Consider the following 72,089-nt stretch of genomic DNA (forward strand, 5'->3'; position numbering starts at 1 on the left):
CTCACTCACTGCCTCTAGGGGGGCCCAACCACCCCAATACCCTCTCCCACAGCAGTATATCCTGCAACAGCAACAGCCAAATTGGGCTCAACGGGGTCCCTACACTGGACCACCCAGAGAGGGAAACTACCTGTGTTATAACTGCGGAATTCCCGGTCACTATGCCAGATATTGCACGAAACCACTCTCCCTGCACCAACTGCAATGGAGAGGAAGAGGACGTGGAGGACCACCAAGAAGAGGGAGAGGAAGAGGAGGACCACGCCCTTTTCACTACAACCAACCAGGACCTCAGCAACAGCCAGCATACAATCACCCAGGATCTATCCACATTCAGCAGGAACAGCAAGATTACAACCAACCACAGTTCCAAGGTATGGCAGGGAACGCCATGCCCTGGCCATGAAGATGCCCACCACCCACGGCAGGAGAAGGGAGGCAACACTTTCAGCTGCACACTGAACCAACAATGATGTGCGAAGTTGAGGGTGTCCCCCATCAGTTCCTGGTAGATACAGGATGCACCTATTCTGCTATCAGGTCCCCTCAAATGCTGTCATCTGATTCCATATCGGTGGTAGGGGTTACGGGATCACCTGAGGCTCAAAGCCGCACTATCCCTTTAACATTCTCCTGGGGAAAACTCTCAGTTGAAGCACCAGTTCCTGTACTGTCCAAAATGCCCGATCAACCTGCTAGGACGAGACCTCTTATGCAAAATGTGGTGCCCCATATATCTTACTGAAAGTGGAGTGGCAGTATCCACCAACCCTCCCTCTTCAGCACCTGATCACCCAGTAAGAATTATGATGATGCCACTCCTGCCGACGCCCACGCTGTCTGAAACCCAAGAAGTGTACTGGCTAAAGTGCCTACCCACAGGCCCTGCCACCCCTCACGTCCAGTTTAAGTTCAACCAACTGAAAACTCAAATTTACACCATGCACCCATATAAGACTCCCCAAGCTGATATCCATTGCACACTCAATGTAACAGAAACTGATGACTGCCCCTACACTGAAGACTGGGACGAGAACATGATGCACCTGACCCCAACTATCAGGTGTTGTACCATTGTGTGTGGCCCAGAGGGGGTGGCAGCACCGGTCATTCTTCAACCACACCTGAAAACTTGGTACATGTTGAGTGAAGAATCAGCACCTCATGTCACGCTGGCTGTGGGAAATGGTTTTGAAGCACGAAGCCTAGGTCCCATGATCAGGCGGGCATCGAAGTTAACCTGGGAGCCCACTTCAACACCAGGCATACACAAAGCCACCTCGGAAAATATGTTGAGATTCCTTGAACCGGACACCGAAGAAAAATGTCTCCCAGAACGTATACCCCTGCCAAGACACCATGGGAAACCATACACTGACCATCCCTCATCAAAAGCTCTGATCTCCACTATAGATGATAAGATCTGGACCACATCCCCTTTCGATGTGGGTCAGCTCCAAGTTGCCCCAGTCATCATAACCCTACTGAACCCAAATCAGACACCTGTTTACCGAACAGAGTATCGTTTGAAACCTGAACAGACAATGGGAATTAAGCCAACCATTGATGGCCTCCTGGGAGCAGGTGTCCTCTATCCTACAGTCTCACCATGGAACACGTCCATCCTGCCCGTACTGAAGGCTGATGGAGAAACATACCGGATGGTCCAAGACTTCCGAGCAGTAAATGACGTTACTGCACCCATCGACCTACCTGTCCCTGATCCGCACATCACCCTGAGCAATCTCTCACCCAAGCATCAGTACTTCACTGTGGTGGACCTAGCTAATGCTTTTTTCAGCATTCCTTTGGATGAAGCATCTCAACCATTCTTTGCATTCACCTATGAAGGTCACCAGCTTACTTATTCGGTTTTGCCACAGGGCTACAGATGCTCATCTGGAATTTTCAACCACATCCTGAGGATTCACCTGTCTGAACTGGTAATCCCAGAGGGAGTGGTTCTGATTCAATACGTGGACGACCTCCTACATGGAGCTCCAGCATCTGATCTCTGCCTACAAATGACGAAAACTCTGCTAGACTTCCTAGCCACCAAGGGCTACAAGGTCAAACTGAGCAAAGTACAGACCTGTCGGAGAACAGTACTTTTCCTGGGGAGAGAAATCTCAGGGGATGGAGCGGGACTCTCCAAGTCCCACAGAGACTCCATTCTCCATCACTCAAGGCCATCACTCTCTGGGATGTTGTCTTTCCTGGGCTTGACGGGTTACAGCCGGACGCATATCCCTGACTATACTGCCAGAACTGAACCACTGAGAGAAATAGTGCGTGCAGGACCCAGGAACCTCCATTCTCCCCTGGCCTGGACGGCTGAAGCCTCAACAGCTTTTGCACTCCTGAAAACTGATCTATCAGCGGCAGCAGCTCTGACTGCACCTGACTACAAGAACAAGTTCCATTTGGATGTTTCTGAAAAGGAAGGATTCACCTCGTCCATCCTATTCCAGAAACAAGAGGGGGAGAGAAGGGTATTGATGTACCACTCCTCCAAACTTGACCACATTGAGGTAGGACAGACAACATGCTCCAGATATGTTGCTGCAGTAGCAAAAGCTATTGAAAAAACAGCTCACCTCGTGATGTGTCATCCATTGGAGATCCACACCCATCATGGCGTCGCTGCGTATCTGATGAGTAAAGAATTCACATTTAGTGCTGAAAGAAAAACTTAGATCCAGAACAAATGCACTCAGTCACATATCACATTTGTGAACACAGAGAAAAATATGGCAGATGCACTCAACGCAGAAGAAGGACTGCCCCACTCTTGTGCTGAAAGAGCGGCACAAGAATTAAAACTGAAACCAGACCTGAAGAATGAACCATTGACTAATCCCGACCACTGGCTGTACACTGATGGCTGCTGCTACAAAGGGGAAGAAGGAAACATAGCAGCCTATGCAGTGGTGCAGTAACTCCCAGGTGGCTCACACGTCACTCTTGAATCAGTCATCATCCCTCAACCAGCATCGGCCCAATTAGCTGAAATCATCGGATTGACACAGGCCCTCATCAGAGCAAAAGGAAAGACTGTGAACATTTACACAGACTCAGCTTATGCTCATGGAGCAGTCCACACTGATGGACCACAGTGGGTAAGAAGGAACTTCACTACAACAGGAAACCTCCCAATCAAACACAAGACACAGATGGAGAATCTAATAGCAGCGGTATCACTACTGGCAAAGGTAGCCATCATGAAGTGCAAAGGACACCAGCAATTGAAAACCAGGATCAGTGCGGGAAATGATGCAGCCGATAAAGCAGCCAAGAAGGCTGGAGGTTACGCTCCCAAACAGATGGTACTACAACCACAGCTATCACAAACAGAGCTTACCCAGCAAGACATAGTGGTGCTACAACACTCAGCAGGACCCTATGAACACTCAGTCTGGGCACAGAAAGGGGCGACCAACGGACCAGATGAACTCTGGAGATGTCACGACGGCAGACTGGTAGCCCCAGCAAACCTTTGTCCAGAACTCATACGAGGGGCACATGGCCCCACACATGAAGGCAAATTGAAGACCTTTCAAAAGGTCTCGCACATCTGGTGGCACCCTCACATGAAAAATATGACTGACTTATTTTGTGACGAATGTAACATTTGTGGCAGCCACAACCCAAAGAAACCATATCAAACACCAATGGGCTCATACCCAGTACCTAATGCATGTTTTCAGGACATCAGCATAGATTACACCGATATGGGCACTGATAATGTAACCAAAGGGAAACGCTATCTCTTAGTCATGGTAGATAGGTTCGCCAAATGGGTAGAGGCAATACCAACAGCAAAAGAGGATGCCAAGTCAGTCATTAAGTGGCTACAAACAGAACTTATACCCAGGTATGGTATCCCACGACAAATCAGATCCGACAATGGGTCCCACTTCAATAACAAACACCTGAGACAGGTGGAAGAAAGATTTGGCATAACCCACAGATTTGGATCTGTGTACAGGCCCCAGTCTCAAGGTCTGGTAGAACGCGGGAATCAGACTCTGAAATCTAAGATAGCAAAAGTGTGTGCAGGTTCGAAGTTGACATGGGTTGAAGCCCTGCCCCTGGCATTGATGGCAATGAGAGCCTCACCAGGAGCAGGCACCCATCTCTCTCCTCATGAGATAATGACTGGAAGAGTCATGCCTGGTCCACCAAGGGAGGGAGGTCATATGCCCGCTCTTGATGTACAACCAATTGTAATGTCTGATTATGTGAAAAAACTGACGGTTCTCTCTGCAGCACTCTCTACCCAGGTTCACAAGGTCCAGGAGGGGGAGCTGCCGGGGGACACGCCCCCACTGAAGGTAAAGGTTGGTGACTGGGTGAGGGTTAAAGTCCACAAGAGAAAGTGGGTGGAACCCAGGTGGACTGGACCGTACGAAGTGAAGGAGGTTACTTCACACTCAGTCCAGGTCAAAGGTAAATCAGGCGCACCTTGGCACCACCATACACATTGCACCCCAGCCCCAACTCCTTCCAGAACACTGACTGAAGTCAGAGCTGATTTGAGCGGCCTAAATTCGATTCCAAATGAAGATACTCCTTACTCAGGTGATGCGGCATCAAACTCCGCCTCCCCCCTGAAAAAGGAACCTTGCCCAGTTAGAGGGACATTTCTCCCTCCCTGGGTGAGGCTGGGGATATCTGGCCCTTTGTTTGTGATATTCCTACTGATCTTTGGGGTGTCCTTAGGCACTCTCACATGGTTAATAGAACAACAAACACATACTAAAGCATCAACCCCTCTCACCCCAACCCCTATCCCTGATAACATTCCTAGCACCACTCCCTTCAATCTCACACGCACCAAACGTAGCACTACACCTACAGACCCACCATGCACACCAGACAAGGTTAGAAGCACCACCTTATGTATACCCACGAATGCAACCACCACCTTTGTACGACCTTGGGGGACATGGGGAGACAAGAGGACTAGGAAGGGACTGACGGCTCTTTCATACACCAGGTATGACTGGTACATGACAAAAGGGAGAACCTATGACGAATGGACCTGGCAAAATCTAGTGGCTGAGACTGGTTATGACTGGTCAAGCTGTTCCTCTGGTTGGACAGTTCTTGAATGGAGGAGCAGATTGTCTCTGACCAGGACCAGTACCGGTCTCCAATTAATTATCCGGGCCCAACCCAGTAAGGGCTGTCAGGATTTTTGGGTCGCTCCATATGTAGGCCCTACTGAGATAAAGGTATCTTGGGAAGTGCAAATCTGCTCTGCGGAAAGGGGTCAGCCCACAGCGATTACTGTGGGAGATGACATAAGCAAGGCTGTCCCTGTAACTTTGGGGACAGGAGTCTGGGGTCCTGTAACTATGATTTCCACTCCCACCTCCCCTGATGACACAATACACACTACTACTGGAATTTCTGGGTTTTCCAATAACTGGCTCTTATTGGCTGAACAAGCAGCCAACACAACCTTGCAAAGCTGTGTTGTGTGCATGGGAGCCAGGCCTCTGCTTTGCATAGTGCCGGCAGTACTGACTGATGACTGCCTACTGCCCCTTATGAATAAAGACAACCCACCCGCCATTTGCTCACGATGGGACACGGTTTATCCAGTAGTCTCCGATATTGCTAAGAAACCCACATTTTCCTCTAAGGTGGCTAAAGCTAATTTCACATGCATCAACATGACAGGTGGAGGACGGTCTCTGCGACAACTCCCTGCCAGTTGGTGTACTCACACACGTCATTATAAGTTCTTTTAAACCGGTGTCCAGAGCTGACGTTTGGTGGTGGTGTGGGGGGACTGAGCTGTTTGACGGACTTCCCCGGTACACCACTGGAGTTTGTACGCTTGTTAACCTTCTGCTGCCAATCTCTGTTTACCCCATAGGCGTCCAAGATCTGCTCACCCGCATACAAGCCCTGGGTCCTGAAATTTGGCCTACCAGGACCAAGCGCATGGTGGGCCCTTCAGCTGGGGACCCAACTTACATTGATGCAATTGGCGTCCCCAGGGGGGTACCAGATGAGTATAAACTCATTGATCAAGTGACTGCAGGCTTTGAATCATCTATTTGTTGGTGGTGTACAGTTAACAAAAATGTAGATCGTATTAACTACATTCATTTCAATGTCCAAAAACTAGGCAATTGGACCCAGCAAGGCCAGAGCAGGTCCGCCTCCAACCCTTCAGGACCATCCAGAAGGCGACAAGACTCTACCTACTTTATTCTATGTATAAAAATGATTTATATGAACTAGATCCGTGCACGTAAAACTGAGGGACAAGATATCTTTTGACTCATTAAAACTGCCTTTTGTTACAACTGAAATCCACTCTGTCCAGCGTCCGTGATTTGGTCTCGACTCTCCAGTATTTGAACATCAACAAAACCATGTAAAAGAGTACAGGGAAAGGAGGCCCAAATTGCTCAGGGCCCATACGGCACTACCCAAAGTAGTGCACTATATAGTATATGGAAAAGGGTGCCATTATGACAATGCCACAGACTTCCCTTACCCTCTTCTCTGGTCTTGTCTTCTCTACATCTTCTCTGCTCTAAAGTAATGCACTCTATAGGGAACAGAGTGCCATTTGGGTCACATTCTAGATCTTGCAGGGTTGAAGAAGCTGAAGTGAAGTTTAGTGAATTTCAAATCCACCCATGCAGTTTAATAGCTTTCATAAATGACTCAGCACATTATTTCAATTTGCACGGTAGTCATTACACTGTGCATGACGTTACACTACAGGGTTTTGGCAGGTTTGGGCCTGGACCGTGCCGGTCCCCATTCCTTCCCTCTCCCCATTTGGGCTTGAAAACCAAATTAACTCTCTCCGAGCCATTCTTTTAAAGACAATTCAATCTCTTTATTGCTACTGTAGGGGAAAGACTGAGATTTCAATGAATCCCATAACACACTTTGCTCCTTCCTATAAGCTCAGATGGTGTGATAGGTGATATGGCTAAAAATGTGTTATAGAACGAGATACATAGCAGAGAAAGAGAGAGTCTTGCTATCACCCTACTGTAATTTGTGGGCCCACAATCCTTGAGGGATAGAGCCCATCAATCATGTTAATCACCCATTGTTACGTGATAAAGATAACCCGCCAGAGTGTGGCTAACATTTTCTATATAAACACCTTAAACTGACAAACCTGGGATATATTGTCGACTTACTCTATACTTTATGTCTGATGTACTGTATAATGAGTGGTTGAATATATTATCATCTCAACCCGGCACAGCCAGAAGAGGACTGGCCACCCCTCAGAGCCTGGTTCCTCTAAGTTTCTTCCCAGGTTTCTGCCTTTCTAGGGAGTTTTTCCTTCTACATCTGCATTGCTTGCTGTTTGGGGTTTTAGAGTGGGTTTCTGTATAGCACTTTGTGACATTGGCTGATGTAAAAAGGGCTTTTTAAATACATTTGACTGATTGATGAATGAAAGATATACAGTACATTTCCAAGTGCTTTAGTAAAAAATGTATTTAAAAAACACCCGCTACATCCACACAGTAACTTCATCAGTGAAAATCAGATCAGTGTAAGCTCTACTCTCTTGCATCATCTGCCTATCCATTATATTACCTGTCTTTTCCAGATATTGAATGCTTAGTGCACTGTTTCAGAGCATGAGTCAGCTATACTCTGAGAGACATGAAATACAAACATATGAGATTCCCGCCATGAAATGTATACATTGGGTCCTGTGACTCTGAGCTGGTCTGTCCTTGAGGTGTTTTGTACTTAGTCACTGGGGAAGGTTGATCAGATAGAAATAATGATGTGTACTGTACCAAGTCTTGCCCTGGCTCAGCCCTCCAGGCTATGTCTACGTCCCAAATGGTACCCTCTCCCTATATAGTGCACTACTTTTGGTCAAAAGTAGAGCTCTGGTCAAAGGAAGTGCACTATATAGGGAATAGAGTGCCATTTGTGGCACATCCCTAGACTGGATGACCGCCATGCATTCAGCTACAGACCAAAAAAATCCAGCTGTGAGCTCACATTCATCTCTCTGTCAGCCACCATATCTACATCTCTCTCTACCACTTGTGCTACCTCTGTCATAACACCTCTATCTCATAGGCAATTCCATGTTAAAAGAATTACGCTGAGACTCCAATTATTCACTTTGAAATACATGCCACACAAAATTGAATGATTTCAAACTACTTTGAGCAATTGACAGTTTATTCAAATACAATTTCCAAAAATCATCAAAATCATCCAAACCACAAGCTAGAATGAGCACATTTTCATTTCACTGGTAGAATCGGTAACACAGTAATCTCAACTTCAAAAGGCAAGATTTTTTAAATTATTTACAAAAAAAAGTGCCAAGTGGTGTTGTTCTGTGTCATGTTCTGCCCGTGTGGTGTTCTGTGCCTGGCTGTGCTAATTACAAACAAGCGTGGAAATTTGTTATCTTTTACCATTCTACCTACCAGAGATTTACCCCGATGCTGACAGTGACTTGCAGCTATCAAGAATGATGGTTACAGGGAAGTGTACACTATTTTAATACTAACTCAGAGAGAACTGGGTATTCAACAAGAATGTTATATGGTAAAAAACAAAAAAAGATAGTGTAGTACAGTTCAGTGTGAGTGTGTTTCAGGTGGAGTAAAGTGTAGAGAACTGTAGCTACAGATTGTTACACCAGCTAATGAGATTTAACGAAAGGTTCTTGGTATCTATTACTGGTAGTTACAGGATAGGGACTGTTTGGTGTAGAACAGATAATGTTTAACCAACCTTATCTTGGCAATACTGTCTGCGTCCTCTATTACTTCAAGTTAGCAAACAGAACAATGATTTGATTTCCCACCAAAAGTACTTCGCTTTCCATCGTATTTGTCGGCTGCCCTCTTGGTGCTGGCACCGGCTGTAGCTGAGCTTCTAGCTAAATCCAACTCTTTGTTTTGAATACTATTTGCTATATTCCAGTTGAAACATAAAACATACTACATGGTTGAATTTGTGTTGATGAGAGGAATCACTTGAAGCAATTGTGGTCTGGTCAGTTCTTTCAGTTTTGCCCAATGGATTTTGTGTTAGTGTCCGCCTCCCCTTCAAAAAGCCCGCTTGGGGAGGGACGAAGTACCACAAAGTAGGAATACATTTATTTAAAAATCTCGCACTTTCAACATGGCACTGTCATTCATAAGATTCCAACAAGTCAGTTCGTCAACTTTCTGCCTTGCTAGAGCTGACCCGGTCAACTGTAAGTGCTCATATTGTGAAGTGGAAATGTCTACTAGGAGCAACAACGGCTCAGCCTCGAAGTGGTAGGCCACAAAAGCTCACTGAACGGGACCAAGTGCTGAAGCGTGTAGCACGTAAAAATTGTCTGTCCTCGGTTGCAAGACTCACTACCGAATTCCAAACTGCCTCTGGAAGCAACGTCAGCACAGTAACTATTCATCTGGAGCTTCATGAAATGGCTTTCCATGGCCGAGCAGCCGTACAAGACTAAGATCACCATGCGCAATGCCAAGCGTCGCCTGGAGTGGTATAATACTGGAGCAGTAGAAACGTGTTCTCTAGAGTGATGAATCACACTTCACCTTCTGGCAGTCCAACGGACAAATCTAGGTTTGGCAAATGCCAAGAGAATGCTACATGCCCTTAATTCCAGTGAACGAGAGCCAGTCAGCCTGAGTATGTGTGTGCCGAGCGATTTGCCAAATGCAATTCTTGAGGTGGAATCATAGACGCCCATGTTTCACCAGCAGAGAAGAGTACAGCACACTGCAGAAGTGGAAACCCCAGCGCAGGGGGGGGGGGGGGAGAATATTGTTTAAATGTATCTAATTAGCCTATTTCTCAGTGATGCCAGCAGCAGCCCGCCTCGGCCTCCTCACCTTATTGGCTATCAAATATTTAAAAAGTTAGGCGAGTCAGGTCGGACAGAGAGCGAGTGCATTGTTCAAGACGGATAAACAAAAGGCCAGGTGGTACACAAAAACCCTGCAAAAAAACTGACAAAGATTGTGCCAAATTATCGAAAATAAAGCTACCACTTCGCTCTCTACTGACAAACCACCATCGCAGGTGAAAGCTAGTAGTCCTATTTATGCAGCAGCTAGCACTAGCAGCCTCCCAGTCATGACAGAGAGACCTCACTGTCCAGGCCAACAATGACCTTGCTCCTTCTCTTCTTCCAACCCTCGAGAAGAGTGAGTTCCACGAGTGCCGGCCCAACATCTCTTCCTCTCCCAGAAAACCAAGCTGATGACTGCCAGAGACCCAGCAAAGCTCATGAGAGTGACCCCACTTAACACTGGTAAGCCTACAAGTGATGAGACAGATAGCCCCGACTGCGTGGAGTCCGAGTTCCATTGTGTAATATAAATAGGGTACCATCTAATTACTATATATGCCGTAGCTATAGATAGCCTACTAGCCTGGACTGCATTGTCTCCATAATAAAACAATGACTAGTAAGCTACTGTTTTGACGATGGACCGATTGTATTATTTGACTGGTTTTACGCAGCCGCGTAGATGACGCAATTTCAGAACCATGGACAGCGATCGGTAGTCTATACTGTGTGGCTGACACTTCAGAATCTTTTTCAACTTTGCTGGGGAGTACAGAGAAACTGCACTACGCAAAAACACAGAACAGCAGAGTACCGCACAGTACAGTATAATATAGAGTACAGTCCATACAGAGTGCAGTAAAGTATGGTTCAGTACAGTAAAACGCAGTACATTATAGCATAACCATCTCATGTGCTACACTGTGTAATGTAATGTACTGAACTATACTCAACTTTTATTTTACTGTACTGTGCTCTCCTGTACTGTATTCAAACTTATGAAACAGACATCCATTGGTTCAGATTTGGTCCGGTCCAGACTGGACCAAATCTGAAAAAAATCATAAGCGTCTATTGTTACACACATCTCTTGGAGGAGGGAACGCAACACCACGTGGAGTGAAAGAGGTATGTGACTGTAGGTGCAGGTAAGGATGACAGAGGCAGAGAAGTTTACCGTTAACAGTGAATTTATTCCGTCACAAGGTAATTTGGGGAAAAGATGTAAGCAAAGAAAGTGAAAGAGCCCCCCCTCTCTTACCTACAAAATACAAGGAGTGGTCCGCTCAAGTCTTACCTAGTGTACATAGACAGAGTACATACTATGGTATATGTATGCCCGCAGGCCTCTTGCCTAAGTACTCCCAAGGTGCTTTCCCCTTCCCCCTGGGAACAAATGAAACAGAAAAATACAAACAATTTCAATAATCAAAACCGTACTTTTGACATAAACATACCGCCTCAGGACCGGCTACAAAATACTTCAAAAGCAGTCTGTGCAGCAACTAACACATGACATCAAAGACATTCTCCCTGAGCAACAACCAATACTGGGGCATACCCAGTAGCTCTCTCGCTGAGCAAAGGAACACAGGCTTATATACAGCTGGAGAAGGAGTCTAAAGGGATACAGCTGTATCCTCTGATGAGAGGGCGGGGTCACCTCCAATTAGCAATGGGGCTGACCAATCAGCTGCTTGGGTGAATCCAGGAAGCCATTTCCTGAAATACATACACACAAACCCACAACACGTGGGAACGTAACACACCCACCCCCAAACTTAGTTTGCAATACCAAAACCCAACACGCATCCCAAGTTACTAAACCCATGATAGAGCCTCTGCAACCACATTCGCCAAACCCTTCACATAGTGAATTTGTACAGTGAATTTGTACATTGTATCCTTGTACAATCAGAGCCCACCGCATAAGGCAGACAAAGAATTATGGTCCGTGAAGACCAGTACAGGCAAGGAACTGGAGCCCACATTTCTCAAAAAACTGTAAGGCTAGCAATAAATCCAGCATCTCTTGTTCAATAGTGTAGTACCTTGACTGACACGAGTTGAACTTACAGAAGAATCTGCAAGAGAACCGCACCCACCCCCACAATAATAGCGTCTACCTCAAAACTTAAAAGGCTTGTCAAAGTTGGAGACGGCAAGCACTGGGGCACTACAAAGCACTTTAGCGGAATCAAAAACATAGTTACATTCTTCAGACCACTTTAACCTCTTTGGGCTGAGGGGGGGGGGGGGGGGAACTATTGAGTAGCTTGGATGAATAAGGTGCCCAGAGTAAACTGTCTGCTACTCAGGCCCAGAAGCTAAGATATGCACATTTAGATTTGGATAGAAAACTCTGAAGTTTCTAAAACTGTTTGAATGATGTCTGTGAGTATAACAGAACTCATATGGCAGGCCAAAATCTGAGAAAACATCCAACCAGGAAGTGGGAAATCTGTTTTTGAACTCAGCACCCTATCGAATACATAGTTGGATATTGGTCATTTTGCACTTCCTAAGGCTTCCACTAGATGTCAACATTCTTTAGAAATGTGTTTGATTCTTCTACTACAAAGGTGGTGGGAATGAGAGGGGAATGAGTCAGAGGTCTGCCAGCAGCAAAAAGCTCAGTCTCACGCGCTCACGTGAAAGGTAGCTGCGTTCCACTTCATTTCTGAAGACAAAGGAATTCTCCAGTTGGAACATTATTGAAGATTTATGTTCATTCTTGGAACTACCCATCCCAGATCCGGGAGCATTGTCTTCAACTCCACTAATTAGGATAGCACAACGGTCAAATAATTTTACTAGAAAATATTCATATTCATGAAATCACAACTGAAATATAGCGAAACACAGCTTAGCCTTTTGTAATCACCTTGTCGTCTCAGATTTAGAAATGATGCTTTACAGCCAAAGCAAGACAAGCGTTTGTGTAAGTTTATCGATAGCCTAGCATAGCATTATGTCCATCTTGCAGCAGGACAGCAGCTTGGTCACGAAAATCAGAAAAGCAATCAAATTAACCGTTTACCTTTGATGATCTTCGGATGTTTTCACTGACGAGACTCCCAGTTAGACAACAAATGTTCATATTGTTCCATAAAGATTATTTATATACCCAAAATACCTCCGTTTGTTTGTCACGTTATGTTGAGAATCCACCGGAAATAGCGGTCACGACAACGCCAAAAATAATTCCAAATTATATCCATAATATCGACAGAAACATGGCAAATGTTTTTTATAATCAATCCTCAAGGTGTTTTTAGGACTGAGAGGAAAAATGGCTACCTCTGTCTTTTACGCAAGAATCACTCCGAGAGCCCTCAGCTGGCCACTTACGCAATGTGGTCCTTTACGCTCATTCTTCAACATAAAGGCGTGAAACTACGTCTAAAGGCTGTAGACACCTTAGGGAATATGTAGAAAAAGGAATCTGGTTGATATCCCTTTCAATAGCCAATAGGGATGCATAGGAACGCAAATGTTCCAAAATATGAGTCACTTCCTGATTGGATTTTTCTTAGGCTTTTGCCTGCAATATCAGTTCTGTTATACTCACAGACAATATTTTTACAGTTTTGGAAACGTTCGAGTGTTTTCTATCCTAAGCAGTCCATTATATGCATATTCTAGCATCTGGTCCTGAGAAATAGGCCGTTTACTTTGGGAACGTTATTTTTCCCCAGAAAAGTGCCCCCTAGCTTCAAGAGGTTAAAAACATCCTAAAGATTGATTCCATACATCGTTTCTATGGACTGTAATGGAACTTTTTTGACTTTGTCTGATACTAGTGAACGAGCTTCATGAATGTTGATTACTCTACTGAACGCGCTAACAAAATGAGCTATTTTGACATAAATGGACACAATCGAACGAAACACATTTGTGGAACTGGGATTCCTGGGAGTGCATTCTGATGAAGATCAAAGGTAAGTTAATATTTATAATGCTATTCTGACTAATGTTGACTCCACAACATGGCGGATATATGTATTGGCTCTGAGCGCTGTACTCAGATTATAGCACAGTGTGCTTTTTCGGTAAAGTATTTTTTTTAAAGTCTTACACAGCGGTTGCATTAAGGAGAAGTGTATCTATAATTCCGTGCATAATAGTTGTCTTTTATCAATGTTTATTATGAGTATTTCTGTGAATTGATGTGGCTCTGCAAAATCACCGGATATTTTTGAACTACTGAATGTAACGCGCCAATGTAAACTAAGATTTTTGGATATAAATATGAACTTTACCGAACAAAACCTACATGTATTGTGAATCTTGAAATCCTACGAGTGTCATCTGATGAAGAACAAAGGTTAGTGATTCATTTAATCTATTTTTCTGCTTTTTGTGACTCCTCTCTTTGGTTGGAAAATGGCTGAATGCTTTCTGTGACTAGGTCAGTGAAATTGGACACTGTGGTTGGATTAATCTCTTTCAGCTAAGGGGCAATATTTTTGTTTGGAAAAATAACGTTCCCAATGTAAACGGCCTATTTCTCAGGCCCATATGCTAGAATATGCATAAAATTGACAGATTAGGATTGAAAACACTAAAGTTTCCAAAACTGTCAAAATATTGTCTGTGAGTATTACAGAACTGATATTGCAGGCGAAACCTATGGATTCCTTTTCCTATCGCTTCCTCAAGGTGTCAGTCTTTAGACAGTTTCAGGCTTTTATTTTTTTTAAATGAGCGAGAAAGATAACATCGCGTCGGTGTATAGCTGGGTGTTCCCATGAGTTTTGCTTGCATAACAGTGGGGCAGCCATTGACTCTCCCTCTCCTACTGAAAAAGAGACAGTGCCAGATGATATATTATCAATTATATATTTTAAAAACAACCTGAGGATTGATTATAAAAATCTTTGACATGTTTGTGGACATTATGGAAAATATTAGGAAATTTCGTCTGCGTTGTCGTGACCGCTCTTTCCTGTGGATTTCTGAACATAACGCGACAAACAAACAGAGGTATTTTGGATATAAAAACAATCTTTATGGAACATTTGTTGCGTAACTGGGAGTCTCGTAAGTGAAAACATCCGAATATCAAAAGGTAAACGATTTGTTTGATTGCTTTTCTGATTTTCGTGACCAAGCTTCCTGATGCTAAGTGTACTTAATGTTTTGTCTTGCGATCGATAAACTTACAAACGCTTGGATTGCTTTCACTGAAAAGCATAATTTCAAAATCTGACACGACAGGTGGATTAACAAAAGGCTAAAATGTGTTTTCCTATAGTGCACTTGTGATTTCATGAATATAAATATTTGTAGTAATATTAATTGAATGTAACGCTATGCTACTCAGCAGTTGTTGATGACACTTATCCCGATATCTGGATTGCAGCCATAACAAGTTACCGCAACCGCTGTGTCAGATTTTTTTTAAACTAACCATGCAATAATCTGAGACGGCACTCAGAAAAATTCTAAAATTCTCCGCCATGTTGGAGTCAACAGAAACCAGAAATCACATTATAAATATTCCCTTACCTTTGATGATCTTCATCAGCACTCCCAGGAATCCTGGTTCCCCAATAAATGCTTGATTTCAATAAATGCTTGATTTGTTTGATAATGTACATGATTTATGTCCAAGTAACTACTTTTGTTAGCACTTAGGTATACAAACCCAAAAGCTTGTGCAGGTTCGCATAACTTCAGACAAAAACTTCAAAAAGTTATATTACAGGTCGAAGAAACATTTCAAACTAAGTATAGAATCAACCCTTAAGATGTTTTTATCATAAATCTTCAATAACAGTCCAACCGGAGAATTCCTTTTTTCCCAGAGAAGCCATGGTCGATATCGTGATGCTGAAAAGTAGCAGGTGCATTACACATTCCGAAGGGCATCATAGTGTATTGTACGAAGTTATCAGGCGTAACACAAGCCGAGATGTCAGAAGCTCGAGAAGTCAGAGGCACCTGCCAATATCCTTTTGGCAAATCTAAGCAGCAGAGCCAATTCTATCAATGCAGTCATCTAATCGAGGTAGAGGAAAAGAAGCAGACTTTAACTGCATTTACGCGACGATAGTCCGTAAATTAGCGGGATGTACCATCATGCTTAGGTACACGAATATACAGGGAACCCCCAGGAGCTGTTCTGGGTATTGCCATGTCATTCTGTAATAAACAAGCTACCTCACTTTGTATTACCTCCCTTTTCTTAGCATTAACCCGGTATGGATGCTGACGTATAGGAGTAGTGTTCCCCACATCCACGTCATGTTCCAAGATGGACGTGGGACTTGGAATGTCCTGAAACACATTAAGAAAACTATTTATCAATAGGATAAGATAATTAGTTTGATCGTTATCCAAATTTTCCATTTGAGATGGAAACTTTTTCACTACATCCAAATTACATAAGTGTTCACGCTGCTTTAATGTATGGTATAACTCCAAACCGTCCTCCTCATCTAGGTTCCAGCCAGGCTTCACCACCACCGCAGCCACACTGGAGACAGCGGGCTGGACCGGCTTATTTGAGGAGCTGTCTAGAGAATCACACACATAATACGCTTTCAGCATGTTAACATGACACATGGGAAGAACGTCTACGATCTGGGGTCTTTATCACATAATTGGTGTCACAGTTCCTTTTCCACAAGATACAGTGCCTTGCGAAAGCCATTGAACTTTGCGACCTTTTGCCACATTTCAGGCTTCAAACATAAAGATATAAAACTGTATTTTCTTGTGAAGAATCAACAACAAGTGGGACACAATCAGGAAATGGAACGACATTTATTGGATATTTCAAACTTTAACAAATCAAAAACTGAAAAATTGGGCGTGCAAAATTATTCAGCCCCCTTAATTAAGTTAATACTTTGTAGCGCCACCTTTTGCTGTGATTACAGCTGTAAGTCGCTTGGGGTATGTCTCTATCAGTTTTGCCCATCGAGAGACTGACATTTTTCCCCATTCCTCCTTGCAAAACAGCTCGAGCTCAGTGAGGTTGAATGGAGAGCATTTGTGAACAGCAGTTCAGTTCTTTCCACAGATTCTCGATTGGATTCAGCTCTGGACTTTGACTTGGCCATTCTAACACCTGGATATGTTTATTTTTGAACCATTCCATTGTAGATTTTGCTTTATGTTTTGTTGGAAGACAAATCTCCATCCCAGTCTCAGGTCTTTTGCAGACTCCATCAGGTTTTCTTCCAGAATGGTCCTGTATTTGGCTCCATCCATCTTCCCATCAATTTTAACCATCTTCCCTGTCCCTGCTGAAGAAAAGCAGGCCCAAACCATGATGCTGCCACCACCATGTTTGACAGTGGGGATGGTATGTTCAGGGTTGATGAGCTGTGTTGCTTTTACACCAAACATAACGTTTTGAATTGTTGCCTGACCAGAGCACCTTCTTCCACATGTTCGGTGTGTCTCCCAGGTGGCTTGTGGCAAACTTTAAACGACACTTTTTATGGATATCTTTAAGAAATGTCTTTCTTCTTGCCACTCTTCCATAAAGGCCAGATTTGTGCAATATACAACTGATTGTTGTTCTATGGACAGAGTCTCCCACCTCAGCTGTAGATCTCTGCAGTTCATCCAGTGTGATCATGGGCCTCTTGGCTGCATCTCTGATCAGTCTTCTCCTTGTATGAGCTGAAAGTTTAGAGGGACGGCCAGGTCTTGGTAGATTTGCAGTGGTCTGATACTCCTTCCATTTCAATATTATCGCTTGCACAGTGCTCCTTGGGATGTTTAAAGCTTGGGATTTTTTTTTGTATCCAAATCCGGCTTTAAACTTCTTCACAACAGTATCTCGGACCTGCCTGGTGTGTTCCTTGTTCTTCATGATGCTCTCTGCGCTTTTAACGGACCTCTGAGACTATCACAGTGCAGGTGCATTTATACGGAGACTTGATTACACACAGGTGGATTGTATTTATCATCATTAGTCATTTAGGTCAACATTGGATCATTCAGAGATCCTCACTGAACTTCTGGAGAGAGTTTGCTGCCTGAAATGTGGCAAAAGGTCGCAAAGTTCAAGGGGGCCGAATACTTTCGCAAGGCACTGTATGGCCCAGAAAAACATGCCGACAGAGATGAGCTAGGGATTGGCAACAAAACTAAAACTTGATCCCCTGGTGCAATAGAATGGCCAACAGCCTCTTTGTCATAATACAATTCCTTGCACTTTTGAGACGAGGAGAGAGTTTTGGGCTAACGCACATGCAGCTTGCAGTCTCTGACATAATCCAACAAATTTTTAGGAGTGCTACTGGGTGTAGGAGATAAGATATGCTACTTCAAATCTTTTAGCAGACCCTGTGGGGTGTGTCCAAACACAAGGTCAGCAGGGCTGAAGCCTAACGATTCTTGTATTGATAGCAAATAGGACAAAGGGCACCCCCTCATCCCAATCGGTACTGGTATCGATGCAATACTTGTGTAGCAATGCCTTTAGCGTCTGATGCCAGTGTTCGAGGGCCCCTTGACTCCCCGGAAGATACAGAGTGGAGACCTGATGGGAAATACACAATGTCTTTAACACATTTGAGAACACGTTTGACAAAGTTGACTCCCTGATCAGTTTGGTTTACTTTAGGGAGTCCAAACGTAGAGAACTTATTCACTAGTGCCTTCACCACAGTCTTAGCTGTTAAAGTACAGAGGGCTAGCCTCTGGATATCGAGTAGCACTGCACATTGTTAATAAGAACTGGTATCCTGACCTGGTTTTCGGCAACGGACCTACACAATTGATTATCACTTGTTCAAACGATTCACCCACCACAGGAATCAGGGAGAGCTGCGCACGAGGAACTGTTTGATTCACTTTCCCAGTGAGTTGACATACATGACATGTTTTACAAAATTAGACTACGTCAGACTTCAAACCTGGACAGAATGTTTTTTTTGAAGGACTCGGTTATAGGTCTTCGTGATCTTCAAATGTCCGGACACGCCTGGTCATGGGCGAGTGACAGCACCGGTTGTCGAAACGGTGTAGGAACAACCACTTGACACACACTTCACTCCAGTCACTAACGGTGTCATGAGCTGTCCATTTACACATCGAAATTCCTGCTTCTATAAAGAAGGTAGTCTCCTTAGTTTTAGCTTCCTAAGTGGAAACTACCGAAGCAAGACACTTGCGAAGACTGGTGTCTCCTTTTGACATTCAATCACCTTCTCGGGGGTGACAGATAAAAGGATGTCAAGTAATTGGGGCGCGATTTCACTTTCCCCTGCCTTAGTTTTTACGGGGATAAAAACCGTTGGCCTTGCAGAAGGAATACTCAGTGCATTGTTTTCTACCTCAACCTTCTCAACAATTGAACTACACAAATCCACCACATCTCCTAGCTTGCGAGATTGTGCCCTCGTTAAGACAACCAGGGAAAAAATGTAGAAATTATTGAACCAATTTCTGTTGTTTTGGTTTCTGGGTTGTCTACTACTTCTAACACAGGAGTGACGTTACCACCAGCGATATCTTTCACTAGTAGCAATGTGAATGTGACTCCTTGGCAGTGTAGACGTTACACCAACACGGAAACATCCTGATACCAAGTCTGACACTAAGTGGACCCAGTGTAATGGTACAGGTACGGTTTGTCTCTATACCCTATAATATGACATGTGAGCCACAGTACGTTTCAGGAGACCAGGGTAAAGCATCAGTAATGATTACTGACTTCGCCGCCCCAGTGTCTTGTAAGATTTGTATGAACTTTTGATCCGCTTGTTCTCCAGTTAAGGAAACAACCGGCAGAGATAAACTAAGCATAGATAGGATTTGGTTTCCCAAATGCTAAATCAATAACTCGGTCCAACGGATGAGCTATAGACTGAACTAAACCAACGCTTTTCAATTTAGGGGATGGTGACAGGGCCTGTGTCGGTTTATTTTTTTAAACCGGGTAGTCCGCAATCACGTGACCCTTTTGGTGACAGTAAAAACATTCACAGATCTCGTGCGAAGGCTTAGGGTTGTCAAAGGAACATTAAGAACCCTAAAATCATCCAACAGAATCAACTCCCAAATATCAGCAAAGGTGTTAGCTTTTAAACAGACACTTTATCCCTAGCAAACTCAACTAAAGTATGGTGAGAGGGTTTTTTGTGGTTCCTGAAGTGCTGCCTATACGCTTCAGGCACCAATTTATAAACCCGCAACACAGTTGTTTTAACTATATCATACTGTAAACTGTCTTCCAGGGAGAGAGCAGCTACTACTTCCTGGGCTTTCGCAGACAATTTACATTGTAGCAGAAGCAGCCAAACCTTGAGTGAAAAAAATGCAGTGCAGTGACCACATGCTCAAACGCAGAGAAATAGGAATCGACTCCCCGAAACGGAGGAACTAAAGCAATATTTTTGACTTACAACAAAGTGGGCTTAATGATGAGCAGGTTGTGGAGTCACACTGGAGCCAGCATCTAGCTCAAGTTGTCAGATCCTAACCTCCTTGTTGATTTCCATTTTCCTAAATCAAACTTTGTCTGTCTCTCGCTCTTTATCTTTTTGTGCCATTTCCAAACGGGCCTGCCATACCTTCAGCCTTGCGGTCCCGTCTGAACAACCCAAAGCAGAACATAAAGGGTCGAATTGGGGCAATGTAAAGGGGGGTACGAGCAACCCCTTCCTCCGACTTTGCATCAGAAAGTCTACCCATCTCCTCTCCTGAAGCCTCCCTCATCTTTCAATGAGAAAATGTGTGTTCATTAAACCCTCCCTGGGTTCAGCCTTTAGGGCTTTCTCAGGGACAAAGAGTCCATAATGGTCAGCTATAGCGCAAAGGTCTACTTTTCACAACCATCACTCGATCAACAGAGGGCACTTCAATAAACTGGGAGACTGCTGTGTACAAAATGCCTGCCCAAGCAGCCTACTTAACACACCCAAACCAGTCAACCAGACTCACAACCTACCACCACACCTCAATCATCAGTCACAGAGAACTCAGAACAGCAGGGTCCAGTGGGTTTAAAGATGCCGGACGAGCCCCCATTATGTTACGTACGCCTATTGGAGGGGAGGGGGGGGCAACAACACCCTGCTACACACAACTCCCTGTGGAGTGAGAGGTATGTGACTGTAGATGCAGATAAGGATGGCAGAGAAGTTTACCGATAACAGGGAATTTATTCAATCACAGAGTAATTTGAGGAAAAGGGTCTGGATGGAACCAAAGCAAAGAAAGTAAAAGTTAGAGAGAGCCCCCTCTCCTACCTACCCACAACGTATCTATTCTTAACGCCACCTGGCGTGCTAACCAAAATACAAGGGGTGGTCCGCCCAGGTGTTACCTAGACAGAGTACATACAACGGGTATATGTATTCCCGCAGGCCTCTTGCCTAAGCACTCCCAATGTGCCTTCCCCTTCCTCCATAGGAACAAATGAAACAGACAAATATAAACAATTTCAATAATCATAACAGTCCTTTTGACATAAACATACCTCCACAGGACCAGTTACAAAATACTTCACAAAAACTGTCTGAGCAACAACTAACACAGGACATCAACACCACTCTCCCTGAGCAATAAACAATACTGAGGCATACCCAGAAGTTCTCTCACTGAGCAAAGGAACACTGGCTAATTTTCAGCTGGAGAAGGAGTCTGTAATGGGATACAGCTGTATCCTCTGACGAGAGGGCGTGGTCAGCTCCAATTAGCAATTGGGCTGACCAATCAGCTGCTTGGGGGAATCCAGGAAGCCATTTCCTGAAATACATACACATACGTAACACTATGTTTGGGCCAAATAAAGGGAGAGAGAGAATTGTAAATACAACTCATATTTATTTTCCCATTTGTATTTCAACTATTTACACACAACATGACATTTGAAACGTCTTTATTCTTTTGGAACTTTGGTGAGTGTAATGTTTACTGTAAATAATTATTTTATTGTTTTTTTATCTATTTCACTTGCCAATAAAGCCCCTTAAATTGAAATGAGATAGAGAGGACTGTTTTCACGCTTGCTTTGACCACCAGAAGACAGAAAGAGAAGTAAAACAGTTATAAATTGAACATAATGCCATAATGCCATATGCCAGAAATAGGGACACACAGTAGCAGGTGACCCAACTGTGGTTTGTAACTACTAGGATTTCCCATTGTAGCCAATTCAATTGCAGTAATAACAGATTTTGGGGGAATTCTGTTACGAAGTCGGTAACAGATTTTTTTGTGTTAATCACTTACTAAATTCTAAACAAAATAGATATCAGTAAAAACACTATTTTGACAGGGGTGCTTATTTCAACATTATTGTGTTTTGATGTTTATCTAATACATTTTAAGATATTTTTAAGATCCTTTTCCATCTGTTTGACCATAAGTATTTGCTTATTCCTAATATTTAGAATATAATTGAAATATTTATATATGCCATAATTTCTCAAAAATATACTCTTAGCTTTTATTTGACACACTGCTAACAATTTGGGGTGGAAACCCATTAAATTGAACCTTTCTAGTAATCCAACTCAAACTCAAACGATTTCAGTGTTCAAAACTTAAAGTAATAAAGTGACAATACCCATGTGGTTATCTGCATTATGTATTCAGAACTACTTAAGTTTGTAACCTTAATTACTTTTGTTTTGTTCAAGTAGTAAGTAGCTCTGATTAGTCATTTTTAGTGGTTGTATCTTAATGTTTAACATTATTTTACATATTTGAACAACTTGTTATTTTTATCCACCTCAGCAGGCATTGTTGAGCACAGTACTCATTCCTCTAGCAATAAGTGCAGGTAGAGCTATAAGCATTACAGGATGCTGTCATGACCTTGTTGATGGTGGGAATGGCTTTCCTCATTACTGAACGTCAATTTGTCCAACGGTTTTGATATCCGTTCATTATGATCAATTACACCTCATAACACAACAAACTGCATACTACTATTTCAGAAATATACTTTTATTTATTCCAACATGCATACAACATTGTGTAAAAGTATCATGAACTCAAATATTTGTGAATTACCCACAGTCCTCGAAAAACTGAGTCACATAACGCTATTAAATATTCATATCTTGCAAGAATGTAATAATTCAATATCAGCACAGCACAGATAAATAAACCATTTTTTACTCAAATATCAATGTGTCTGACTACAACTGTTTTACTTTAATTAAAGATATAAAACATAATTTTATAAAGTAAGAACAACATATTTCATAAATGTTAGATATACTTATAAATATTAAACAATCGTAAATTGTAAAAACTCAATAACTTTAGATTAGCAGAACACAAAAAAGTAAAGTTATGTTTACGCAACAACCTAATATTTGTTAACAGTACTGAAAAACATTAAGTGATAAGAAATCTTATTGGCATATGAAATAGTACTACTTTTATTATTTGTTGGAGATGTTAGAGTAGTAACTACTCAATCTATTTTCTGAGTTAGGAAGTTCCGTTTTACAGTGCACCAGATTTGACATTTGCTCCTTTACATGGAAATGCCCTCACCCTTTACCTTTATCTCCACCTTTGTCTTCCTACATCTCTTTCCTTCTCTCTACATATACCTCGCTCTAACCTCTACTCCTGTCTGTACCTCTGTTTCTACCTACCTCTCTACCGCTAGCTACTACTCTCTCTACTTCTCCCTGGCACACTCACACCATTTGTCTCTGTCTCATAGTCCTATACCCTGCCTTACTTTCACTTGTCCTCTTCCCTTTCTCCTCTCTTTTGCTCTCTAGCGAGAAGGCATGCAGTCATACACTAGGCCTGACACTGGTTGGGTGCGATCGTGCCTTCCTCAAGGTCAAGAGTGCTTAGTGGATATAAAAGAGACAGATGAGCGGAGTCCAAGCAGGATGACAACACAATGCAATTACCGTTGTGGCACAATCTTGTCGTCCACTACGGAGCAATAGAGATAGAGAGCAGAGGGAGTTATAGAGAGAGGGAATTAAAGTGATAGGGAGGGAGGGAGGGAGGGAGGGAGGGAGGGAGGGAGGGAGGGAGGGAGGGAGGGAGGGAGGGAGGGAGGGAGGGAGGGAGGGAGGGAGGGAGGGAGGGAGGGAGGGTGAGTGAGTGAGTGAGTGAGTGAGTGAGTGAGTGAGTGAGTGAGTGAGTGAGTGAGTGAGTGAGTGAGTGAGTGAGTGAGTGAGTGAGTGAGAAAGAGAGGGAGAGAGAGACTAATATCTCACAAACTCAATTTGAACAATCTGGTATCAGCATGAGTGTAACCACGTGATGGGTAGAGACGTACATGCACACACAACTTCTACACACACACACACAGACACACAAACACACACACACGCACACGCACACGCACACGCACACACACACACACACACACACACACGGGAGCGACACAGATCGTCTGATAGGAATTGAAATGGCTCATTAAAGCACCAACGTGATCCAGTGGATGGCTACAGGAGGAGGAAAACAGAGTGAATGATTGATTCAGTGATACAGAGCGAGCTAGCTTCTTCTCCTTCTCTCTCAGCTCATTAGAAGTGATTTAGAAAGACTACCGAGTGCTGATGCTGGAATAAGAAGGACCCTCTCTTTTGGTGCCTTTCATTCAAACTCTCCCCAGTGACTAAGCATGAAAATGAGACTAAATGAATGTGCATGTTTTTCACGATGTGAAGAGAGATGATACAGTACATGGTAATTTATGAGGGAAAGGGAATAGGTATAATCTCCATCTGGTGTTTTTTTTTTCATTCAGGATTTCATTAGAGTTTGTGATATGTGACATGCCTAAGTGAAGTAATCAGATGAGATTAAATTGTAAAGATCAAAGCACAGCCTTAACATGTTCTAAAGAAGTGCACTACATTGGGAATAGGGTGCCATTTGGGACACAAATATTTTAATATGGATGGCTCAGTATTCACTCCATGTAATGATGGTTTTAAAGCCACATATTTCTACAGATTTGATTACTTTATCTCATATGTTAGATGACATTTATTGGATTCCAATGTTGTAAATAATCTTGAAAGCCTTTATATTGTAACATATCAATCCAATCCATATATGTTTCCATTTCACAAGTGACTATTGGGGAAAATAATACGGTTTGCCTCCCAAATGGCACCCTATTCCTTATATGGTGCACTAATTTTGACCAGAGCCCTAGAAATAAGGTGTCATTTGGGACTCATCCTTAGGAACACGCAGACCATAGAGTCATTCCATTCAACTCCCATGAGGGGAAATGGCCAATGCCCTGAGGTTATGTCTAATGATGGATTTTATTGGACAGCTTTGAAGTGGAAACCTTCCCTTTTATGGACCCTACTCTCCTCTTACAAACGTCCCTCTTCATTGGGGTGGTGATGGATGATTTTAAGTGGCAATTTTTTTAACAAAAGAGAGAGTGTTTGTTGCAATCCGGGACCTGCTCTTGTTAATTTCCACTCAACGTGGGCGGACACAGAGCCACACGTGTGTATAGATGTTTTCTAAGACCCCTTGTCCATCTGTTTGACCAGAAATCAAAGCCTTTGCTTATTCCTAATATTTAGGATAGAAAGTGGCAGATTTTTTTTATATGCTTTAATTTCACACACACAAATATATAGACTATTAGCTTTCATTTGACACCGGATTTTACACGCTCCTATGAACTTCATGTTGGAGCTCATGGGTAATTTTACATGGAAATAACCACAAGTAAGCCTGATGTCCTGTAAGAATTTTTATGAATGAACCTATGTGGAGTCACAAGGTTGCGGTAATGCAGGGTAAAGAATAAACATTCACGCACCATTGTTGTGTGTGGTGTAGAACATTGTTTTCATTTAAATATTGAATTATTCCGATTTTGTTACATTACAGTCTTATTCTAAAATTCACAATTGTTTTTTTCCCTCATTAATCTACACACAATTCCCCATAACAAAAAGCAAAAACTCATTTTTAGATATTTTCTACATATGTATAACTTATTTATGTAACTATTCAGACCCTTTGCTATGAGACTTGAAATTGAGCTCAGGTGCATCCTGTTTCCATAACTTGATTCCACTTTATTCAACTTTATTTTTTACCTTTTATTTAAATAGGCAAGTCAGTTAAGAACAAATTCTTAATTTCATTGACAGCCTAGGAACAGTGGGTTAACTGCCTGTTCAGGGGCAGAACAACAGATTTGTACCTTGTCAGCTCGGGGGTTTGAACTTGGAACCTTCCAATTACTAGACCAATGCTCTAACCACTAGGCTACCCTACCACCCCAATTGATTGGACATCATTTGGAAAGGCACATACCTGTCTATATAAGTTCCCACAGTTGACAGTGCATGTCAGAACAAAAAGGTCCCCAAGAACACAGTGGCCTATATCATTCTTAAATGGAAGATGTTTGGAACTACCAAGACTCTTATTAAAGCTGTCTGCCCATCGAAATGGTGGTCACTCTGACAGAGCTACAGAGTACCTCTGTGGAGATGGGAGAACCTCCCAGAAGGACAACCATCTCTGCAGCACTCCACCAATCAGGCCTTTATGGTAGTGGCCAGACGGAATTACACTCCTCAGTAAATGACAGCCCACTTGGAGTTTATCAAAAGGCACCTAAAGACTCTCAGACCATGAGAAACAAGATGATCTGTTCTGATGAAACCAAGATTGGAGTCTTTGGCCTGAGTGCCAAGCGTCACGTCTGGAGAAAACCTGGCAATATTCCTATAAGGAAGCATGTTGGTGGCAGCATCATGCTGTGAGGATGTTTTTCAGCGGCAGGGACTGGGAGACTTGTCAGGATCGAGGGACAGATGAGCGGAGCAAAGTGCAGAGATTTCCTTGATGAAAACCTGCTCCAGAGTACTCAGGACCTCAAACTGGGGCAAAGGTTCACCTTCCAACAGGACAACGACCCTAAGCACACAGCCAAGACAATGCATTAATGTCTTTGGGACAAGTCTCTTAATGACCTTGAGTGGCCTAGCCAGAGCCTGGACTTGAACCCGATCGAACTCGCACACCAAATTTACCGAGCTTGAGAGGATCTGCAGAGAAGAATGGGAGAAACTCCCCAAATACAGGTGTGCCAAGCATGTAGCTTCATACCCAAGAAGACTCAAGACAGTAATCTCTGCAAAAAGTGCTTCAACAAAGTTCTGAGTAAAGGGTCTGAATACTTATGTAAATGTGATGTTTTAGTTTATTATTTTGTATACATTTGCAAACATTTCTAAAAACCTGTTTTTGCTTTGTCATTATGGGGTATTGTGTGTAGATTTATCAGGGGGGGGGGGGGGCTATTGAATCCATTCAAGAATAAGGCTGTAATGTAACAAAATGTGGAAAAAGTCAAAGGGTGTGAATACTTTTCCAAAGGCACTGTATGTCCCATGTGAGGTCAGGCGGTCGCGGACTGGAACACAGCATTAACGAAAGACAGAATCCAACTCACGCGGAAGCAATTGAGATAGGAAATAGGGGTTGGCATGGGGTCAAGGCACACCAAACCCGCTGGTCCTGAGATTTCACAATTTCCCACAATTCCCCAGTCAGTAACCCCTCCTCCTTCACTCCCTTATCCCTTGAGTTAGAGTGTGCTATCCACCAATCTGTTCTCACCCCCCCCTCCTCACCCCCTATGGTGCCCCCTTCTCTCACTCCCTCCTCACCCTCCTCCCCTTCCCTAGCCCAGACATGTCGCAGTAGAGTGACGGCCACACCACAACTCATTGAGCACTTGACCAGTGTTCAGCAGGGTCAGTGAGAAGGGTTAAGTGAGGGGGACAGCAGGAGACACAACAGCTATAGGGATGCATCCCAGATGAGATCTTATTGCATATAGTGCAGTACTTTTGACCCGGGCCCGGGTCAAAGGTAGTGCACTATATAAGGAATTGGTTACCATTTGGGATGCAAGCCACGGCTAGGTTTTGTAAGAGTCTCCTCCTTCGTGAAAGGGAAATGCGAGAGGGGTAGGGATGGAGGGAGATAGAGATGGAGGCGTTGAGGCAAAGCTCAATCTGGACATCAAACACACACACATACTGAGGGAAGGTGATGTAGGTAGTGGGGTGTGGACAGAGAGACCAAAGATGGAAGGTTGAAGGGAGGGATGGAGGGAGGGTGGGAGACAGATAGGAGACACATCCTGACTATTTCCAGCTCTCTCCTGAGACATCAGTACACGTGGCAACAATATTGCACCAGCCCTCTCTATGTCCTTCTTGTCTTAACATTGCTGAAATAGGGGTTGTTTGAGTTTGCCTGGCACAATGGAACCAATAAAATAGTCACAAAATGTCAAACTTTGTTCACCCGGCATTCCAAGCATGCTCAAGCAAACACTAAAAGCATTTGAAAGATTTGACAAACATTGCGCTACATATGGAATAGGGTGCCATTTGAGATGAAACCATAGAGTTTCTGATTCCTATTTTGTGCTGAACTGTGAGAGCAAGGTGATGCAGACGGCCCCATGGTCGAATGTAGGGGGGAAATAAATTAATAATTTAAAGAATCAGCACAGTCAAAAGGTGATAATTGCCTAAAGTTACAACTTTTCCATTTTCCACAAGCTATTATATCTGAGATCTGCACCAATTAAAATAAACCCCTATCACCCAAACCTGTAGCATGTATTGTTACACAGAGCAAGAAGAGGCAGAGGACAATCAGGAAAACTATGTGTCCCAAATGGCACCCTATTCTCTACATAGTGCACTACTTTTGACCAGACCTTATGGATGCTGGTCAAAAGTGGCAAACTATATAGGTAAACAGATGCCATTAAGGACACATCCTCAGTAAACCGCACGTTCAGCTTGGGCATGTATGTAAGTTGAATAATAATTATCATTAGCTAGTTGCATGATAAATGGAGAGGTGGAGTGGGGTGGGGATGGTGCAGGGGGATGCCAATCTATAAGCCTGCTAATGATTGGTTAGTCATGATTTACTGCTCAGGATGAATATGGAAAACATTTCTATCCTCCCCCTGATGGACTCAAGGTCACAACTGATCCCCTGGCTATCCCTTGGGTAATTACACACCACGCAGCAACTTTTACAAGGTGCAAATTATGGGTTGGTTGCTGTGATGTTTGATCACAGACATGACTGCAGCAATTATGGGCTTTGTCCCAAATGGCACCCTATTTCATATACAGTATACCCCTTTCATCAGATCGCATAGGGCTCTGGTCAAAACTACTGGACTATTGAGGGAATAGGGTGCCATTTGGGATGTATTTGGGATGCAGAAGAAGTGTCCATGTCCAGACCTTGATCTAATACATACGGTTGTCAAATATGTTCAAATACTTGAATCTGCACTTGATTTAGTTTACCAGGTACGATGGAGCCAATTGAGAACTAAAAAAGAGCATATTACAAGTTAAATCAAGCACATCTCAAATAGTATTTGATGTATTTGATCCAGTCTCAAGTCAGTCCATTTTTATTATACATAACCTCTCCCAAACAAATGTTGCAGGACATTGATGTATTTGACTCTAACTGATGATTCTTCTCTTTTGAAGCGCTAATAGTGCAATTTCCGTTGCATGGAACCCACCGTTTTTTTCCGGTGACTAAGGCGACCATGATTGCGTGATGTCACAACATGAATCTTGATGAACATGTCACCAATGGAGAGACAGTCCCCCTGCCAAACACACCCGCAACCCCCACCATGAGGCGAGAGAAATCCGCTCATCTGATTTACTACCCCTGATCGCCCCGCTTGACCTCGTCACCTCGCTCCTGAAGCGTCATTTCCTGCACCAAGATTGACTAGGATAGCAGGAAATGAAGCCTGAGAGAGGTGAATTATTGACACAGGTGATTTTGAGAATAATTGAGCGCATTACGCTACGAGGCAGAGCAAAGAGAGTGTGCTGATGTGATGGACTAATGGTGGACACCATCCACCTCTTTCTCTTCTACCCATATATCTGCCCAATTTGTCAGTTAACCTTAAATGTCAAGTTTGAAATTACTACCAGTCAAATATGGAGGCAGGAAATGTAAGCCCTATTAGAGGTGACAATAAACCAAACAACTTGCCTCATGACCCCAATCCATTTGGATTCCCTGTTTTATTTGCTTCAATTTTAACTCTCAATGTTTGTTGATTCAAGACTAGGCTAGTCTTGAATTCAGGGATAGTAGACTTATGACGTTCCATGGTTCACTGAGAACCAGCAGACGATGAGTATGGCCCAAATGGCACCCTATTCCCTATATAGTCAATGTGCTAGGGAACTAATTTGGATGCAGACGCAGTGCCATTAATATGGTGAGTAGGAGAGTGAGATGGGCTCCCACTGACCTGTACTGAATATATGAAATGTTGGTCCTTTGAAGCTGAGTTGCTAGAGCATGGCACTTGCTGGATCTGATTTCAGAGACCACCCATATGTACGACGGCTCCAACGCTCAACACATATGGCAGTGGCTAAAGTCCAACATGGATTACAAAGTTAGACCCAGCCGTGATCTGCCCAATGATGCCTTTCTACCAGACGAACTCAACGCATTTTATACATGCTTTGACAAAAACAACACAGAGCTGTGCACAAGGGCCCCCACCATTACAGACGACTGGGTGATCTCACTCTCCGAGGCTGACATGAGTAATGTTTTTAATTTGGACAACATTCGCAAGGCCGCAGGGTCGACCGGTATTCCAAGGTACTTACTCAGAGCATGCTAAGACCAGCTGGCAGGCATCTTCAACTTTTCCTTGTCTCAGTCTGTAATCCCCACGTCTCAAGTCAACTACTATCATTCCTGTTCTCAAGAACTCTAACGCTACCTGCCACAAGGACTACTGCCATGTAGTGCTAATATCTGTAATCGTGAAGTGCTTTGAAAAGCTAGGCCTGACTCCCATCACCTCCATCATCCTAGACAACCTAGACCCACTACAATTTGCATACTGCCCCAACAGATCTACAGATGATGCAATCTCAATTGCACTCCACACTGCCCTCTCTCACCTGGACAAGATGAATACCTACGTAAGAATGCTGTTCATTGACTACAGCTCAATGTTCAACAGCATAGTGCCTTCCAAGCTCGTCACCAAGCTCAGGACTGAACTGGGACTGAACATCTCTCTCTGCAACTGGATCCTAGACTTTCTGACGGGCCGACCCCAGGTGAGGAGAGTATATAGGCAACAACACCTCCGCCATGCTGACCCTCAGCACAGGTCCCCCCAGGAGTGTTTGCTTATACCCCTCCTGTACTCCCTGTTTAACCACGACTGTGTGGCCACGAATGACTCCAACTCTATCATCAAGTTTGCTGATGACATGACGATGGAAGGCCTGATCTCCAACGGTGATGAGACAGCCTACAGTGTGGAGGTCACAGAACTGGCAGGGTGCCATGACAACAACCTCTTCCACAAAATAAGAAAGACCAAGGAGCTGATTCTGGCTGAAACGATTTGGCATGGCTCCTCATATCCTCAGGAACTTTTATAGCTGCACCATTAGCATCCTGACTGGTTGTATCACTGCCTTGTATGGCAACTGCACCACCTGCAACCAGAAGACCCTACAGCGGGTGGTGCAGACAACCCATCGCATCACATGTGGGTGAGCTTCCAGGCCTGAAAAATTGCCTAAGACTTCAGCAAACTGAGACATGGACTGTTGTCCATGCTCCGGTCCGGCAGGCGGTACCAGTGCATCAAGGCTTAGACCAACAGACACCTAAACAGCTTCTATCCCCTGGCCATACGTCTGTAAAATGGCTAACAACTACTGCTTTCCGTCTCCCACAGACTGTCTACACTGCTTATACTGGATGTCCTTCCACCCACTCACACACAACCTACGCTGCTGCTAAAATTATTATTGATTAGATGTATTACTCCATTACGATGTTGTCCATTGATTATTGATTTCCATTACAATAATGATTTATTTATTTCTCCTGCTACCGCTCACTTTTATTCCTATTTATGTGTATATATTACCATTGGTGTATTACCATAAGTATTTGTATGTTCCTGCTACCAGTCACTTTTCAACCCTGTTTACATGGCTATCCTACTACCAGTCACTTTTTATGTATAAACCCACCTCAACCACTCCAGTAACACGACACAATAAATAATGTACTGGCACTGACTTGTACAGGGCATTCGGTAAGTATTCAGACCCCTTGACTCTTTCCACATTTTTTTTACGTTACAGCCTTATTCTAAAATTGATTTAATTGTTATTTTCCTCATCAATATACACACAATACCCCACAATAACAAAGCAAAAATAGGTTCTTAGAAATATTTGCAAATGTATTAAACCTGATATTAAAGGGTCTAAATATAAGTATTCAGCTATTTTTAGGTCTCTAAAGATTTGATCAGGTTCTAAGACCAGGCTCATGCTGGGTCACGCAAGGACATTCAGTGACTTGTCCCAAAGCCACTCCTGCTTTGTCTTGGCTGTGTGCTTAGGGTTGTTGTCCTGTTGGAAGGAAAACCTTTGCCCCAGTCTGAGGTCCTGAGCGCTCTGGAGCAGATTTTTGTCAAGATCTCTCTGTACTTTGCTCCATTCATCTTTCCCTCGATGCTGACTAATCTCCCAGTCCCTGCCGCCACCAACATGCTTCGTTGTAGGAATGGTGCCAGGCTTCTTCCAGACGTGACGCTTGGCATTCAGGCCAAAGAGTTCCATCTTGGTTTCATCAGACCAGAGAATCTTGTGCCTTTTGACAAACTCCAAGCGGGCTGTCATGTGCCTTTTGCTGAGGAGTAATGGCTTGCTTGGTGGAGTGATGCAGAGATGGTTGTCCTTCTGGAAGGTTCTCCCATCTCCACAGAGGAACTCTGGACCTTTGTCGGAGTGACCATCAGGTTCTTGGTCACCTCCCTGACCAAGGCCCTTCTCCCCTTATTGCTCAGTTTGGCCTGGGCGGCCAGCTTTAAGAAGAGTCTTGGTGGTTCTAAACTTCTTCATTTTAAGAATCATGGAGGCCACTGTGTTTTTTGGACCGTCAATGCTGCAGGAATGTTTTGGTACTCTTCCCCAGATCTGATCTTCCCCCGATGCAATCCTGTCTCGGAGGTCTACGGACAATTCCTTCGACCTCATGGCTTGGTTTTTGCTCTGACATGCACTGTCAACTGTTGGACTTTATATATATTTGAAATCAATTGAATTTGCCACAAGTGGACTCCAATCAAGTTGTAGACACATCTCAATGGTAATCAATGGAAACATCTGAGCTAAATTTTGAGTATAAAAGGTCTGAATACTTTTGTAAATAAGGTGGTTTTTTAATTATTATTTTTATAAAGTTGCTAGCATTTCTAAAAACTTGTTTTCACTTTGTCATTATGGGGTATTGTGTGTAGGTTGATGTGGAAAATGTATGATTTAATCCATTTTAGAAAAGGATGTAACGTAACAAAATGTGGAAAAAGTCAGTGTCCAAAAACTTTCAGAATGCACTGCAAATACTTGCATTATCATGTTTCCTTAACTCTTAGTTGTTGTATGTGTTTTTTTATAATTGATTTTGAATTTGATATGTTATTATTATTATTATTATCACTACATTGTTGGGAAAGAGCGCTCATGTTAAGAATTTCACTGTACTTTTGTACACCTGTTTTATCCTGTGCATGTGAGGAAGAAATGTTGAAACATTAAACTTGAAATACACGCACTCGTGACTAAGTCACTTTGGATAAAATAGTCTTTTGAATAGAATATTTGAAACAGTCCAAATAACTGTGACTAAACTAGTACACTGCATTACAAGGATATGGTTGACCAACTCACAACTGTTGATATTGTGACACATGTATTTTTACACAGTTAATGCATGCAAAGCTGTAGGAAGATTTCAGCCTTCCTTCCAAGGGAGAGAGAGAAAAATAGAATAGAACTATGAGATGAGGGATAGCGAAATGGAACTCAAATCCCCCTGAGTATAATATAGGGATCTGGCTAACATAAGATCCTTGAGGTAATGCAATTTAAGTTGGAAGGAAAAAACGTCAGGGTAATCTCATCAGCCTGTCGGAGGGAGGGATGTCAGACGTAGCCTGTGGCGAGCCTCCAGCAGTGGCATCTCCTGTCCTTCTCCTCCTCCGCCGGCCTTCTCTCTTTCCCTCTCTCCTTTTCTCCAGGCTAAATGCTAACTACATCACCATTCCTGTACCACCAAATCCCCCCCAACTACACAAAGCACACAGAGAGAGAAAACCAGACAGACAGACATGGAGGATATGTGCCTAAACAACTGAAACATGTACTGTGTGTCACAAATGTCAACCTATTTCCTTTATCCTGCAATACTTTTATCCAGGACCCATTGGGTTCGGGTATAAAGTACTGCACTATACAGATAATATGGTGCCATTTGGGACAAACTCATAGGCAAGCTTTCAGGGACAAGTCTGGGTCTGGAAGTACTATATGTCTTATGTGCCGTCAGCAAGAATGGGTGAGGGTTGGTTTTAATAATTCATTATGAATTAGGGAGCCTGATGTAACCTTACCATATTTCCTTGACTTTGCTCTTTAAAAGGCCTGTCCATATGGAGATAGGCTCAGGAAATCATTGGTCCTTAAGTCCTGAGGGCATTGAGGCAGGGACTATGTGGGGATCCCTAGGGTGGGCTGGAGTGTGGGGGGGGGGGGGGCGTCATCACTTAAAATTGGGGGCTACCCAGATGGAGGAGGGGTGACCCTTTCAGTGAGGGGAACAGAAAGCTTTGGGGCTGGGCCAGTACTGAGGTCCCTGTCCTTTTGAGCAGTGTATCTCAGCACAGAGACCCAGTCACAGAGGGAGAGTGAGGATTTACTGTACATCATAAGAATAGGGGAATTTCTCTTTTATTACATAAAGGGATGATAGTCAATTAAAATATAAAAAAAATGGTTGCATACAGATGTTTTAAATAGATTATCGCACATGCAGCAAAATCTTTGAGTTTCAAATCAAATCAAATGTTATTTGTCACATGAGCCAAATACAACCTTAGAGGGAAATGCTTACTTACAAGCCCTTAATTAACCAACAATGCAGTTTTAATAAAATACTTTAAAAAAGTAAGAGATAAGAATAACAACTGTGCAGTTAATACCTAACAATACATAACAAACAATACACACAAATACAAAAACTACAAATAAATGTATGAAGAAATATCAGGAAGAGCAATGTCAGAGTCCGGAATATAAAGATATATAGTGCCTTCGGAAAGTATTCAGACCCCTTGACTTTTTGTTATTGCTACAGCTTTATTCTAAAATGTATGAACTTGTTTTTTCTCCTCCTAAATCTACACACAATACCCCATAATAACAAAGCAAAAACAGGTTTTTAGAAATGTTTGCTGATTTATAAAAATAAAAAAATAGATGTAAATATCACATTTACATACGTTTTCAGACCCGTTACTTTTTTTCGTTGAAGCCCCTTTGGCAGGGACTACAGCATTGAGTTGTCTTGGGTATGATCTGGAAATCAGCATTTGTCCTACCACTTTTAGAAGGGGGAGATCAAACTCTTTTAAATAATTATAGGCCAATCTCAAAGCTGTCACCCCTGGTGAAAATACTTGTGACTATTTGAAAATACTTATGAGTGAACAGCTAAAAGAGTTTTTATTTACTAACTCTATTTTATCAATGTACCAATCGGGCTTCAGGAAGAAGCATAGCACAATTACAGCAGCCATGAAGGTGTTAAAAGATATCACTGAAGCCCTTGACAAAAAACAGCACTGTATCTCTCTAAGGCTTTTGACACAGTTGATCATGCTATACTAAGGCAGAGATTGTCGAGTGTTGGTCTTTCACAGCATGCAGTTGCATGGTTTGCTAACTATCTGTCTGATAGAACTCAGTGCACTCAATTTGATGGGCTTATGTCTGTTAAATTGTCTGTCTTTAATGGTGTGCCCCAAGGCTCTGTACTTGGTCCTCTCTTATTCACTATTTATATCAATGATTTAGACAAAAATTTCCAAAATGTGCAACTTCATTTTTATGCTGATGATACTGTTATTTACTGTTGTGCCTCGTCTCTTACAAAAACTTTCCATAACTTGGAAACTGCTTTTTATACTGTTCAACATACCTTGTGTCAATTGAAGCTTATCCTCAATACTGACAAAACTAAACTAATGGTGTTTTCTAAAGCAAGAAATAGACCTCTGAACCTTTCACCTATTACTACCTGTCAGGGAAAAGAGATTGAGGTTGTAACCTCATATAAATATCTTTGAATTTTAAGTGATGACGGCCTCTCTTTTAAATTGCATATTCAACAACTTACAAAAAAATGGAAGCTGAAATTGGTATTTTATTTTAGGGATAAGGCCTGTTTTTCTGAAGCCAGAAGGAGGCTAGTACAGCTACATTTATGCCTTTACTAGACTATGGGGATATTTTATATATGAATGCTTCCGCTCAGTGTTTGAGATCAATTGACACCCTTTACCATAGCACATTGAGATTTATTTATAACTTCAAAACCCTTACATACCACTGCACTTTGCATACCAAGGTTGGCTGGCCTTCTCTAGTCACTCGTAGGCTCAGGCACTGGTATACTTTTATTTACAAAGCCATTTTGGGTTTGCTACCTTTTTATTGTTCAGAATGTGGTGGGTACTCTCTTTGTTCGCTGGACTTTATCCTGCTAACTGTTCCAAATGTTCAGACTGAATTTGGTAAAAGGGCTTTTTATGTACTCTGCACCATCGTCTTGGAACGCCTTACAAAATACTTTTAAACTGGAAGAACTTGTCCCGATTGGTATTTTTAAATCACTGATGAATGATCTTGAGACTGATTCTCTGATCTGTCAATGTTTTTAAATTGCTGCTTTTGATTTTGTTATACTCTTGTGAATTCTATGGTTTCTACTAGATTACTTGATTTTCATGTTGTTTGTCTGTAATTTTTGTAATGACTTGGTGCTGCCTATCTTGGCCAGGACACTCTTGATAAAGACATTTAACATCTCAATGAGCCCTTCCTGGTTAAATAAAGGTTAAATAAAATAAATAAATAAAAATGATGCTACATGCTTGGCACACCTGTATTTGGGGAGTTTATCCAATTATTCTCTGCAGATCCTCTCAATCCTTTCTCATTGTCTGAGAGTCTTTAGGTGCCCATCGGGATCTTGGTCACCTCCCTGACCAAGGCCCTTCTTCCCCGATTTCTCAGTTTGGACAGGCAGCCAGCTCTAGGAAGAGTCTTGGTGGATCAACAATTCTTCCATTTTAGAATGATGGAGGCCACTGGGTTTTTCGGGACCTCCAATGCTGAATAAATGTTTTGGTACCTTTCCCCAGATCGATGCCTCGACACAATCCTGTCTCTGAGTTCTTTGACATTTCGTTCAACCTCATGGTTTGGCTTTTGCTCTGACATACACTGTCAACTTATTTGGACAGGTGTGTGCCTTTCCAAATCATGTCCAATCAATTGAATTTACTACAGTTGGACTCCAAGTTGTAGAAACATCTCAAGGATGATCAATGATAACAGGATGCACCTGAGCTCAATTTTGAGTCTCATTTTCTGTCATATACTTTTAATAAATGTGCATAAATGTCTAAAACCTGTTTTCGCTTTGTCATTTTGGGGCATTGTTTGTAGATTTCTGAGGATTTTTTGGTATTTAATCCATTTTAGAATAAGGCTGTAAGGTAACACAATGTGGAAATGCCAAGGGATCGGAAATCTTTCCGAATGCACTGTATGTGATGGTGTATTATAGAAATGATGGACAGTATATGAATAGAACAGGTGTGTACAGCAATAGTTATATAGGATGAGCCTTGACTTGAATACAGTATATAGATATGAAGTTGGTAAAAGAGTTTTTAAACACTTTTAACGTGACCTGTGGTCAATGACTATGTACATAGGGCAGCAGTCTCTAAGGTGCATGATTGAGTACCTGTTTGGTAGCCGGCTAATAATAGTGACTAGAATTCAGGGCAGAGTTAGGTAAAATGATGTAAATGTTAACCAGTCCTGTCAGACATGTTAATACACAGGTGAGAAAACATACAGCAAATCTGTTTAAATCAGTCTCCTCTGTTGTCACAAAGTTGGATGACTGACCTAAATAAGAAGCCCTGGCTGTACTGTAATGTGACTGTGCTTGGTTTGCTAACTCCAGGCTTTTTGGGAAAGGTGGCAGGCCATAAGTCAACATATCAGGTCCGATGCCTCGTGGACATGGGAGGCAGAGGGAAAATTGGCTGTGCAGCATATTAGAGAGGCAGATAAAGCCAGATTGTGATGTATTGATCATAGATGGGCATCTCTTCCTTCTCTCCAACAGTACCTGCAGGTTTGTCAACATGCAGTGCAGGACAAAGGGGGTTTGATGCAGGACTGATGCATGTCTACACTGATCAGATCTGTCATTAACATGTGTGATTGGGCATGTCCAGACATGTAGAACTATACCGCACAGAAATGCACAGAACAATAGAACAGAGCTCACCCCCCCCCCCCCCCCCCCCTCTCTCTTTCTCTCTCTCATCAGGAAGACACTGAGGTCTTATTGTCTTTCTCATTTATTCAAAGCTGAAAGCCAGCAGTCTGGTGACATCATTAATAATGCTACCTGTCCCAGACCTGCTGTTTTCAACTCTCTAGAGGCAGCAGGAGTGGTAGAGATACTCTGAATAATCGGCTATGAAAAGCCAACTGACATTTACTCCTGAGGTGCTGACCTGTTGCACCCTCTACAACCACTGTGATTATTATTATTTGACCCTGCTGGTCATTTATGAACATTTGAACATCTTGGCCATGTTCTGTTATAATCTCTACCCGGCACAGCCAGAAGAGGACTGGCCACCCCACATAGCCTGGTTCCTCTCTAGGTTTCTTCCTGGGCTCTGGCCTTTCAAGGGAGTTTTTCCTAGCCACCGTGCTCCTACACCTGCATTGCTTGCTGTTTGGGGTTTTAGGCTGGGTTTATGTACAGCACTTTGTGACATCAGCTGATGTAAGAAAGGCTTCATAAACATATTTAATTGATTGAATGATTAATAATCACTATGCACTTCCTGCTGTGTTCTAATTAGCTGCAATGATCTCCGTCAGGATATCACTTGTCGTTGACAAACTGATGTTTCACTGTCTGCCTCAGTATTCTCCTATCAGCTGACAGCCTATTGTTTAGCAGGGACAGACAGCTGGCATGGGGATACTCCCACGCTCAATTCACTGTTGAGGTCATTTGGGATGCACTCTATTTTCTATGGGCCCTGGTCAAAAGGAGTGCACTAATAGGGAATAGGGTGCCATTTTAACTCATTTCAACCCTGTGCTATTTCCCCCTTCTTCTGTTGTCCTGCACACTGCTGCACAGTGGAAACTCTTAAGGATCCATCCCTTTTTTTACATTTTCCCCCGAAAATGACATACCCAAATCTAACTGCTAGTAGCTCAGGCCCTGAAGCAAGGATATGCATTTATTGGTACCATGTCAAAGGACATACTTTGAAGTTTGTGGAAATGTGAATGAAATGTAGGAGAATATAACACAATAGCTCTTTTTTGTACCATCATCTTTGAAATACAAGAGAAAGGCCATAATGTGTTATTACAGCACAGGTGCAATTTAGATTTTGGCCACTGGATGACATCAGTGTATGTATGTACAACATTTTATACTTATTTTTTTTGTTGCCCAAATGTGCCTAATTTGTTTATTAATAACTTTTCATGTTCAAAGTTGTGCACTCTCCTCAAACAATAGCATTCTATTCTTTCACTGTAATAGCTACTTTAAATTGGATAGTCCAGTTAGATTAACAAGAATTTAAGTGTTCTGCCTATATCAGATATGTTTATGTCCTGGGAAATGTTCTTGTTACTTAAATCCTCATGCTAATTGCTTTAGCCTACGTTAGCTCAACCGTCCCATGGATGGGACACTGATCCCGAAGAATGTTTTACAGAATGTGACTGGCTGAACAGGTGTTGTATGTGGTGGATGAGGGCTGCAGCAGATACCTCAGATAGGGGGGACTGAGGCCTAAGAGGGTTTTATAAATAAGCATCAACCAGTGAGTCTTGTGATGGGTATACAGAGATGACCAGTTTACAGAGGAGTAGAGAGTGCAGTGATGTGTCCTACAAGGAGCATTTGTGGCATATCTGATGGCCGAATGGTATAGAACATCTCGCCGCTCGAGAGCACACTTACCTGCCGATCTATAAATTATGTTTCTGTAATCTAGCATGGGTACGATGGTCATCTGAATCAGAGTAAGTTTGGCAGCTGGGGTGAAAGAGGAGCGATTACGGTAAAGCAGTGGTTCCAAAACTTTTTATAGTCCCACACCCCTTCAAACATTCAACCTCCAGCGGCGTACCCCCTCTAGCACCAGGGTCGGTGCACTCTCAAATGTTGTTTTTTGCCATCATTGTAAGCCTGCCACACACACACACACACACACTATACATTAATTAATTAAACATAAGAATGACTGTGAGTTTTTGTCACAACCTGGCTCGTGGGAAGTGGCAAAGAGATCTTATAGGACCAGGGCACAAATAATAATATAATAATAAACAATAATTTTGCTCTTAACCATCTTACATATAAAACCTTATTTGTTAATCGAAAATTGTGAATAACTCACCACAGGTTAATGAGAAGGGTGTGCTTGAAAGGAATCACATAACTCTGCAATGTTGGGTTGTATTGGAGAGAGTCTCAGTCTTAAATAATTTTCCACACACAGTCTGTGCCTGTATTTAGTTTTCATGGTAGTGTGGGCCGAAAATCCACTCTCACATCGGTACGTGGTTGTTAAGGGCATCAGTGTCTTAACAGTGCGATTTGCAGGATACTCTGAGCGCAGCCCAATCCAGAAATCTGTCAGTGGCTTCTGATTAAATGAAATTTTCACAGAACCGCTTGTTGCAATTTGATGGGGCTCTCTTGTTCAGATATCGGTAAGTGGACTTGAGGCAGGATATGAAAGGGATAATGAATCCAGTTGTTTGTGTCATCCATTCCGGGAAAGTACCTGTGTTATTGCGCACCCAACTCACATAGGTGCTTCGCTATATCACATTTGACATTGTCAAATGTGTTCATTTGCACACAAAAAATCATAGAATGTTGGAAACACCTGTGTGTTGTCCTTGTTAATGCAGACAGAGATGAGATCCAACTTCTTAATCATAGCCTCAAGTTTGTCCCGCACATTGAGTATAGTTGTGGAGAGTCCCTGTAATCCTAGATTCAGATCATTCAGGCGAGAAAAAAATTCACCCAGATAGTGAGAAACGCGTCATCATGCAAGCGGTCAGACAAGTGAAAATATGGTCAGAAAAGAAAATGTTAATCTCGTCTCTCAATTTTTAAAAGCCTCTCGTTGGATGCTGCAGTGTACCGAAGTGGCATCGGGAAGCAACTGCTTCCACACGCGTTACCACTCCACTATGTCTCTCTGTCACAGCTTTTGCGCCATCAGTACAGGTACCAACATGAGCAGCAGCTACGAGAGAATTGGTTAATGTGATTTGGATGTACATTTTTTGCTAGTCTACCTGTATTTTACATTGTGTTATTATTTTTGCTGAACACTAGATGGTTTAATTTTATTTTTTGGCAGTGAAACGAGGCTACTCGGGTGAGAAAAAAAACTCACCCAAATGTATATCCTCATTGGAAAATATAAACGGACTGTTTGAATTTTTTGAATTTTTTAAAAAGAATAACTCAAATACATGTTTTGGGGGGGCGTACCCCTGACAGCATTGCAGGTACCCCAATTTGGGAATACCTGCGATAGAGGAAACCAAGTATAGATTTAACTTTAGCCTGCAGCTTTGATATGTGCTGAGAGAAGGACAGTGCAACATCTAGCTGTACTCCCAAGTACTTATATGAGGTAACTACCTCAAGCTCTAAACCCTCAGAGGTAGTAATCATACCTGTGTGGAGAGGGGCAATCTTCTTACCAAACCACATTACATTTGTTTTGGAGGTGTTCAGAACAAGGTTAGAGAAAGCTTGTTGGACACTAACAAAGCTTTGTTGTAGAGCATTTTAAACTAAATCTGGGGAGGGGCCAGCTGAGTATAAGACTGTATCATCTGCATATAAATGGATGAGAAAGCTTTCTACTGCCTGAGATATGTTTTTGATGTAAATTTAGAAGAGAGTGGGGCATAGGATCAAGCCTTGGGGTACTCCCTTTGTGACAGGCAGTGGCTGATTTCTCTTTGAGAAAGGTCGTTAGCAAACCAGGCCAATGACACCTCAGAGACACTAATACTCCTTAGCCGGCCCACAAGAAAGGAATGGTCTACTGTATCAAAAGCTTTGGCCAAGTCAATAGAAATAGCAGCACCACATTGCTTAGAATCATGGGCAATGGTGACATCATTGAGGACCTTTAATGTTGCAGTGACACATCCATAACCTAAGCAGAAAACAGATTGCATACCCGAGAGAATACTATAGACATCAAGAAATCCAGTCAGTTGATGATTGATAAGGTTTTCCAACACTTTTGATAAACTGGGCAAAATAGAACTGTTAAGATCAGCTTGATCTCCTCCTTTAAGAGGTTAAATAATGGATGAACCATGGCTGCATCAAGTCAAAAGTGTAAGAATACTGGTGAAATCAGTTATTGACATATACATGGTGGTGTAGCGGAAAGAGCAAAATGCCATGAATCAAATCAAACTTTATTTGTCACATGCGCCGAAAACAACAAGTGTAGACAATACCATGAAATGCTTACAAGCCCTTACCCAACAATGCTGTTCAAGAAAGAGTTTTTTATTTACCAAATAAACTAAAGTAAAAATAATAGAAAGTAACACAATAAAATAACAATAACGAGGCAAAATACAGGGGGTACCGGTACCGAGTCAATGTGAGCGGGTACAGGTTAGTTGAGGCAATTTGTACATGTAGGTAGGGGTAAAGTGGCTATGCATAGATAATAAACAGTGAGTAGCAGCAGTGTAATAACAAATGGAGGGGTGGTCAATGTACAATGCACAGTCCGGGTGGCCAGTTGATTAATTGTTCAGCAGTCTTATGGCTTGTGGGTAGAAGCTGTTAAGGACCCTTTTGGTCCTAGACTTGACGCTCTTGTACCGCTTGCCATGTGGTAGCAGAGAGAACAGTTTATGACTTGGGTGACTGGAGTCTTTGACAATGTTTTGGGCATTCCTCTGACACCGCCTTATATATAGGTCCTGGATGGCAGGAAGCTTGGCCCTAGTGATGTACTGGGCCGTACGCACTATCCTCCATAGCGTCATATGGTCAGATGCCGAGAAGTTACCATACCAGGCGATGATGCAACCAGGATGCTCTCGAAGGTGCAGCTGTAGAACTTTTTGAGGATCTGTGGACCCATGCCAAATCTTTTCAGTCTCCTGAGGGGAAAAGGTGTTGTCATGCCCTCTTCACAACTGTCTTGGTGTTTTTGGACCAATCTAGTTTGTGATGTGGACACCAAAGAACTTGAAACTCTCGACCTGCTCCACTACAGTCCAGTTGATGTTAATGGGGCCGTTTCGGCTCAAAATTTCCTGTAGTCCACGATCAGCTCTTTTTTCTTGTTCACATTGAGGGAGAGGTTGTTGTCCTGGCACCAAACTGCCAGGTCTCTGACTTCCCTCCTATAGGCTGTATCATCATTGTCGGTAATCAGGCCTGTTGTGTCGTCAGCAAACTTAAAGATGGTGTTGGAGTCGTGTTTGGCCACACATTCATGGGTGAACAGATAGTACAGGAGGGGCCTAAGCACGCACCCTTGAGGGGCCCCAGTATTGAGGATCAGCGTGGCAGACGTGTTGTGAGTGCTATAGAGCCGTAATCATTTAGGCAGGTTTCCTTCGCTTCCTTGGGCACAGAGTCTATGGTGGTCTGCATGAAACATGTAGGTATTATAGACTCGGTCAGGGAGAGGTTGAAAATGTCAGTGAAGATACTTGCCAGTTGGTCAGCACATGCTTTAAGTGCACAACCTGGTAATTCGTCTGGCCCCATGGCTTTGTGAATGTTGACCTGGTAAAAGGTCTTGCTCACATCGGCTACAAAGAGAGTTCTCACACAGTCGTCCAGAACAGCTGGTGCTCTCATGCATGCTTCAGTGTTGCTTGCCTCGAAGAGAGTATAAAAGGCATTTAGCATGTCTGGTAGGCTCGCATCACTGGGAAGCTCGCTGCTAGGTTTCCCTTTGTAGTCCGTAATAGTTTTCATGCCCTGCCACATCCGACGAGCGACAATCTTAATCCTGTATTGACGCTTTGCCTGTTTGATGGTTTGTCTGAGGGCATAGCGGGATTTCTAATAAGCGTCTGGATTAGTGTCCCGCTCCTTGAAAGCAGCAGTTCTAGCCTTTAGCTCAAGGCGGATGTTGACTGTAATCCATGGCTTCTGGTTGGGATATGTACGTACAGTCACTGTGAGGACGATGTCATCGATGCAGTTATTGATGAAGCCGATGACTGAGGTGGTATACTCCTCAATGACATTGGATGATTCCCGGAACATATTCCAGTCTGTGCTAGTAAAACAGTCCTGTAGCATAACATCCATGTCATCTGACCCCTTCCATATTGAGCAAGTCACTGGTACTTCCTGCTTTAGTTTTTGCTTGTAAGCAGGAATCAGAAGGATAGAATTATGGTCAGATTTGCCAAATGGAGGGCAAGGGAGAGCTTTATATGCATCTCTGTGTGTGGAGTAAAGGTGATCTAGAGTTTTTTTCCTCTAGTTGCACATGTGACATGCTGGTAGAAACTAGGTATAACAGATATAAGTTTGCCTGCATTAATAAGCCTACCCCCCTACTTTGTGCAATTTCCGCTTGAAGACATACCCAAATCTAACAGCCTGTAGCTCAGGCACAGAACCAAGTATATGCATATTCTTGGTACCATTTGAAAGAAAACACTCTGAAGTATGTGTAAATGTGAATTGAATGTAGGAGAATAACACACAATAGATCTGGTTTAGATTAAACTATGGAAAAAAACATTTGTTTTTTCTATTTATTTTTGAATCATCATCTTTCAAATGAACAAGAAAAAACAAAAATTAAGATAAGATGATGGGGACAATTTTAGTGCAAAAATTAAGAGGGCAACAGTACCCGTGCAAAATGTCAAAATGATAACTTCAAAACTGAGTGTGCTACATAACATTTATTATGAAGTCACCCAGGTGTCCCACACAAGTAGCCCAAATGTACCCAGGTGGCCAAATTGGTGAAGTACACATTTTGAAACCAATAACTATATACAAAATACCAAAATGGTATTCTAACACACCCCCTACAAAAAACCAACATTTTTTTTTATTTTTTTTTATTTTTTGTAAACATTTTTTTGGGAAAACACCGTTATGAAAAACAAAATGTATACATACATTTACAAATAAACATGGGTAACTATTTACACACTTTTACACACCCTCAGTCCTCTATCAAATCTATTTACATAGCCCCAGCCTAAAACCCCAAACAGCAAGCAATGCAGGTGTAGAAGCACGGTGGCTAAGAAAAACAACCTAGAAAGGCAAAAACCTAGGAAGAAACAAGGCAATGAGGGGTGGCCAGTCCTCTTCTGGCTGTGCCGGGTGGAGATCAGTGTTTTTGTAGAGTGTGCAACATGACAGCACCTCAGGAGAAAGAAATTAACAGTTTAGGGTTCCATAGCAGCAGGCAGAACAGTTGAAACTGGAACAGCGGCAAGGCCAGGTGGACTGGGGACAGCAAGGAGTCATCATGTCAGGTAGTCCTGAAGCATGGTCCCAGGGGTTCAAGTCCACCGAGAGAAAGAAGGAGAGAAAGAGAGCAGACTTAAATTCACACAAGACACCAGGTAAGACAGGAAAAATACAGGAAAAATACTCCAGATATAACATACTGACCCTAGCTCAGCTAGACTGCAGAATGGTGTTCTCAGCTAGACTGCAGACTGGTGTTCTCAGCTAGACTGCAGACTGGTGTTCTCAGCTAGACCGCAGACCCACTTTGCCATATGACCCCACCAACATTGCAAAACTCTAGACAATGTTCTGCTGCTCATGCCAGATGCCATAGCAGTCTCTCTCTGATGTAAAGCAGAGGGTCACTGAGCATGTGCTGCATGTGATGGGAGACTTCATTTTGCAAACAACACAGCAACGCCTCCATGCTGTGCCCTTTTGGCCCTTAGGCACATCCATGCCTGCACAAATATATTTGGGCAGATGAACACTTGTGGCAGGAGCAGAAGGGACAGGGCTTGGTGCAGTGGTGCTGTAGCCAGCAAGCTCCCTGATGAGCTGCTCTCTGAAGGCTTTCTGTGAGAGGAAGGGCTTTCCAAAGCTCGTTGCCATTTCCTTGTGTAGGATGAATGCATTCACTACGGCGATGTCGATGAAATGATAGAAGAAGGTCTTGTACCATTTCATTGTCTTGTGGAGAACATTGTAGTAGCCGATTAGCGCGTCCGAAAGGTCGACTCCGCCCATGCTCTTGTTGTAGTCCTTCACTGCAGCTGGAATGGGGACATTTTTGGTGGTTCATGCCCCGGCACCGTCCTTCACACGCCTGACAACACGATCCCCACTGAAGGACTTGTGGGTAGTGGAGCACATCACCACCTCTCTGGTATCCATCCACTTTACAAAAAGCAGGCCATCTTCACGGATCCATCGCATGCTCCCCCGCTCAGCCCGCTTAGGCATGTCATTCACCTTCGTCTTCGGAAAGCCCACCCTGTTGGTACGAATGGTGCCACAAGCCCATACATCCAGCTTCCTTAGGTCTGCAAACAGGGTAGGGCCTGTGTAGAAGTTATCCACAAACAGTTTGTAGCCCTTCCCTAGCAGTTGAAAATCCAATAACGCCATTACAGAGTCATAGCTGAGTCCCTTGCCGGTAGCAAAACTGTTCTTCCCCTCGTAGACAAAGAAATTGCATGTGTAGGCACATACAGAATCAGCCAAAACAAACAGCTTGTAACCCCACTTGGTTGGTTTGTTTCTCATGTATTGTTTGAGGCCAATTCTTCCCTTTGAGGATACCATCCTCTCATCGATTGACACATTCTGGGCTGGCTGAAAATACGTCTTGCAGGCCTCAACAATGCTGTGGTAGAGCGGCTTGATCTTGCACAGTCTATCAAACGCTGCTGTGCCCCTCTTCTTCTCATTCTCTTCATCAACCTTTGGGTCACTGATGTGAAGCGCCTGTGAAATAATCATAAACCTTTTGCAGGACATAACAGTCATGGGGAAAGGCAGTTGGTACAGATATGACGTTTTCCAGTAGTCCTTCAGTTCTTCAGCTTCACCAGCCCCATGTAGATAACAAGTGAAAGGTAGCAAAAAAGATCTGACATGGAAATGGGCTTCCATGCTACCTTTTTGCCTGCTTGTTTCTTCTTCCCGTTCTTATTTGTGTTGGACACGAGCGAACCTACAACAGATGGTGTAAAAAACAGTTGGAAAAGCTGAAGGGGGGTGTAAGTGGAGGTCGGGTTCACCTGAGGTCCTGGCTTCCTTTTCGGCCTAAAAGTTGGTTGTGGTGGCTCCACATCATCTTCTAGGACGGTGTGCCAACGCCCTTCTGTCCCTCTGTTAGTGGGTGGCACACTTCCCCTCTTCCTCTTCACACCTCTAGATGGCCCGGGAGGTGTGGAGCCAGAGACGGCAGGGGTACAGCTGGATGAACCAGCTTCAGAGTGGGATGGACACCTTGGCACTGGGGGCTCCCAGTGTCAGTGCCACTGTGAAAGAAAATGTTCAGTTAGAATAGTTTCACATATGAGCCCTGTATCAACAGCTATAATAAACATACATATAGAGTACAGGGAGTAGCCCTGTATCAACAGCTATAATAAACATGCATATAGAGTACAGGGAGTAGCCCTGTATCAACAGCTATAATAAACATGCATATAGAGTACAGGGAGTAGCCCTGTATCAACAGCTATAATAAACATGCATATAGAGTACAGGGAACATAAAGTGCTGTTCCATATCACTTTGGCAATTGATGTGGGCCTGCCTCAAAATAGGCTATTTGGGTAGACCATGCGTTCTCAAAGAAACAGGCCCCCACTCACAATGACAAGCTAACGTGCACTTTAGCGATTTCATTACATCGCTATATATTGCTAATAAAATGTAAAAACAGCTATAATATACATGTATATAAAGTGCTGTTCCACATCAATTGCCAAAGTGAAATGGGTTTACCTCAAAATAGGCTATTTGGGGTAGACCATGCGTTCTCAAAGAAACAGGCCCTCACTCACAATGGCTAGCTAACGTGTACTTTAGCCATTTTTGCAAATAAAATGTAAAAACAATCACTAATAATATTTTATATTAAAGTCAAACAACGGCATTAGCATGAGAGCAACTTACCAGTCCAAAACGATGTCCTCTCCGTTCAAAAAATATTCCTCAGCTTCAGAATCGAAACTATGGGAGCTAATGGAGTCCTCTTCAATCTCGGCCAAATCTGTCTCACTATCCCGGGCAATCTCTTCCAAAATCATTTCTACATTCGTGTATCTAGTCTTAGAGGTAGCTTTCTTTGACTTATTTGCCATTTTAGTTGCGAAATAAACAGTTGAAGTAGCAAATTACTGAAAAACGTCTGTGCGTAATTAGAATCACTCCTTCACGGTTCAATAGGCAATGGCGAAAGAACGATCTTTTTACGCCTGCCTCCAGTGTATAGGTTTGTCTTACAACAATGATTCATGGGATATTTCCAGTTACATCTGCTCATTGGCTATCTACCCAGCTAGATTTCAAGAAGATCAGTGGTCATTGGGTTAAAATAGAGTCAATCAAAGAGACAGTAGTCATATACTTGGTGCGCAATGGGCTCCTCACGTGTTGTCTTCCAATCGGTAATTACCATATCAATAGGTCCCGCAAAATGGCCCATCAGGGTTCATTGTGTTCCAAACAAAGAGTTGATTGCAAGTAAACCAAACATGACTGGAAAGAGAGGGAAAAGACGAGGAAAAGAGAGTCTCTTTACGTTGGACGTTAACTTTGAAAATTGTATGACAGGAAATTCAACGAGATAAGCGTTCACAAAATGTTTCGTGTTAGGCTATAAAAAATGGATTTAACCGAACAAACGACCATTCATTGTGTAACAATGAGCCTTGGGATTGCAACCAGAGCAAGATCTTCAAAGGTAAACGATTTATTTCAATGCAATCTGTGACTTTGTTACGCAAGTGCTGGTTGAATAAGTAGTTTGATATGGGGGTCTATGCTCAGATAATCGCAGCTATTTCTTTCGCAATAAATTATTTTTTAAAGATGACAACGCAGTTGGATTAGCAAGATTCTAGGCTTTTGAAGCATGTGAGACACTTGTATTTTCATGAATGTTTAATATGACTATTTGTGGCGAACACCGTATGTTGTTGAATTCAAACCCGTATCCGGGAGCGGTAGTTCAGAAAGGTTAAAGTTCCCTCCCATCAAGAGCGCCGCTTCTGGATGAGCATTTTCTTGTTTGCTTATGGCGATATACAGCTCGTTGAGTGCGGTCTTCGTGCCAGCCAGTTTGTGGTGGTAAATAGACAACTACGAGTAATGTAGATGAGAACTCTCTTGGTAGAGTGTGTGGTCTACAGCTTATCATAAGGTACTCTACCTCAGGCTAGCAATACCTCGAGACTTCTTTAATATTAGACATCGTACACCAACTGTTATTGACAAATAGACTCACACCCCCGTCCCTTGTCTTACCAGACGTAGCTTCTCTCTCCTGCCGATGCATGGAAAATCCTGCCAGCTCTGTACTGTTTATGTCGTCGTTCAGCCAGGTAAAACATAAGATATTACCGCTTTTAACTTCTTTGGGGTACACCCCCTTCTTCTCAATTTCCGCCTAAAGACATACCCTAATCTAACTGCCTGTAGCTCAGGCACAGAGGCAAGATATGCATATTCTTGGTATCATTTGAAAGGAAACACTCTCTGAACTTTTTGGAAATGTGAATTGAATGTAGGAGAATATAACACAATAGATCTGGTAGAAGAAAATACAAGAAAATAAACATATGTTTTCTGTTTTTAATTGTTGCTGCATCAAATTTCAAATGATCAATAACAGCCAAACATAAAGATAGGATGCTGTGGATGATTTGAATGAAGAACATAAGATGGCAACAATGGCTGAGCAAAGTTTTGAACAGATAACTTCAAAAATGAGCGAGCTACATGACATTGAGCATGAAGTCACCCAGGTATCCCACACAAATGTACCCAAATGTACCCAAGTTGCCGAATTGGTACAGTGATACATTTTGGAGGCAATAACTATATACAAAATACATAAATGCTATTCTAACACCCCCCCCCCCCCCCCCCCAAAAAAAAATATAAAAACATATATATATATATATATAAAATAAAAATAATAATAATGATAGAACAAACAATTAACAACGGTAACTGTTTACATATTTTCTATTTACAATATTGTGAAGATCCTCAGTCCTCTACACAATATTGTGCTGCTGGTGCCATGGGCCATAGCAGTCTCTTTCTGCTGTAAAGCAAAGGCTTATACTGAACAGGTGGTGCAGGTGATGGGGCATTTCCTGTGACAAAGGGCACAACGATGTCTCCCTACAGTGCCCTTTTTGCCCTGAGGCACATTCATGCCTGCAGAGATGAATCTGGGCAGGTGAACACCACTGGTTGGAGCAGAAGGGACAGAAGGTGCTGCAGTGGACTTGCTGTAGCTAGCAAGCTCCTGGATGAGCAGCTCCCTGAAGGCTAGCTGTGAGATGGGGGCCTGTCCATAGCTCTTGGCCAGTTCCTTCAGGAGGAAGGAGGAATTCACCACAGCAATGTCAATGAAATGATAGAAACATGTCCGGAGAACATTGTAGTATCCTATCAGCGCATCAGACAGGTCCACACCTCCCATGCTCTTGTTGTAGTCCTTCACAGCAGCTGGACTGGGGACATTTTTTGTGGTCCATGCCCCGGCACCCTCCTTCATACGCCTAACGACGTGATCTCCACTGTAGGACTTGTGGATACTGGAGCACATGACCACCTCTCTGGTTTCCATCCACTTCACAAAGAGCATGCCATCTTCATGGATCCATCGCATGGTACCCCGCTCAGCCCGCTTAGGCATGTCCTTCACCTTTGTCTTTGGAAAGCCCACTCTGTTGGTCCGAATGGTGCCATGTATGTAGAAGTTGTCCACAAACAGTTTGTAGCCCAATAACTCCATAGCGGAACCATAACTCAGTCCATTACCGGTAGCAAATCTGTTTTGCCCCTCATAAACAAAAAAAATGCACGTGTAGGCACACACAGAATCAGCCAAAACAAACCATTTGTAAACCCTTTTGGTTGGTTTGTTACGCATGTATTGTTTGAGGCTGATTCTGGCCTTTGAGGCTACCATCCTCTCATGGATGGACAGGGCTGAAAATAGGTCTTGCAGGCCTCAACGATGTTGGGGTAGAGAGGTTTGATTTTGCACCACCTATCAAACCTTGGTGTGCCTCTCTTCTTGTCATTCTCCCCATCAAGTTCTGGGTCACTGATGTGATGCGCCCGTGAGATAGACAAGACATGACAGTCATGGGGACAGGCAGTTGATAGAGAGCTGACATTTACCATTAGCCCCTTAGAGTTTTCAACTTCACCAGCCCCATGCAAATGACCGTTGAAAAGTAGCAGAAAAGGTCTGACAAGGAAATGGTCTTCCGTGCCTCTTTCTTTCCTGCCTGCTTCTTAGCCCCGTACTTGTTGGTGTTCGACACCAGGGAATCAACAACTGACAAGGTAAAAAACTGTTGAAAAAGTTGAAGGGGGCTGTACTTTGCAGTCATGTCTAGTTGAGGTCCTGGCTGACTTTTGGGTCTAAAAACTGGTGGATTTGGTTCCACATCATCTTCTAACACAGAGTGCCAATGACCCTCTGGCCTTCTGTCTCCAGGTTTCTCTCTTCCCCACCTCCGCTTCTTTGTCACTGACTTCACATCTCTAGATGACCAGGTAGGTGTGGAGCCGGAGACAGCGGGGGTCCGGCTGGATGAACCAGCTTCAGAGGGAGATGGACACCTAGACATTGGCGGCTCATAATCAGAATCCATGTGAAAGATTAAAAAAATCTGTAAAAATATTCTGACCTTTGAGCCCTGTATCAACAGGTAAAATAAACACATATATATATATATATATATATATATATGAGTACAGGGAACATAATCACTATGGTGAAGTGGTGAAGGGCTGTTTCATTACATGTTTATGTCAAATACATTTAAAAAATACATCACACACACACACACAGTAATGCTCCGGGTGTCGTGGGTGTGGAGTCAAACGCAGGAGACAGAGAGTGCAATGCTGTGCTCTTTAATTGCACCAATGCACCACAGGGTGCTCCCAATAATAACGGCCCCAAACACAGGGAATGAAACATGTATAACTGAAAAATGCACGACCAGGAACTAACACGTTCCTCTACTACAGAGCCGAAGGTTACAATGAATAATCCCGCACAACAAACAGGCGGGCCGGCTGTCTAAAGAAGCCCAACTAATCATCACCAACAGGTGCTACCAATAAACATACAAGGAGGGGGAGGAAAGACAATCAGTGGCAGCTAATAGGCCGGTGACGACGACCGCCGAGCGCCACCCGACCGGGAAGGGAAGCCACCCTTGGTCGGACTCGTGACACACACAGTATAGCTAATGTCATTACAGATGATTATTTTATATATTGCAAATAAAATAAGAACATCTTTAAAAAAATATCAAATGAATAATATTTGATATTATTAATTTCAAACAATGACATCAGCATTATAATTTACCTATCCAGCATGGCATCCTCGCCATGCAGAAACATGTCTTCCGCCTGGGAGTCAAAACTAGCTTCCCTGAAAGATTCATCTTCCTGAAGCAACTCGGTCTCGCTGTATCTATCTCTCTATTTTCAAACGTATAGCCATTACATATTGCTGTTTACCTCAGCTCATTGGCTATCTTCCAAGCTAGGTTTCAAGATAATCAGTGGTCATTGGGCCAAAATACATTCAATCATTGATAGACCGGTCCTATCATTGGTGCGCAATGATGTCATTGATTGGTGTCTTCAAATCGGTTTGTTTCGGTCAACACGTCCTGGGAAAAGAACCATCAAGTATGGTTGTGTTAGTAACAACCAGAGGATTGCAATGAAACCAACCACGACTGGATAAATGTTTGTTTAGTGTGTGTAATTACCACGAACGCATTGTCCAAAGTTGAATGAGATGGAAATCTAGACGCAAGCAGTTTACAAATGTTTCTTATTAGGCAAAAAATTTGATTTTATCAAACAAAACAAACATTCACTGTGTAGTTAGGACACTTGGCATTGCCACCAGAGGAAGATCTTCAATGGTAAGCGATTTTTTTATTGTTATTTCTGACTTTCATGATGCTAATGCTTGGTTTGAAAATGCTATTAATACTTGTGTGTGCATGGCGCCGTCCTCAGAAAATAGCATGTTTGCTTTCGCAGTAACAGCTTTTTGAAATCTTACTCAGTGGCTGGATTAATAAGACGTTCATCTTTTAAACGATATAAGATACATGTATTTACAAGAATGTTTACTATAACAAATGGTGTATTTAGAATGTTAGCTCTCTGCAGTTTCACCAGATGTTGGCCAGGTGGGACGTTAGCGTCTCACCTACCCTAGAGAGGTTAATGTTCCGTTGGTAGGATAGTCTTGACCGAAAATCATCCATTTTGTTTTCCAATGATTGTATGTTGACCAATAGAACGGATGGTAGTGGATTTTAACACACTCGCCTACGAATTCTCAGAAGCCAGCCCCACCTCCAACCCCCTTTTTCTCCATCCTTTCTTCACGCAAATGACAGGGATTGTGCCCATTCCCGAGAAAGCAGTATATCCTTTGCGTCGGACTCGTTAAAGAAAAAAGTATTTGTCCAGTTCGAGGTGAGTATTTTTGGTCATAAGAGACGGGTAAGAGCAAAATTATTTATAAAATACGTTCAAAAACAAGTTACAAACTATTTGAAAAAACTAACAAAATAGCACAGTTGGTTAGAAACCTGTAAAATGGCAGTAATACAATAACTGAGATTTTGTGAGTTCAAATCCCAGGTGTGTATCGTAACAACACATTTTTGCTTGCAGGGCACAGCCTGTGAAAAATATTCAAGTGAAAATGTGAAAGTTTATGTGATCACATGAACATCCACATGGGAAACCTAATGTGAAATATCATCACATTTTATGTGATCCAATAACAAATGGTTTCACATGATTTCACATGGGAAAATCCACACATGAAACTTTATGTGAAAAAAGAATCTTCCAAAAACACATGGATTCTCATGATTTCACATGTTCCAGAAATGTCACATGTGAACTCAGAATTTTGAATGTATGGAATAAAAATGACAGGGACTCTTTGACAGGGAAGTGTCCGCACACCATTCAAGACGCCATTCAATACCATTCAACATATTTGTACTCAAATGTATGTGTAGCCTATGTGGTTGTATTTCAGTGTGTGTTATCATGTAATCACACATGCATGCCCATGGCTGATATACATTAATTATTATGTTCCACTTCCATTGACACCAAGAGTAGAGTGCTCTTGTAAAAAGGCATTTCAAATTACAATCATTTTTACCACTATTTTTACCACTAAAATGCCTCCTGCGTTGCCTAGATGATATGCATCACAAATGGAAGCCTATCCCCTTTGTAGTGTACTACTTTGACCAGGACCCATATGACCCTGTTGAAAAGTAGTGCAATATAAAGGGAAAGGGTGCAGCACTGGTGTCTACCTACTCACGGCCTGCCCAGTGTGGGGCTGTTTAAGTGGCTCTTTGGTGAAGATCAGATAGGAATCATGTTTCTCAGATTAGGAAGGGGGAGAGGGCGAGTACACTCTGAGAGGCCAGAGTGAGCTGTGTAAACTAAACCAAAGAACATGCATTAGCACTGTGAAACAGCACAGGAAGTAAAGTTAAGGCAGACACTGGATGTGTTCCAAATGGTACCCTATTCCCTATGTAGTGCACTTCTTTTGACCAGAGGCCCATATGACTCAGTTCAAACGTAGTGAGATAAATAAGGAATAGCGCACCATTTGAGATGCAGCCATTAGGGGGGTAGCATCAGTGTGAGGATCAGCGGCTGATAAGGATTACGGCGGGAGGATGTGGCAGGATGCAGCAGCACAGCAGTCAAATGATACCAGTCTGTTTCCTCTCGCTCTCCGTTTGACATGGAAGATTAAGGAGGATTGAGGGTTTGCCTCCAGGCCGTATCATTGACATGTAGAGTGTCTGTCTAGACTTAGAGACCTTGTGGTTTGCAGTTGTCTCTCCCTCCATGCATAGCCGCGGGGAGTAGGAGTGTTGAGGGTGCTGCAGAACCCCCTAAATAAATCAAAATGTTTGTGAAATTAAAATGAGTGAACTAGGCCTTTATTACTCCTATATTAGAAGAAAAAAAAATACTCCTTTCGCTTTTTATTCTTGTTTCGAGCTCTCGAGTTACCACTTCTCATGTATTGTAGATGTTTGTCTTTGAAAGCTCTTTCAGAAGTGTGAGGCTCAGTCGAACTCAGAGAAAGAGGGGGTGTCATTCTCCTTGCAGAAACATCACAACAGAGTTTTTGAATATCAGTCCCTATACACAATATGGACAAAACTCCCCATGGATTTTAAACTAAAGAAGTAAAATAAAAACAAAGATAGAGGAATGAAAAGAGAAACAAACTAAAGCAAATAACCTGGAGGCATCTATCTGTAGCACATTTCTTTGGTGGCTTTATTAACATGAACAAGATTCTCCTCTGAGTATTCTACAAGAACATTGTGTAAAGGCATCTGCCCAACGCTTCTGCTCCCAACAGATTACTGCTCAGAGACACTGTTGTGTAGTTGGAGTGACGACAAGACAAGGAAATGGATGACACTGACTGAGTCTGTGTCCCAAATGGTACCCTATGCCCTTTATAGCAAACTACTTTTGACCAGGGCCCATAGGGAAAAGGGTTCCATTTGGGACTCAGTCACAGTCGATAAGACAAGTAAATGGATGACACAGACTTGAGAAGAATGAGTTACACACAATGGAAAACTATACTTGACATGACTGCTGTGTGTCAGTGTCAGGTGAGCTGAGCACCGACCTGTCACCTGGCATGGAAGCACCTGACATGTTAGCACGTGTGTTTCATATTTCATTGGCTTATCAACAGAGAAATAAAACACCACAGATCTGCCAGGAGCGTTAAATCCAAGTTTATAAAAATGTCAACGTTCTGTCAGATCTGTTAGATTAACGTGTCATCTCCAAACATAAGCCACCTCCACCTTGTCTACAGAGACAACCAAGGTGGGCAGGGGAGAGGCAGTGCTGTAGACAAATAAAGACTCCTTGAATAAAGACGCTGACATGTGCTTGTCATTTAATGTAATTTCTATGAACATAGTATGTTCTCATATGTGCCAATTCAATCACTCTGATGTATTGGTATTGTACCTAACACCGTGCCTGTTTACTTTGCATGTACACAAAGTATGACGTACTTATTTTCCTCTCTCTTGGTTCTGAAACACCTTACTGAATATAATCTCTCGCGAATTATTAGTAGGGATCAATTGATATTTTGAAAAGGAAATTGGACCTTAGGAAACAGAGACAGATGACCCCGATTTAATAGAACAACGAAGGCTCTAGCCTTCTAAGTGGGCAGCAAAATAAATCAGTAGGGAAAGTTAATACCCCACCACCAGAATTTGATTCTGACTACTACATTTTATTGTCATTGCATGACAAATGCATTAAATATACAGTCGATCCCTGATTCATTTAACATGCACATATAATATATGATACATTTATAGCATACAAATGGCCGAATTCAACTGATTTAGCATATAGTTCAGTGCCTTCAGAAAGTATTCATACCCCTTTACTTTTTCCACATTTTGTTGTGATACAAAGTGTGAATAAAATTGATTTGTAAATTTCTGTCAAAGATTTTCAAAATATCAAAATGGAAGAATTGTTTTAATATTTGTTTTAAAGAAAATCTGAAAAAAAATCTGAAAATATATTGATTAGATAACTATTCCACCCATATCAATACATGTTAGTATCAACTTTGGCAGCGATTAGAGCTGTGTTTTTCTTTCTGGGTACACCTGGATTGTACAATATTCTTCAAGCTCTGTCAAGTTGGTTGTTGATCATTCGTAGACAGCCATTTTCAAGTCTTGCCATGGTTTTTCAAGTCAAATTAAGTCAAAACTGTAACTAGGCCACTCAGGACATTGAATGTCTTCTTGGTAAGCAACTCCAGTGTTTTAGGTTATTGTCCTGGTGAAAGGTGAATTTGTCTCCCAGTGTCTGTTGGAAAGCAGACTGAACCAGGTTTTCCTCTACGATTTGGCATGTACTTAGCTCTATTCCGTTTATTTTTATCATTAAAAAAAACTACCTAGTCCTTGCTGATGACAAGCATACCCATAAAATGATGCAGCCACCACCATTGTTGAAAATATGAAGAGTGGTACTCAGTGGTATGTTGTGTTGGATTTGCCCCAAACATAATGTATTGTTTTCAAGAAATAACGTTTATTTTCTTGCCACGTTTGATCAGTTTTACTTTAGTGCCTTATTGCAGGCTTCCTTCTTTTCAATCTGTAAATTACTTTAGTATTGTGGAGGAAGTACAATGTTGTTGATCCATCCTCAGTTTCTCCTGTCACAGCCATTAAATGCTGTAACTGTTTTAAAGTCACCATTGACCTCATGGTGAATGTCCTGAGCGGCTTCCTTCCTCTCCGGTAACTGAGTTAGAAGGACGCCTGCATCTTTGTAGTGACTGGGTGTATTGATACATCATCCAAAATAATCATGCTCAAAGGGATATTCAATGTTTGCTTATTTCATTTGTACCCATCTACCAATAGGTGCCCTTATTTACCAGGCATTGGAAAACCTCCCTGGTCTTTGTGGTTGAATCTTTGTTTGAAACTCTCTGCTCTAATGAGGGACCTTACAGATAATTGTATGTGTGGGGTACAGAGATCAGGTCATCATTCAAAGATCATGTTAAACACTATTATTGCACACAGAGTGAGTCCATGCATCTTAAGTGACTTGTTAAGGACATTTTTACTCCTGAATGTATTTAAAATTACCATAACAAAGGGGTTGAATAATTGTTGACTCAAGACATTTCAGATGTACATATTTTTTTTTTGCAACAATGTTTTTTATGGGGTTTTGTGTGCAGGCCAGTGACAAAAGAAATCACAATTTAATCAATTTTAAATTCAGGCTGTTAAAGTCAAGGGGTGTGAATACTTTCTGAAGGCACTGTAGATACAACCACAACTTTCCCCATGTTTATTTTTAGAGAACCAGATTGGTATAATACATCTGGGCAAGGGAGGAATTGGTGGCTTCACAGGTGCTGAAATCACTACTCATTTCTCAAATGACTCTAGCTGTGCCAGCCTGCATGGCTCCCTAGGCCTAATGGCCACTGAAAGAAAGTGTGGCATTTAACAAATGGGTCTGCTTTATTCAATATGCAATTAACCTATATTGGTGGATGGAAGTTTTCGGTCCAACCATGAGATTTGGCACTCTGACTGATCTAAAAATGGCACTATACTATGGAGGAAATCGATGGCTTTTCTCTTATTGATTTCATTAAAAGCCTTTTGGAGATTGATTACACAGAAAGCTGCCCTCTCTATGCATCAGTTGTACAATCGCCATCTAATTTTTTAGAAGTCCACAGATGGGGAGTTTATTTTCTTATACTGTGATGTGTAAATCTCATCGTTTCAATGCCCTGAAACCGCTCCTACCGCTAACTAGAAAAAAACTCTATCGAGGTTCCTTGAGTGTTGTTTATTTTTGGTTATCTTTTGTCTCTATTGTCTTGTAGTGTTATCATGACATTCTGCCTTTCAAGTTTATTGTCTGATGAACTACAATTTTTAAGTATAATTTTATTAAACAAAGTTAAAACCTTTCTAGGCTAGGGGGTGGTATTTTCACGTCCGGATGAAAAGCGTGCCCAAAGTAAACTGCCTGCTACTCAGGCACAGAAGCTAGGATAAGCATATTATTGGTCGATTTGGATAGAAAACACTCTGAAGTTTCTAAAACTGTTTGAATAATGTCTGTGAATATAACATAACTTATTTGGCAGGCGAAACCCCGAAGACAAACCATCCATGATTTTTTATTTTTGAGGTGACAGTGTTTTCAATGGTTTTCTATGTGGATCTAGATTTCTTAGGCAATTGGTTGCAGTTCCAATTGCTTCCACTAGATGTCAAGAGTCTTTAGAAATTGGTTGATGTTATTCATTTGAATAACTGAAGTTTATCCCGTCTTCAATTTCATTGATTATTTACGTAAAATAATACCTAAAGTTGGATTAGGAAAGTTGTTTGAAATGTTTGGACAAAGTTTACTGGTAACTTATTAGATAATGTGTAGTCATGTCAGGCGAGTTGGAACCAGTGTTTTTTAGAATCAAACGCGCCAAATAAATTGACATTTTGGAGATATAACGACGGAATTTATCAAACAAAAGGACCATTTGTGATGTTTATGGGACATATTGGCGTGCCAACAGAGGAAGCTCTTCAAAGGTAAGGCATGAATTATATCGTTATTTCTGAGTTTTATGTTTGTCTGTGTTTGTTTGATGGGGTGCTGTCCTCAGATAATAGCATGGTTTGCTTTTGCCATAAAGCCTTTTTGAAATCTTGGCTGGAATAACAAGAAGTAAAGCTTTAATTCAGTGTATTGCACTTGTGACTGTATGAAAGTTAAATATTTCTAATAATTTAATTTGAATTTGGCGCTCTGCCATTTCACCGGATGTTGTCAAATCGATCCCATTAACGGGATTTGATCTTTAAGGAGATCTACCTCTGAATAAGGCAGTTAAACCCACTGTTCCTAGGCCGACAATGAAAAGAAGAATTTGTTCTTAACTGACTTGCTTAGTTAAATAAAGGTAAAACAAAAAATAAATATTGTCATTAAATAGTGGAGTTTAAAATCTGTATTCCGGATCTGTGATTTTGGGATCTAGTTTTCAAAACAGTGTAATTCTCTTCATTCCTACCCAAATGTGCTGAAATGAAGTCCAAATTGATTTGAAAAACTTAATCCATGTATTAAACTGAGCAGGGCATCATCCCAGCCAGTGTTAATAGTATTTGTATTATCTATACAAAATGTAAAACAATAGCAATTACAGTTCAACCCAGTAAAAACAGAATCATACAGTATTATGCCCATAGTTAACATGGCATAGCTTGGCAGTGTCGCTACAGCCAATTCTCACTGGGCAGAAACTGTTTGAATCAACGTTGTTTCCATGTAATTTCAACCCCCCAAAAATATATGTGATGACATTGAGTCAGCGTGGAAAACTGATTAGATTTGCAAGAAGTCATCAACTTAAGGGCATTTCACATTGTTTTCACCCAACTATTCACCTAAATCCAATAACATGGTGACATGTTGTGTCGATTTCACGTTAGTTGAAAACTCAACCAATGTCAAGGCTGTGGGTAACTGGTGAAAGGAGTCAGGTGCAGGAGAGCTGAGATGCGTGGACAAGGTATTTAATACAAGATAACACCAGTATAAATACAATACTATGGTGCGGGAAAAATACCGGTACCACGAAATAAACGGGCTGAAAAAACTAAACCCGGCAACAAAATACCAGCCATCAGTAACAGCCTGAACAATAAAGCAAACACGCACAGAGGGTTAAATAATGAACATGTAATGGGGGAATTGAAACCAGGTGTGTAGAAAACAAAGACAAAACAAATGGAAGATGAAAAGTGGATTGGTGATGGCTAGAAGGCCGGTGACGGCGACTGCCGAACGCCGCTCGAACAAGGAGAGAGACCGACTCTGGTGGAAGTCGTGACAACCAAATGTAAATTAAAGCTAGATGTTGAACTGACGTTTGTGCCCAGTGGGTTACGTCTATTGTCGAATGTGTTCTTATCATCAAAGGACAAACTGAATGACAAAGAGTGCCTCAGTGGGAATTTTTATAAAATGTGATGTATGTTATTGGTATATAAACCAATAATGCAGTAGATTAATAAGAATAGTAACATTATGGCTTGTTTGGGTCTTTCCTAACTCAGGCGGCCATCTTTGAAGTTGCAATGTTGAGGTGGTGTCCTTGTAGCACCATCCACGCTTTGATTCATTTATCTGTCAAATATTTTCTGCTGAGCACGCCAGTACAGTTTGTGCCAGTGGGCTGTTTATGAATATATCCTACCAAATGATATGAAAGCAATAACAGTTCACAAGATCCCCGTTATTTCATTGGAAAATTGATTGCGTGTATCCCCTGAAATTGCATTTATCTTTTTAAGTTGTTTAATATCGCATTCGATATTACACAGGGCACACACAGGGTCTGAGCAGTATGGGAGGGAGGCAGACGGGTTGGATTTTACATATGGTTGTCTGTGACCTTTCTCTAGTCCCTAGCTCTGCTTAGTGCAGTATTTTTGGCAGACTGAGGTGTTTTTGCTGAATAGATAAGCGCTTCCATCCCGAAGCGAGTGAGTAGCTTGCCCCTGTGAGGTCTGAGGTTGCTCGCATTTTAAAAGGTTATTTTAGGATGCCAACTAAAACCTTCCATATCGCCTCAGGCTAACTCTCTCCCATCTCTTCCTCTTGGCTTGTCTCCTTTCGGGGCATGGCACCAATATACATGCTACTACTGTACTCAATGCATCAGGGGAATAGGAGGCAAGCAGGGGGATTTTACCCCTCTCAATCCTGTGGGATAGTCCTGCTCTGCAGCAAGAGAAATAGGGAAAGATGTCCAATATGGCACCCCTAATCTCTATATACTTTGGCTAGAGCCCATGGCCAGTGCCTTATTCCCACCCAAATAGGGCATATTTTGCCATTCCATGTTTTTGTCCAGTATATAGGGGCCTGTTGGCCGTATACATGCAGTATTCTTGCTATGAATAGTGGGGTCCTGTGGAGAAGAAGGGGTTGTGTGCCCTGAGGGCCATGGTTGTTCAGAAGGCCCTGTTGGCCCCATACTACAGTATGAAGCAGGGTCCCGTTGGAGAGGGTCTATATGTTCAAAGGGTCCTGGTTGGTCAGAAAAGTCTGGGCAGAGTCCCAGATGGCAACTTATTCCCTATATAGTACACTACTTTTGACCAGGGTCCATAGTGCACAACTTTTGACCAGAGCCCTATGTTGGGAATAGGGTGTCATTTGGCTTGCATACATGGTTGAATCCCCAGCTCTTTGCAGTAGTGGAGCCGTCTCAACTGCTTGTGCATTTTGACCCCAGGCAGCCTGAGTCCTGCTGCTTCATTAGCCCATTCAGCTACTGCAAGCTGCCTGAGACAGATTTAAAGCAGGTCCAGTCTCCATGTCTGTGTACCAAATGGCCCTATAAATTGCACTGCTTTAGACCAGTGCCCTCTGGGCCTCGATCACGATTACCATATGGTCTCTGTTATACTGGTCATGCAACATACATATACGGCATAAAGACGGAGTTATAATAACACACCGTGAAGCGTCATCTTCTGTGCTCTGTGTGCTGGAACTCTGGAGCAATGATGCTGCAGGGATTTCATCATGTATGTTTGTAATTGGGAGAGTTTGTCTCACACACTTTCAGTATTATTGTAGTATGTTTTGTGAGAGAATACAGTGTCACACTGGTCCCAGTTGGGGTCATTTTCTCTAATCCCTTTTCCTAGTCTCTGACAGGTGAATATACTGGGTAGGTGACCAGGACTTGTTTTAAACACACACAAAAAAAGGTTCCAAAAGGAAGCTGTCTGAAAAGGCATCCTTATGTAGTTGTTTGATGTGCTATTGAATCCATTACACATTTGTGAATAGATTTCTTAACGCCGCAATTGAATTTTTCATAACCTACACTTCAGAACCCGTCCTCAATCAAAAAACAAAACAACATGTCAAGCGGTAAACTGTAAAAAGAACAAAAAGCCTACGTGAATGACCTTTGGATCATTTCACACGTTCAATTATAATTTTGGAACACCCACGGCAGCGCACGAAGGACAAGTGAGCTAAATAGTCCAACTTGGGCAGAAGGAAATCAGTATGTAATGAAAGGAGTGGAACGAATAGTAGCCTTTATTTCTTGGAGCAAACAAAGGGGTGACTGGAATGACAGAGCACAGATGGTGGCGTCTGTGTCCCTCAGGGCACACCGAGACAGGACTGTGAGATGGCCAAGGGTCCTCTAACTCCTTCAGCAGGAACATTTAAATAAACTACCTCTGTACCCCACTCACGCCTCCCTCTTTCTTTTCCCTTTTTTTTGTCTTATTTCTTTCTGTCTCTGTGTGAGAATGACGAGGGCAGGAAAAGGACCTAACACAGAGAGAGTGTCTTCTCTAAATGATAAATAATGCACCTCACATTATCACAAGATCCACAGCGCACCAGAAATTATGCCCTTTGTCTTCAACAAACAAAAACCTGAAAGACTTAAAATCACTTCAAGGTCTCCGTTTGCCTGGCCCATTCTTTTTCTCGTATAATGACCAAGTCAAATTACTTTTATATCCAGACAGATGCCCATCCCTTGAGGGCCTGCATTTGACAGGTGTTGCGCCTACTTATAAACAACACTAAGTCAAAGTCAGGTACCCAGCTTTCAGAGAGACATCAGGAAGGTATTGAATGTCACCATCTGTTAACGACCTGTTCGGATGGAGCCATTACACCATGTTGGGAGAAGGAGGGCGTGGATCCATGGTTCACCCAGGAGACTAAGGGTTAGGGTTATTGCACGGGACCACAGCCTGGCACTGATCTGGTTTCCCGGGCTCTGTCTGTCCATGGTGATGACTCTTTTTTTGTCTGGAACATATGGGCCACCATTATCTTCCCATTGCTGTGCCCAAAATCTGTACATTTCTGAAGACCAAAGACATTACACAGTGACCACACCTGAACCTGTACTTTTTAGGCCAGAAAGGGGGTTAGAGAAATTGGTTGATAGCAGTCTCTACTGAATACTATGCAATATGTATTTCTCTGGAACACATGGGCCACAATTCTCCACCCCACTGTAGTGCTCAAAATGGGTAAATCTCTGAAGAACAAAGATATACTGATAAGATATACTGCACTGCAAGGATTCATCAATGATCATGTTTGAAATTGACATACAGTAACCTACACAACTCACACTTTCTTACCTGATCTTCCGTCTCATCCCATCTTCTCTTCTATACCTCTATCTGCCTTCCGCTTTTCCTTTCACAGCTCTTGCTCATCCAGTTATTTTAAATACTCAAACACAACATAACCATATGAATTGTTCCAGGATGTCAAACAATTATATGGTGTAGCCATCCTTTATGAACTGAATTATATGCTTTTGCTGTTAGTTCCACTCGTCCCCCATGGTAAGAGCGGGCTTAATAAAATTCTCCATTGTCGGTGAAGACTCTATGGGGGGGGCTCCATTCTCTCTCCATGCCTCAGGTTGCTGGGACAGTTACAGTGACTGATCAGCAAGAAAGGAGAATGATGTGCGTACATTTACTGTAGCTAAACTTATCTCCTAGGTGATAACTCCAGTGAGAGGAGGACAAGATAACAGTTCCGTTTCCCAGAACTACCTGCCCTGCAGCCATAACCGTTGAATAACTGTCAAAGGACTTTGCCTCACTGGTGGTCTCCTCATCGACTATGCATTTCAAGAAACTGCTGGATGGGTTTTCCTTTGAGATTCAAACCCCCCTTTCAAATGAAGAAAAGTCATTATTAAGACCCCACGAGCTGTTCTCAGATCATATGCTATTGACTTGCTCTGTGGTGAACTGTTAGTGTTATGAATCGAAAGATTAGTCTTCAGCTCATAATGAAACTTTAGTTAGTTTACTCTTAGGCTGAAAAGCTTCTGTCTGGACACTGGAACTCTAGCAGTCTGTTTGTCTCTGACTATAGTCTCTCTCTGCCAGTGAGACAAGGTACTGCTTCTGTTCTCTTACTAGTTTGCAATTGTTACATACAATTTTAAGGAACTGTCAAGCCTTTATCATTACTTACATGTCAGACCAATTAAAGCTTGTACTATTCCGATCTTAAGAAAATTATTCTGCCACTCGTCCTGTACTCCTGGCCTGCACATCACTCCCCCCAATGCATTGCTCCCACCTTGAGCCTTGACCTCTATATTTACCAATTAGATCATCAAAGAAAAGCGTCAATAGTTTCTAGAAAACCTTCCACAGCTCCCAGTAAAATGACTTGTACACATTCCTGTGCTTCCGAACTGCACAGCACTTGCCTCCCACTGCTCCCACCTAGTGCCATGCCCTGCATGGCCCTGACTGCTGTTCTACAACTAACCCATCCAGCATTCCAGTAGCTTTAGCCTGTTCACACCCACCTTCCCCTCCTCCTATCCTCCTCCAGGGAAACCTGTCTAGCTGCCTACTCGGTCTGTTCACTGGCCTGGCATTCCATAAATTCATTCCAGCATGGCAGGTGGCTGCTCACCCTCCCTCAGCGCCCCTCCATCCCAGACCAACACCACCAATACCCCTGCCACCCGTACGCTGCCGGCAGAGTCCTGTAGTCCCTCTCCTGTGGCGAGCTATCAGGCTTAGCTGGCCCCATAGACCCCCAAGATGCTAGCTTCACAGGAGTGCCATGCTCAGCTGGAGAACAGGCTGCTGAATGTGTTTGGCCTCCTAAGACTGTCTGGAACACAGCAACACCGGTGATGTCCTGCTTTTCTTTTCCACCTCTCTTAGTTTGTGTAAATTTGTTTTTCAGAGTTGGGGGCTCGGGAGGAATTAATCAACATATCCCTTTGTGTCTTCACAGGATAAAGCTTCATTTCTGAGGGGGATATGTTGCCAAGACTAACAGTAAGGCGTCCCGTTTGGGCATTGGTGAATGCAGATTTCTGTTTGTAAGAAGTGATAAGCACAAAGGTTTTTTTGTTATCAATCTAACAGACATCCAAATCACACTGCCTGTCTGTCTGACACATTCTGCGTTGTGACCCCTTTCATTTATTGACTAGCAGTCTGTTTAGAACAAATCTCTCTCTCTCTCCTGAATAGAACATGTTGCACTCTTGGGATGGCATAAATATATGGATACATGCAATATAAATTCATACAGTTGTTGCTGACATAATGCAACATTACTCGATGGGATAGAACAAGAGTAGGGCCTTTTAGGGCCTTTGTCTGGCTCTTTAAACTTCTGTTTGATTGCCTGAGCCAGCACCACCAGAATTATTTATTTGGCTTGGAGAGCTAATTGCGTTTATCATCACAATCACTTCATTTGATAAGCACATTTACACATACCCAGACATTTACTAAGGAATAAATTCTATCAGATCAAGTGTTAACCGGTAATAGCAGACACCAGTATGTATGGCTGATGTTTTGGTTGTGTCAGAACTGCGTTGGAGTCAAATAGTTAAGCAGCTGGTCTTGTGACCATTGTCACAAAGCCAAACATGTTCCACTTGTGTTTATTAGTTCAGAGTGACAAAGTTTAGGCGATAAAGAAATAATGATGATCAAAATATTTAGTATTTCTATCAGTTTAATCGAGGTGTAGATTACATCTCACATTCCAGTGTTCGAATTTGTAAAGAAGGCTGTATGAGATTTCACTTAATGCGACTCGGTGCAGCCAATGGCAATGTCCTCTTTAGGTATAATGCCACTTGTGGATTTGACAGCTCTAACAAAGTTCCAGCTCCGACTGGACTTATCCATCAATAATGATAAGCCACCTGGTATAGACAACCTAGATTGGAAACTACTAACGAAGGCCTAGAGGAATGTGGGTCCACAGGCGTAGAATGAAGCAAATAAATTTCACTGCCAAAAAATAGTAAAGCACCATTTGCTGGCTCTAACAGCTGCCCAATCAGTTTGCATTTTGTTCTTAGTTATGTGATGAAGAGAATTGTGTTTTAACAAATGCAATAAAAAAATTTAGAGAGCAAGTTAACTACTGACTTTCAGCATACACATAAGGAAGGGCACTCAACTTGTACTGCACTGACTCAGACGACTGATGATTGGCTAAAGGGTATGGATAATAAGATGATAGTTGGGAGCTGTATTGTTAGATTTCATTGTAGCTTTTGATGGTATTGATCATCATTTGTTAATAAAAAAAACGAACCTGTTATGGCTTTAAATCACCTGCCATCACATGGTTGGAGAGTTACTTATCCAATAGAACTCAGAGAGTATTCTTCAATGGATGCTTCTCTAACACCAGATATGTAAAGTGCGGTCTCCCTCAGGTCAGTTGCCTTGGGCCGTTACTCTTCCCTATTTTTACAAATTATATGCCACTTGTGTAACAAACTTCTTCGTCTGATGAGGAGTAGGAAGGATCGGACCAAAATGCAGCGTTGTAAGTGTCCATGATAATTTACTATATCAGAACACGAAAAAATACAAAATAACAAAGTGGAGGCAAGAAATGAAAATCAAAACAGTTCTGTATGGTGAAAACACAGACACAGAAAACAACTACCCACAACCCATAGTGGGAAAACAGGCTGCCTAAGTATGGTTCTCAATCAGAGACAACGATTGACAACTGCCTCTGATTGGTAACCATACCAGGCCAAACACAGAAATATAATACACAGAACAAAACATAGAATGCCCACCTCAACTCATGCCCTGACCAAACTAAAATAGAGACATAAAAAAGGAACTAAGGTCAGGACGTGACAACTCTTACAAGAAGGTCAAATGACTATGTATACTGATGACTGCACACTCTACACATAAGCACCTACAGCCAGTGAACCCACTAAGACTCTAAGCAAGGAGTTACAGTCAGTGTCAGAATGGTTCATTAACAATAAACTGGTCTTAAATACATCTAAAATCAAAGCATTGTATTTGTTTCAAAACATTATTTTAGACCTAAACTTCAGCTGGATGTCACGAACCCCGCTTCCTGAGTCTGTGTTTGCATGTGTTTCTGTCCTGGAGTGTGTTTCCGGTGTCCTGGAACGCACCCTGTCTGGTTGCCGGGCAGATTAGCTTGTTGGGAGATCGATGTTCACCCGCACCTGTATCCCATCAGTAATCTGCACACCTGTCCTGATCATCACCTCTCCCCTTCAAAAGCTCTGACCTGACATCCATTCCCTGCCGGATCGTTAGCCATGAACAGTATGTTGTGCCATAGTATCAGCCTCAAGTTGGATAGAATTTGTTTTGTTGTTTTGTACGTCTTGCTTGCCTTCAACTTACCTCCGTTTGTTCTGTCTTCAGTTACTCACCCGGATCATTTACCCCATTCCCGCCTGGTCATCGGAGGATTCCGCTTCCCCATTGGATCCACCTATTTACTCCCATCAACTCACCACCGCTGCCCGCTATGCCACCTGGATGTATCTACCCACTCACATTCACTTGTAAATAAATACTCACCTTCTTCCTACTCTCCTTGTCCTGGTCTGCTTCTGGGTTCGATTTTGAAGAAACGTGACACTGGAATTTTGACCGTTGAACAAGTTGAAGAAGTTGAACACCTAGAAGTAACATTGGATTGTCATGGTCAAGTCATATTGACAAAGTTGTTGTGAAGATGGGGAGAGGTATGTCTTTTATAAAAAACATATTCAGCAAAGAAAGACCTAGCAAAGCTGCATCTGGCTCAAAACAAAGCAGCACGCCTTGCCCTTAAATGCACACACAGAACTAACATCAGCAACATGCATGATAGTCTTTCCTGGTTGATGGTTCAGGAGACATTGACTACTTCTCTTCTAGTCTTTTTATTAAGAAACATTTTTGTTTCTATTTGTATACACTTCAAAACAGACATACAGTGCATTCGGAAAGTATTCAGACTCCTTGACTTTTTCCACATTGTCCTACGTTACAGATTTGATTTTTTTTATTCCCTCATCAATCTACACACAATATCACAGAATGATAAAGCGAAAATTGTTTTTTAGGAATGTGTGCACATGAATTAAAAATAACAAACAGAAATACTGTATTTACATAAGTATTCAGATCCATTGCTATGAGACTCGAAATTGAACTCAGGTTTGTCCTGTTTCTATTGATGATCCTTGAGATGTTTATACAAATTGATTGGACATGATTTGGAAAGGCACACCTGTCCCACAGTTGACAGTGCATGTTAGACCAAAATCTAAGCCATGAGGTCAAAGCAAGCTCGTAGAGCTCCGAGATAGGATTGTCTCGAGGAACAGATCTCGGGAATGGTACCAAAACATTTCTGCAGCATTGAAGGTACCCAAGAACACAGTGGCCTCCATCATTCTTGAAATTAAGAATTATGGAATCCCCAATACTCTTCCTAGAGCTGGCCAAACTGAGCAATCGGGGGAGAAGGGCCTTGGTCATTGGGGGTGACCAAGAACCTGATGGTCACTCTGACAGAGCTCCGGAGTTCTTCTGTGGAGATGAGAGGAACTTCCAGAAGGAAAACCATCTCTGAAGGACTCTACCAATCATGCCTTTTTGGTAGATATGGCCAGACAAAAGCCACTCCTCAGTAAAAAGGCACATGACAGTCCGCTTGGAAATTTGTCAAAAGGCAACTAAAGGACTCTCAGACCATGAGAAACAGATGATCTGGTCTGATGAATCCAAGATTGAACTCTTTAGACTGAATACCAAGCATCACGTCTGGAGGAAACCTGGCACCATGCCTACGGTGATGCACAGTGGTGGCAGCATCATGATGTGGGGATGTTTTTCAGCGGCAGGGTCTGGAGCAAAGTACAGAGAGATTCTTGATGAAAACCTGCTCCAGAGCGCTCAGGACCTCAGACTGGGACGAAGGTTCACCTTCCAACTAGACAATGACCCTAAGCACACAGCCAAGACAAAGCAGGAATTGTTTAGGGACAAGTCTCTGAATGGCCTTGAGTGGCCTAGCCAGAGCCCGGACTTGAACCCCATCGAACATCTCTGGAGAGACCTGAAATAGCTGTGCAGTGACGCTCCCCATCCAACCTGACAGAGCTTGAGATGATATGCAGAGAAGAATGGGAGACACTCCCCAAATACAAGTGTGCCAAGCTTGTAGCATCATACGCAAGAAGATTAAGGCTGTAATCACTAACAAATATTACTCAACAAGTAAGGGTCTGAGTACTTATGTAAATGAAATATTTTCAAAATTTGCCCCCAAAAATTGTTTTTGCTTTGTTATTATCGAGTATTGTGGGGTGAAAAAATGATTTCTTCCATTTTAAAATAGCGCTGTAACGTAACAAAATGTGTAAAAAGTGAAGGGGTCTGAATAGTTTCCAAATAGACTGTACATGCCCCAACAACTAAGCCAATTTGGGTTTCTTCATGGTACCCAAACAGATGTAATGTGTCACTCAGATATGTATAGAGTCATGTCATCCTGGAATGCTCTTCCACCAGTGGTTACTCAGGCAGAATTGTTTTATTTTACTAGGCAAGTCAATTAAGAACTAATTCTTTTTTCAATGACAGCCTAGAAACAGTGGGCTAACTGCCTTGTGGAGTGGGGAGAACGACATATTTTTTTTTACCTTGTCAGCTCAGGGATTCAATCTTGCAACCTTTCAGTTGCTAGTCCAACGCTCTAACCACTAGGCTACCTGACACCCCTACAAAGCAAGTTTAGCTTTAAAAAAACAGATAAAAAAACATCTTGCATGAGAGTGCCTACCCTCTTTCTAAAGAGCTACTTTAACTACACTGCATATAAAAATATGAATATGTACAGTTGAAGTTGGAAGTTTACATACACTTAGGTTGGAGTCAATAAAACCCGTTTTTCAACCACTCCACAAATTGCTTGTTAATTAACAAACTATAGTTTTGGCAAGTCGGTTAGGACATCTACTTTGTGCATGACAGGTCATTTTTCCAACAATTGTCTACAGACATATTATTTCACTTATACCTCACTGTATCACAATTCCAGTGGGTCAGAAGTTTACATACACTAAGTTGACTGTGCCTTTAAACAGCTCGTAAAATTCCAGAAAATGATGTCATTGCTTTAGAAGCTTCTGATAGGCTAATTGACATAATTTGGGTCAATTGAAGATGTACCTGTAGATGTATTTCAAGGCCTACCTTCAAACTAATACTAATTGAGTGTATGTAAACTTCTGACCCACTGGGAATGTGATGAAAGAAATAAAAGCTGAAATAAATCATTCTCTGTACTATTATTCTGACATTTCACATTCTTAAAATAAAGTGGTTATCCTAACTGTCCTAAGACAGGGAAGTTTTACTAGGATTAAATGTCAGGATTTGTGAAAAACTGAGTTTAAATGTATTTGGCTAAGGTGTATGTAAACTTCCGACTTCAACTCTATATATGAGTAGTACACATATTCCTATATATAACTTTTGTCTGTTTTATTTTGAATTAAATGTAATTTCTAGTCTATTACTGTTCTGTGCATTGTTATGTATTTGTACTTTCTATGTGGATCCCAGCTAGAGTAGCTGCTGCATATGCAGTTCCTAATAGGATCCTAATAAACTAAACTAAAGCAAATGTTGGCTCTTAGGGAATAGGTTCTGCAAGCAATAGACAATGTTTTAGACAATGTGCAAACAGAATACAGACATAAAATCAACATGTGTGTGTAATATATATATATATATATATATATATATATATATGCAGATGAAGGGATGCTGCCATGACAAATATATAAAGTGTTGTGCAGAGGTGTACATGGTGCAAATGCATTACAGTGTAGTTATTAGTAATACTGGTAATTATTGGCAAGGTGCAGTGATCCGCTCAAATGCAAAGTCTCTTAATCCCTATGGCCGGTTGGTGAAGACCACAGGGGAAGAAACTATTCAGGTGGTGGGTGGTTTTGGTCATGATTGACCTGAAATGTTTGCCAGAGGGGAGTCTTTGAAAGATGGGTGTCTGGGGTGGGCGGGATTAGCGATGATCTTTCCTGCATGCTTCCTTGTCCTGGAGTCGTGCAGGTCCTTGATGGAGGGCAGGTGATAGCCGATGACCCGCTCAGCAGATCAAACAATGCACTGTAGTGTGCCCTTGGTGCAGGCAGACGCAGACCCAAACCAGACGATGATAGAAGAGGTTAGGATAGACTCAATAATAGACTTATTGATTTTGAGAGTTTAAGTTTCTTCAGCTGGCGCATATAATAGATTCTCTGATG

At 42.3% G+C, this 72,089-nt stretch overlaps 1 pseudogene; it reads left to right on the plus strand.

Moving 5' to 3' along the window:
- Nucleotides 1–1,544: 1,544 nt before the first annotated feature.
- Nucleotides 1,545–31,266, plus strand: LOC109900198 (uncharacterized; annotated as a pseudogene).
- The last annotated feature ends 40,823 nt before the right edge of the window (nt 31,267–72,089 follow it).

This window comes from Oncorhynchus kisutch, linkage group LG11 (assembly GCF_002021735.2).
Source record: "Oncorhynchus kisutch isolate 150728-3 linkage group LG11, Okis_V2, whole genome shotgun sequence".
Taxonomy (NCBI): domain Eukaryota; kingdom Metazoa; phylum Chordata; class Actinopteri; order Salmoniformes; family Salmonidae; genus Oncorhynchus; species Oncorhynchus kisutch.